This window comes from Condylura cristata, unplaced genomic scaffold (assembly GCF_000260355.1).
Source record: "Condylura cristata isolate star-nosed mole 26May11 unplaced genomic scaffold, ConCri1.0 scaffold00021, whole genome shotgun sequence".
NCBI lineage: Eukaryota > Metazoa > Chordata > Mammalia > Eulipotyphla > Talpidae > Condylura > Condylura cristata.
The window spans coordinates 10,113,745-10,185,833 of NW_004567122.1; positions in this window are offsets into that span (position 1 = coordinate 10,113,745).

Genomic DNA, 72,089 nt, shown 5'->3' on the forward strand with positions numbered 1-72,089 from the left:
TATCATTTTTTAGATATTAATATTTTTTTAGTATAAACCAGAAGCTTAATTAGGTATAAAGAGTTTTAAGGATTGTCAATGGGGAAATGCCCGATATATGAAGAACAGACACTGGTTTTAGAAGTAACATGTTCATAGAGTTAAAGACTGTGAGAGATTATGCTTAGTGAAGTCAGAAGGAAAAAGAAAAATATCAGATGGTTTCACTTATAGGAGGAATATAGGGGAACCAAATAAGGGATAAGAGGGAAAAAAAGACAAAACTAGCAAGCAGCTATAAATCAGACACATTCATCAGGGGATGGAGAGGAAGAGAAATTAAAACAGGGGCAGGAAGAACACAAGGGACGATGGTGATAGTGCAGGGGTGAGTTGGCGGCGAGAATTTTATGGGACTATACCTGAGAGGAGAGGAGAAGTCAAAATTGTATAAAAATGAACAGTGATGTAGTATCTGTATAAATAGTATATATAAGTATTTTAAAATACCAAAAAAAAAAATCTGTGCTGTTTATCCTTGATTTATCCTAAGTATTTATGTCTCATTCATCTAGTAAACGAGTGTTATCTGACAGAAGGGGAATATGTTTCCGATTTTGGTCACATCTGAAAGGAATTTTTTCTAGGAGTAAGATTATGTCTATACCCTGTAAAGCATTATGCTTCTCTCTCTGTATTCCAGATCTTGTGTTACTTTATTTATATGTGAAAAGTTAGGGTTTTGTCTTTTGACATGAGAAAAAACCCTTGAGATCATAAGGGCGGGGAAATTTCCCAAATTACCAAAAGTCAGCCAAGTAAGTGAGAAAAAAAAATCATATATCTGGAAAAAATAAAATGGACATAGAAATCATACTGAAATCTGATTGCAACAGAGGTTCCATCTCTAAGATTTATATTTAACCGACAGCTCAAAGTTCTAAGTGAGAGACTAAAAATTCAAGACTCAATTCAAGACCTAAGCTGTATGTCACTTAGTGAGAAGTCAAGCCAAGCCATGAACATGGTGTGATATTTCAGATGTTTAGTCTCTTCCAGAACATGGACAACTTTGCATTTGCTAAGATTTTGTGATTTGACTTTTCTCTCAACTTCTCTCAAATATATACAAAAAGCTGAGAAGTAAACTTAATCTAAAGAAGATAATACTAATGAGAAGAATCATGTGATTTGCACAAATAGGCTTTCTTAGGGTACAGTAACTTTTTCCATCATGCCCTGACAGATATTTATGAAGTTATACGCTTTTAGTTTATTCATAATTCTACTGATTTACGTGTTTCACTGTGTACTGTAGACATAATTATATTGGCATTTATCAGAACAGAGAAAATTAGCATAATTTCTCCACCTGTTTTTTTTTTTTTTTAAAGATTTATTTATTTGTTCATACAGAACTGGGGTATAGGCCAGAGGCTCAGGGGCGGTGAGAGGTTTCACCAGAGACTGAGCGGGGAGCAGAACAGGTCGAATGATGAAGCACACTGCTGAGGGGAGCAGCGGGCGGGTCAGGAGAGGTCTGCCACGCCATGTGGTCACCTCCGGGGCAGGCGGGAATCGAACTCATGCGGAAGTGGCTTTAGATTCTCAGTGCTGTACTTTAACCCGCTGCGCCACCAGGGAGGGCCTCTCCACCTGTGTTTTTAACCCAGGAGCTCCTATGCAATGAAGTCCAAAAATAATTCAGTTGGATTTTATAGTGCTTACAATTCTTTAGGTGTAAAAGCAGAAAACTTGAGTTTCCTTCCTTGCTGAGTTTGTGTCTAATCTGCCCTCAGCTATAGCATTGGTTCACCTGGTCAGTCTGTCTGAATGAGGAGACCTGTGTCTGTTTGTCAGTGCCATGTCTATCTAATTCAGGTGTGCAATAATAGTTTGGCCTTTTAGCTGATTCCAGTCTATCCATTTTGCTCCTGTGCCTATTTATATTCCAGCTGGTCCTGAGTTGAAGAGAGAGATATAAATGTAATTTTAATGCCTGTTTAAATCCTAATAAAACAAAACTGGCTAAAGTAATAAGTAGTTAATAAATTGGGCTAATAAAAATCATTCGAATACCCCATCATTTATGTGTGTGTGTGTGTGTGTGTGTGTGTATGCATTAGCAATAACTAGTAGGAAATAAAATGAAAAAATATCCTACTTAAAAGGTAGTAAAAGAGCAAAGTATGTAGAAATTACCTGAAAATGCAATATATTATGAAATAAAGTGTTAAATTTATCACACGTTAAAGACCTTTCAATTGTATTTATTAATATTTCCATTCATATTGTTTTGTCCTACCACATAGAATAATTTAAAATTAAAAATAACAGCATTGTTTCTAACAATGTCATGACTGAAAAATGCTGAGGATTATTTTTCAGATATTTGCATTATATCCCACTAGTCATATTTCTGTGTTTTAAGGATTTTAACCTAGTGAGATGCATCAGTCCCTTTCTTTAATGCCTTTAGATTTAGTGCCTTAGTTAGAAGTTTTTATTCTACTTAACTTGCAGTTTATAGAAAAATTCATCCATATGTTTCTTTATATTTTGTATATGTTCCTTTCATTCATGTGTATGTGTTAGAAACAGATCCAAATGTCTCCTTCCCCAGATGGCTTTTCATTTTTCCCAACACTGGTATGAGATACCCCCTTTTAATAGTTTACAATTTATCATGTTAACATGGCTAATTTTGTAATTTAAAAATTCATCTTCATTGGTTGGCATGTATTATATTGTACTGGCTTTTAATTGTAGCAGCTTTCCTGTATGTATAATGTATTGTAGAATTAGAAATCCTCCTTCCCAGCAACTGCTCTTCTTTCTTACATTTTTTTATTGTTCTAAATAATTTCACCACTTTCTCAACTAGCTCTTAAATATGATAGCATTTTTAGTGAGACAAATATAAATTAAATTTTTGAGTCTTTTCAACATGGTATATGGTTTTTGATTCAGGTCCTATATGTTATACCTTCCCATTCACTTAAATCTCTTTCTTTTTCTCTTTGGGATATCTTGTGCTATTTCTCATAGAAATTTGTACATTTCTTAAGATTAAAATTGGATTGATTTTTTTGCTGTTATAAATGAGGTCTTTTTCATCATATCTTCTATCTGGTTACTAGTTTTATTTATAGAAGTATAGTTATATTTGTTTGTAAAATTATAGAGATAGTAAAAGAAAATTTTCAGTGATTGTCAGGGATTCGGGCAGAGCGATTTATAGCCCAATCATATATGTGTTTGTGTGTTAGACATATCACATATAACATGTCATATATTCTACACATACGTTGTCTTATATACATATATACCCTGCCCTTGGTTTATTCCAAGATGCAAGTATTCAACAAAGTTTAATACTAGGAAATATTGATGTAACCAGTAAAACAGCTGAAGAGAAAAATTACAGCCATTTACGTCAATGTAGTAAAGCATGAAATATTTTAGGGTGTATGTATACTAAAAGACTAAAACTATATTAATGGAGTAAAGCATGAAATGTAGTAAAGCATGAAATATTTTAGGATGTATTTATACTAAAAGACAAACTATATTAATGGAGTCTAGAATTGAGAATATAAAGGAAGCTTGACAAGTCAACAATAAGGACAAGTTACCCAGTTAGGAAATGAGAAAAAGATTTAAGTGATACATCTATAAAGGAGATGTAGATGTAGAAATAGCCAATAAACACATGGAAAATGTACTAACATCTTTAACCATAGAAAATAGTGGAAATCTAAATCACAGTAAGAAACTGCACTAAAGAAAATGGGCAAAAGATGTTGACCTACGTAACTTTGGAACTAAGCAGAATCTACTAAGAAAAAAGGCCACACAAACTGTGCTTTCACACACAGTAAGATGCTCATTTAAAAAAAAAAAAAAAAGGCCTATTAAAAGCAAACATGAATGAAGACTCGGTAGATGTTGGTGAGGATGGAGAAAAAGGAACTCTCTTACACTATTCCTGGGAATGTTAGCTGGTTCAGCCACTATGGGCCAATGTTCTCCAAAATACTGAAAGTGAATTGATCTATGATTCCACTACTAGCATTCTACCTAAAGAACAGGAAAACACTAGTTCAAAAAGAAACCTGACTACTATGTTTACCTCAGCACTATTTACAATAGTCAAGATATGAAAACAAACTAAACGCCTCAAAACAGATGACTGGATCAAGAAGATGTGGTGTATATACACAATGGAATACTGCTCAGTGATCAAAAAAGGTAAACTCATCCATTTGTGGCAACATGGATTGAGAAGGAGGGGATTATGCTCAGTGAAATAAGTCAGAAAGAAAAAGATAAATATCATATGGTTTCATTTATAGGTGGATTATAGAGCAATCCAACAAAAGGTCAAGATAAAAAGACAAAACTTGCAAGCTGAACATAGATCTGAGGCAAACAGCAGGGGAGTTAGAGTAGGAAGGGTCAAAACAGGGGAAGGAAGACACAAGAGACTGTGGTGAGAGCCCATGGGTGCTATGGCAGTGGGAGAACTATGGGGACAGCACCGAGGGGAGAAACCAATTACTGTCCAAAAGTGAACAAAGATATAATAAATAAATTTGGAAAATAAATAAGTACATGTAAATTATCAGCAATAAGAAAAATAAAAGGACAATGTGTGCCTGTTATAATTTGCTTGTAGAAGGCAAAATAGTGCAGTGACTTTGAAAAACAGCTTAAAACTTAAATCTGTTAAAAATAGTTACCATATCACTCTAGGAATATACTCAAGAGAACTGTCAATACCTATCCACATTCACAGATAGCAGAAATGTGTAAAAAGTAGCCATGTCCACCCACTGGTGAACAAATGAATAAAATGTGGTAACTCCATCCAATGGATGTTATTCAGCCTTAAAAATTAAATTTGTGATAAGCACATACTACAGCATGAGAGAATGCAAAAAGGTACAGGAACAGTTCCTTCAGATGAAAGGTTGATTATAGAAACAAAGGTAAATAAAGAGTAACCCGCAGCTGGATTATGTGGGGTATGGGACAAGAACTGGTGGTTACTGGGTTTCTTTTTAAAGTGATGGAAATATCCTGGACATTTTTACAGAGAATCTTCCTCATTACCTTTTGTAGGTATAACTTTGTGTTCAGCCCTTTTTTCATGTCTGATTTCCCACCATGTCTAATTTTTCTTTTCAGCTTTTATTGTCATGTTTTCAGGTCTATTAGCACTTTAGTTCCTCCTAATTTTGTTTTCATTTCTGAAAGGATTTTTTGGTTTCATTCTGTATTCATTCCTGAAATCAATCAGCACCATTTCATATTTTCCTGGTGTTCAGTCTTTCCTATATTTTCCTATTCAGTCATTTTTTTTATAATTTTATACTGGCTTCTTGAAGCTTTTTAATTCCTCTAAGCTACATTTGAAATACTGGATTATTGCTGTTATCTGTATTGTAGGCATTATGTTTTCCTGGTAGGTCATTGTTGATTGTAGGAATATTTTCTTGCTCATTATTTTCAGGATTATAATCCTATTCACAATTTTTGGGAGCCTTGCCTCTCAGAACCTTCTAATATCACTTTTCCTTCTTTCCCATTCCCCATTTTTATTTTTATATCATACCTATGTGATTGGTCTTATCAGTTTTGCCCAGCGAAAAATTTTTCAGTACATGGAATACTTTTTAACTTGGTTTGATTGTGCATGTTTTAAAATTATTTTTGTTTGATCAAAGGAAAATATCACTAACACAAAAAGACACCCTTCTGGGTGGAAAGACACCCTACTGGGTGGAAAGACACCCTAATGGAGAAAATACCTGCACACCATACATCTAACAAGGGGCTAATCTCCAAGATATACAAAGAACTCATACAGCTCAAGAAAGAAAAAAAAAAAAAAGGGCAGCTCAATAGACACTTCTCCAGAGAAGACATACAGATATCCAGCAGATACATAGAATGCTCGTCATCCCTTAACATCAAGGAAATTAAAGACAAAAACCACAGTGAGAAACCACCTCACACCTGTGGGAACAGCCCTTCTAAATAAAACCAGAAACAAGAGGTGTTGGAAAGGATGTAGAGAAAAAGGAACCCTCTTATATTGCTGGTAAGAATGTAGACTGATCCAGCTCCTGTGGAAACAGTTTTAGAGTTTCTCAAAAGACTAAAAATATTTCTATTTTATGATCTGGCAATTCCATTTCCAGGTATCTACCCAAAGAGTGTAAAAACACAAATACGGAGGGATAACTGCACTTCTATGTCAATTGCAACATTATTTACAATAACCAAGTTATGGAAGCAATCTAAATACCCGAAAACAGATGTGTGGATTAGGAAGATGTGGTGTGTATATACAATGGAATAAAATTCTCCTATAAAAAGATAAACTGTTGCCATTGGAATACCTGGTATGGAAATGCAGGGAATTATAGTAAGCAAAATGAAGAAGGAAAAAGACAAATACCAAAAGATGTCCCTTATATATGAAATATAGAGGGGAAAAAAATCAGATAAAACCAAACCAGTACCATATGACGATAGAAATATGACTACAGAATTTCGGCTATCAGAGAGGGGGAGAGAGTAGAGCGAGCAAAATCGGGAGAGGCCCAATGGACTATGGTGGAAGATTACGGCTGCTTTGCTAATAGGTGTGGTTTAGTTATGTGCACCTGCAGGGTGTGATCCTGTATCTCTAAATCACGTGCATTGTCCCAAACCAATGTTCAATAAACATTTTCTTTAAAAACTGTCTTTTTTTTTTTTTCAACCTTTGGTTTTTCTATTTATTGGGCTATTCCAAGAGCTTGGAAAAAAACCTAAGCTGCTAATACTGCCTGTGTCTCCAAATTTTTATTCTTATTTTTAAGTGGTACCACACCATCAGCCTAGATCTTTGGATCTGAATCCAAAGGTATTTGAAAATACGTAGGTGAGTTGATAGTTGATTTTAGTAAAAGAACAAATAGGGCTGGCTCTTCAGCAAACATGGGGTTGACATATTTAAGTTTCCAACATGTAAAATGACATAAGGATGAGCTTTCTTTTATTTGCAGGATATTTTTAACATTTCAATGTTAATCTTGGAGAAGGGCACTAGAAGGGAGAATATATTTCAAAAATGTATGTACATATCTATTTATAGTCGTATAAGTGAGGAGCTTAAAGGACAAAGTGTCTCAACATTAATGCAGAAAGAAACTAAAACTAAGCACAGTCCCCTCCTGGTGATGCAAACAGTTAAAGCACCACACTATGAAGCTATTGCAGCCGCTGCAGTAAGAGTTCCATCCCCCAGCAAGGGAGGTGACCCACGTGGCACAGCACACCTCTCCTGACCCACCCGCTGCTCCCCTCAGCAGAGTATTTCAGTAGATCCACCTGTTCTGCTCCCCACTCTGTCTCTGGTGAATCCTCTCACTCCCACACCCTGGCCTGTACCCCAGTTCTATATGCATAAATAAATAAGTCTTAAAAGAAAAACAAAAAAGAAAAACTAAGTGCATAGCACAAGACTTTATCATATACTTATCAAGCCTTAAGGCTGTCTATGCGTGTGTGCCACCTTCCAAAGAGAAAGTACCAGAAAAGAGAAGGATCTAGCTCCAAAAATAGTACAGTTGGAATTGTGAAGCTTCAAAGGCTGTTAACATCGTAGAGTGCGTGGTTTCCCACCCCTAAGAGGTGGCAGTGCTATCGCCTGTCCCGCACCCCAACCTTGACCTGGATATATACAGCTGTCACCAGCATGGAAAGGAACTTGTCCCTCTGGAAGTCTCTGACTTCCCTAACAAGGTGACATGGTGACAAATGCTGTGTGACTCACCATGTGCTATAGCTTATTTCACTTTTTTTTTAAAGATTTATTTATTTGTACATACAGAACTGGGGTATACAGGCCAGAGGCTCAGGGGCTTCACCAGAGACAGAGTGGGGAGCAGAACAGGCAGATCGACATAGTACACTGCTGAGGGGAGCAGCGGGCAGGTCAGGAGAGGTCTGCCAGCCATGTGGATCTCCTCCGGGGCAGGCAGGCGGGAATCAAACTCATGCGGAAGTGGCTTTAGCTTCTCAGTGCTGTGCTTTAACCCGCTGCGCCACCAGGGAGGGCCGCTTATTTCATTTTTAAAAGGATTTGGTTGATGAAAATTTGGGGAAAAACATGCAAAAGAGATGTGTCATTATTACCCAACCCCTCCAGTGGAGCTGTTATCCAAACTGTCTGTCTCAGTTTTGAGTTAATTCAAGTCCTGCTCAGTACAGTGTTTCTCATGAACATTTTACAATATTCAAAAATGTTTCTATGTCATTGAATCATCAATTGAAGCATGTTACATAAAGTGTACAACCAAAGTATAAATGCTAATAAAATAGAAACTTAAGGAGATAGATTAAATCAATCCACTGATGATTATACAAGTGAAGTCACTAGATCTGACTGAGAACTACATTTTATTTGTGATTAGCCTGTTGGAATGTATTTAATAGATGAAATAATTGTAGAATTAGTTGTAAAATAGCCTCTCAGTTGAGCTATCAGAGGAGAATGAAGTATAGAGTAAATAAATGAGGCGCTTTGACTCCCATCTTGTAGATTTCAGTTCCTCAGAATAAATGTGGGGTGGTGATTAAGAAAATATATCCTCCCCCACTCCCCATAGGAGCCTGTTCTGATGGATTTTGACACATGGAAATCTGGTTTGGTGTGTTGAATGTGTGGGGTCCTGCAGACAAAACTAGGCTGCCACACAGTCACAAGTTCTTCTTGGAAGAATTGCCTTCATCTGAGCTTCTCTTGCTGTCACCATCATCTCAGTTAATGGCACAAGATTCATGGCATCATTCTTGACATCTGTTTTTCGGCACCATCTCACTCTTGTGTTCATAGGTGTCCTTGCTTTTGTCTTTGTCTCGCTGGAAATTATTTTCAGTATAGCAAGCAGAGCAAGCTCGTACAAATAGAAGTCATGCAATCCCTTTTTGAAAACTACTTTAAGTGATTCTTACCTCACTTAAAACCAATGCCTTGTTTCAAATTCTGCACCTTTCACATGTGTGCCCTCGTTTACTGCTGCTACTCTTCTATGTGTTCGGTGTAGCAGATGCTGTCAGCACCTTCCCACGACCTCTAGATTACCTTCCAGCACATACATGCTCAATTCCATATCCCAATGCCTGTACTTCTGCACTTTTTTTTTAAGATTATTCATTTATGCATACAGAAATGGGGTACAGCCGGAGGTTCAGGGGCAGTGAGAGGATTCACCAGAGACAGGGAGGAGCAGAACAGGCAGATTGACAAAGCACACTGCTGAGGGGAGCAGCGGGTGAGACAGGAGAGGTCTGCCACGCCATGTGGATCACCTGGTGGGGATCAAACTCGCACTGAAGTGATCACAATTTGCCTTAGCTTTGCCATGCAGTGCTCCAACCTGCTGCGCCACTAGGGAGGGCCTAACAACACCTGTATTTCCTGGGGGGTTGTGTGTGTGTGTGTGTGCCAAGGGAACCCAATTTTCTGCATAGATATTCAGTGCAATGCCAGAAATCAGTAACCTCAGGGAGTAGCCTTCAATCAGTGACTAACAGATATTAATGTATAACTACCACAGCTCCCTCACCTCAGCTTTGTTCAGTCTCCCAGAGACCTCTCTTTGGGACTAATCTCCTCCACCACAGTACTGCCAGCTTGAAAGCCCCTCATTACCTGCCTCCCCATCCTTCCTTCATGCCTGTTCTCTCAGCGTGTGCTGGGACTTTAGTCCTGAGTGTATGATACTCAAGTACTACTTAGCTCCAACCAACATATCCAGTCAGCTTTGCCCGTGACACTGCCATATCTGGACACACCCAGGCATGCACCAACTTCATTTTGTTGGATTTGTTGGTCTAGTTTACAGTGTGATTCCTCCGATGTTAACGCTAGCATCTTTTTTCTTTTTTTCGTACAGAACTGGGGTACAGGCTAGAGATGTGGAGGGTGAGAGGATTCACCAGAGACAGAGTGGGGAGCAGAACAGGCAGATCAATGAAGCACACTGCTGAGGGGAGCAGCGGGCGGGTCAGGAGAGGTCTGCCGCGCCATGTGGTCTCCTCCAGGGCAGGCGGGGATCGAACTCATGCGGAAGTGGCTTTAGCTTCCCAGTGCTGTGCTTTAACCTGCTGCGCCACCAGGGAGGGCCCAACATTAGCATCTTTTATAATGATATAAATAGCAAAAAGTCGTAAGTTAACCGGAAATTAAATAATTTATGGTATGAATTGGTCACGTTTTATGTGACGAATAGTGTCTAATGTCACCATGTGAGAGTTTAGAAATCATCAAAATTGACTTTGGAAAACACTGTAGCCTAGATTTATTGACTGTTCTCATCAGCTCCATTGCAGCCCCCTTTTCCCTATAATGTTGCGGTTTCCAGTTTTAGCTTTTTTGTTTTTGTGCCACTCACTCTGATGTTGTTAAATTTGTATTCCATTAACCTTTCATTTTCTTTATTGTAAATGAAATTAACATTTATCTTAGTATGCGAAGCACTCAGTCCTTTACTTTGATATTTAATTATTTTAATTATCTAATTAAATTGAATTTTACTTTCTTTCATTACTCATTTTTATTTAATCACTTAAAATTCCAAGCTCTTTATTACTTAATAATTTCCCCTTCCTACTTTTTTATATCCTTTGTTCTGTGGATTGTTTTTACAACTACCCAGGGGTGGTAGTAAAAGGATGCCCACACCGCTGGCCAGAAGTTCTGCTAATGTCAGTTGATGGGTCTCATGTGCTAATGGCATTTGAATAAAGCAGACCTCAAGACCAAGCATTTAACAGCCTGTTTTAAAAGAGCCCTGCTTCAGAGGATGCAACCAGCAACAGTGATCTGTATGGAACCCATCAGCTTGAAGGGCTACTATCAAATCGTGACAAGCACCAGGCTTAGAAGAGTAACTGTGTTGTTACTGGAAACTACCCAGTCTTCTTGTCTGCATTTTCTTCTTCACTACTCACACTACTGCCACCATCAATACTGGTGACAATGGTAATGTGAAGGTTTTCCCACATCAAGCAATTCTATGCAACACTAGTGAGGTGTTGGACAGTTTAACTGAATTCCAACACTATCCACCTGGAAATGGCATCAGGTCCCACCAATTAAGGGTTCAGCCCTATGGGCTCTCTCACACTTCAGATGCCAATCAAAAGTAGTGGGCTTTAGGTTACTAATAACTTCTGTCTGAGTTGGCTACAAATTGGAACTTCCCTGACCTGTTACTCTTTTAGATTAAATTAATATGCTAGAATAGCTCACAGGATGTGGGTATATACTTATGATGACAAATATATTAAAGAATATAAACATCCAGATGAACCGATATATAAGGTGAGGTTGGGGAGAGTTCTGAGCACAGGGTCTTCTGTCCCTGAAGTACATCAATGTGTTCATCAACATAGGAATTCTCCAAACCCCATGCTGTTGGGATTTTTTGAAGGCTTAATTATATAGGCATTCACGGCTGACCATTGACTCCATTGGCAGCCCATCTCAAAAAAATGAGAAGCAGGACAAAAACTTCCAAGTTTCTAGTCATGATTTCTTTCCTATGACCAGCCTTCTTCCAGAAGCTTATCCAGAATTACCTTATTAGAACAAAAACACCCCATCACCATGGAACTTACACAAGGGCTTCAGGAACCCTGTTTGAGGAATTGGGGCAGAAGCAAAATATTGGAATAAAAGAAATTGCTAGTGCTGTTATCACTTAGGAAATTTCAAAGGTTTTTGGAGCTCTGTGCCAGGAATATATATATAGATAGATAGATAGATATAGATATAGATAGATAGATATACCAGTACACCAGTCTGGAAACAATGTGAGATAGATAGATAGACTAGATAGATAGATACATAGATAGATTTCTCATATATCTATATCTAGATAGATAGATAGATAGATAGATAGATAGATAGATAGATAGATAGATAGATATCACATTGTTTCCAGACTAAATTCAGAATCGGGAGGGTATAGGAAGAGGGCAAGATGTGGTTAGGGATATCTGAATAGCATTGCAACACTGCAGTGTTTTGAGGCAGTGCCAAGAATGGTATCAGCAGTAGAAGGTAGGACACAGTGATAAAAAAGACCAAAATACTGGACACCAGGCATGACACCACATGGGGCTTTGGCAATGACAGCATAAAAGGAAATCACTCATATAATGGAGTGATGGGAGAGGAAGGTCTTTTGAACACAGTAGAAATCTTATAATCCACCACAAACTAAAAAGCAGGCTTGTTTCTTAATAGAGTGTTCCTCCAGTGTCCATAGATTCTTTACAATTCCAAACACAAATCAATGATTATTTTCAGAGTCTCAGGGCAAAAACAAGAGTCAGTGTAGGAGTGAAGTGGCTCCTCTTGAGGGCAGGAAGAATACAAAGTCTGGAAGCTGTGCAGGTTCAGCATTATTCAATCCTTTTGTTACAGGGCAACCCAAAGTGAACTGAGTTGCCTGTCTGTGGGTCCTCAGCCCAGTTCTTAAGATTCAACAGCAGACACACACAAACAGGTCAGTAATGGGTTTATTTACAAGGGAAAAGGAACAACCCAGGGAAAGAGAGAGAGATACAAGTTAACTAATATGTCCTACCAGTTCCAATGACCTGGAACCCCACTAGCACACTGAAAGCTGATGAAGATCCAAGGGACCAGCTGCCAACCATGAAGCTAAGAGAACTAGAGACACCTTCAGCCAACGTGTTCGGTTTTATATCCCAAAACCCAAAATGGCTGCTTGACTCCACCCTCAGGTCCTAACCATCCTCCCTTTGGTGTTGCTGGAATTTGTAGTTTCGATATCTGGACTGGGGATGGAGTCCACAAAACCTGTAACTGTAGAGTTTGTTAAGGACAGCCTTTCCCTCTTAACACTTTCCATTATCATTATTTAATTTATGCAATCATCCTTCAGCTTAACCACTTCCAAACATGACAGTGATTTGCACAGGTCACAAATGATGGCCAGGAGAACCTGGACTGGACTATAATCTGTGGTCTTCTGTTTTTTTTTTTTTTTTTTAAGATTTATTTATTTGTGCATACAGAACTGGGGTACAGGCCAGAGGCTCGGGGCGGCGAGAGGCTTCACCAGACACAGAGTGGGGAGCAGAACAGGCAGATCTACAAAGTACACTGCTGAGGGGAGCAGCGGGCGGGTCAGGAGAGGTCTGCCACGCCATGTGGTCACCTCCGGGGCAGGCGGGGATCGAACTCATGCAGAAGTGGCTTTAGCTTCTCAGTGCTGTGCTTTAACCCGCTGCGCCACCAGGGAGGGCCGGTCTTCTGGGTTTTATCAAACTTTCCAAACTTACGGTAGGCATTTCAAATCAGTTCACAAAGTATCAAGCATGACTGGTCAACACCATTCCTGGCCATGCAAAAGGGAGGAAGGGAAGTGGTCACGCCGCTTCAGAGGTGTTTCTGCTCCCATTCCTGCCTTTCACACCCACGTCTTCCTTTTGGACTTTGGTCTCAGTTGCCAAGAATATCAATTTCATAACCACTGCAAGCACAAAGCCCATTCTGTAACTCATTCATAAGTAATGGAAAGAAGCATGGAAAAGTTTTATTTTCTTGCCCAAAATTTATTAACTTAAAGGTGACAGAGACATTAGGGTGTGAGGAAAACATGAAAGTAGGCAGTGACGGAATGCAGAGTTAGTACAGAGTGCTTAAAAGTAAACAATATAAAATAAAACTGGAAAATCTTAAGTAACTTTATCATCTATATTTTAGGTATTTTTATCATCTATATGAAGTTCATTCATTTTATTTTCCTTCCAAATTACACTACAAGTTTTTTGTCTGCTAAAAATTCAAGCAGAGAAAAAATGTTTTTGAAAAAGATAGACATTTGGTCCTTCCTGGTGGTGCAAGGGGTTAAAGCGAAGCACAATGAAGCTTTCCATAGTCACTTTAGCATGAGTTAGATTCCCCAGCCAGGGAGGTGACCCACATGGCACAGCAGACCTCTCCTGACCCACCTGCTGCTCCCTTAGTGTTGTACTTTGCCTTCCTGCCTGTTCTGCTCCCCATTCTGTCTCTGGTGAATCCTCTCACCCCCCACACCTCTGGCCTTTACCCCAGTTCTGTATGCATAAATAAGTAATTTTTTTAAAAAAAGATAGAAATTAATGTATAGCAACCAAATCTTTTCTTTTCTTTGAAATAAAACTATCCTAGTTATTTTTATCATTACAAAACAGTACCTGTTCAGGATATATTTTTTCCCCCAGAACATTTGTGGCATCAGAAAGCATTCAAAGTAATTTAAATATCTACTAAGAGTACACAGTACTAACATGTAGCTATGGCTAGCAATTTCATATGTATTCCTCTAGATTATCATATAAAAACAGGATTATATTACAAATGATTTTTTGTAGTCTTGTTTTTCATGTAATAGTATATGATGGTTATCTTTTCATTCAATAACCAGAGATATCAATATTTTTTTTAAAGTCTGGAAAATGTTAATGTGGCTATTCCATATGTTATTTAAGCTATCACTTGCTGACAGGCTTTTAGGTTGCTCCTTATTTATTTATTTTTTTAAATAATACCTTATTTTTTTTAAGATTTATTTATTTATGCATATAAGAACTGGGGTACAGGCCAGAGGTGCAGGGGGTAGGGGGTGAGAGGATTCACTAGAGACAAGAGTGGGGAGCAGAACAGGCAGATTGTCTGAAATACTCTGCTGAGGGGAGCAGTGGGTGGGCAGGAGAGGTGTGCAGCACCCTGTGTGGGTCACCTCCCTCACCGGGGGTGGGGAGGGGTCAGACTCGTGCTTCAGTGGCTGTGGACAGCCTTATAGTGCTGTGCTTTAACCTGCTGTACCACTCAAGTTGCTTCTTAATTTTTGCTATGATAAACTGTAAATCACCTGGCTGAATAGTGATAAAAAGATTTACCTGTAAACTGAGAATAAATTGGTGAAAATTAGCACCACGGTGTCTACTACTAGTGTTAGCAGTCAGTGTCATTTAATACTACTTTGCCCTTCCATTTATTAAATGCTAACTAAATCAAGCTTAACCATGCTTAGTAATGAATGCTTAATAATGAGTATAAGAAGTACCAGGTAGATTTGAGGCGCTAATGATTCACAATGAAAAGATAGTGATAATCTTGGTCCAAGAAGCTTAACATTGTACTGAGTATAAACAATCATAAACATGCATAAGAGCAAGGGAGCTGGAGATGTGATAAATACTTCCAATAAAATGAACAGGGTGACATGAAACATCTGAATTATGTAAGTTCAGCTGACAGGGATCAAACTCTGAGGAGTTGGTATTAATGAGAAGTAACCCGTCTTTTAAAGAACCAGAAGGGAGAAAATAGAAAGCACAGAGGTCTAAAGGATGGAAAGCTCAGCCTGGATTATGAAACAGAGGACAACGCACAGCTCAAGCATAGAGGGGGTGTGGCACTGCAGGAGGCAGGCAAGGACCGTCTTTTTGACTGGCAGAGCCTCTGTGACAATGCTTCAAAGCTGAGTTTTATTACAAATGTTCACCAAAATCTTGAAAGGATTTTAAGCAGGGCACATGATTTACTGTGAAATAACTTTTCAAAGGATCATTCTGGCCACTCTGTGAGAAACAGATTATGGGGGAAGAAAAGAAGCTGAGAGACTATGCAAAAGCAGAGGTGAGAAAACTAAGATACTTTGGATAGGTGTGGGTAGACCAGGTAGGAGCAAGTAGACATTTGAACGTATGTTTTGGCAGTAGAACTAGCTGGAATTGCTGACAGATTAGAAAGGAGAGACAGGGAAAGCAAAGGAAGGATTATTCATGCACTTTTCACTTCAGCATTGGGTACATAGTGGAGTAATTTATTGCAAAGAGAGGGCCTGGGGAGAGAACTTATTTTGAGGATACATTTAATTGGGACCCAACAGTCTGGATTACATGGGCAAATTAAAATCAACTTGAAACCCAGGAGGTTTAAATTTAGATGATACTTAATGTAAAAATGGAAGAGACCTCACAGGGGATGAATGTACAGCTAGGAAAAAAAAAATCTCAGGAACCAACGCTGGGGCATTTAAAAAATTAGAAATCAGATTGAATAAGAAGGACTGGGGAAGGGGTAGGAAAATAGCACTCAGTGAGGGAGAGGAAGCACCAGAGTGTGGGGTCATAGGTGTTCCTGGTAGATAGAGAAGTTTTTTCCTGGCAGAAATAAAAAACAAACTTGATGTAGCATGTATGAAAATTATATATAATCTATTTGAATTATGTCTTGGATAAAAATGTATGATTGAGTGATGTAAAGTAAAGGGATTTCTTGAAGACCAAAAACAGTAAGAAGGAAGGTCCTGCAGTGGGCATTTGCCCATCCTGAGAACTGGAGTGCTCAGGCCTCCTTGTTACTGAGATATAATTGATCTATGGTATTGTTTTAGTCTAAAATGATTTTATGTTTGTTTATACTTAAAAATAATCAATACAATAAGTCAGGTGTGAGTCTTGCCTTTTATAAGTGAGGATGTTTTCATCCCATTCTCTCATTTTCCAGCTTCTGTTTTGCACAGATCTTTAATATGCCCAAACTACTTCTTAACTTTACATAAAAAGAATCACCTAAGGAATACTTCTTAATTTTCTGTTTTACATATTGTCATTGTGGGTGTTATTTCTGTGTCCTGAAAAATTCTAACATTGCTGAAACAGAGTTTTATTTGTTCATCTTTATATTCTTATAGAATATAAATCGTAGATATAAAAAATTAGCATAGGTATAAAAATAGTATTTTTAAATACATATTTCACTGCCCTCAACATCATTTTCTTGTTCCTGATGCTAGAGAATGTATTGATGTATGTTGAGGCAAATTCTTACCAAGCTAAAAATTAAGGTACAATTTTGAAAATTCAAGTCTCTTTAAATCCTTATGTTACAGTTAATTGCAGAGATTTAATAATCATTTGTCTCCCTAATGGAAGAGAAATAGCCTGAAGCCTTTGGAAGCCAGGGCTAGAATGTTAAGAACTGAGAGGTAACTTTTTGCTGAATTTTCTCAAACTCAACTCTTACATTCTTATAGTACATAGCAAGCAGATAATAAATCCTTTATTTCTTGGCATGCCTAAACTAACTTATCAGGTGGCAAATTATAAGATCTTATAACTGTTAAGCAACAGCTATTTTGACATGACATTTAATAATTTTTAAAGCTCTTTATGATTTCTTATTCTATTAAAAGATCTTAAAATAGATGCTTACTATGCTCCCCCAATTATAAGTCCATTTATTTTGCTTTTAAAAGATCTTTGTCATTTAAAGATATTTGTAGGGAAAAGTATACAGATTGACTTGTTGAAAGTTGGTTATGGTTACAGCAGAATCTTAATAGAGCAAAGATATTAGAAAAAACTACAGGGTTTTTTTTAATTTTTTTTTTTTTTCATTGAACTGACATTGGCTTACATTATTGTTGGTATTTTTGACACTCTGGTGTTTACTGCAACTCTGTTTACAAGCCCCAAACAATGAACTAGAGTTTTTTGATGGAAATTCACAGGTGGTAATCTGTTACTCCTCCAGAGGGACGATTAGAAAGGATGAGCTAGGTGGAGAACGTGCAGTCCAAACTAGGTTGCATAAAACTTTGAAGTACCGAGAAAAAGAAGAGTTGTGAAAATAAAAATATTCTTGTTGTAGATGATTCTATACAAGTCAATGAGTACTTATTAAAGTCCTTTGGTATTACCTGGACTTGGCTTAACGAGTGGATGAAGATCTCTGCTCTTATGGAACTACATACTTGTGGGATGGTGTGTTTACCTTTTGGAAAACCTCTCTTATATGAGAAGTGAAGATCATAGGTAACTGCATTTAGAAATTGAGTCTAGAATTGTTACAGCAGGACAGACAGTGGTAACTAAAATTACAAATTCTATTGAGGGACAAGAATTTAGATAAAATCCCCATGAAATGGCCTGTGCATATGTTATAAGATAGTTGATGCTATTTTCTCTTCCATCTTACACACCAGCAGCCTCCTGAAACCTTCTGTCCATACTTCAGAGGCAGGTGAGCCACCTAAAGTTTGGGGCTAAATCTCATATTGCTATATATGAGAGACAGTGGTGACTATTTGAACGTGGGACATGCTTTTTGTAGAGCATTTTTACAAGAACAACCTGTCAGTACATGGTGAGTTCCATTGTGCACCACAGTACTTAACTGCAATTTGCCTCCTTCACAGAAATGTGGGTGTATTTTCACAGTTAACATTTCTGGCTGGGTAAGGGCTGGAGCTTACTTCCTTGGCATGTGGCTCACTACCTGACAGTGCCACCACTAATTGGTTCAGGCATATCTTGCATTACTCAGTCTCTTCAGAGCCAGAGGCGGGTTCATTGGGTTATTTTACACCAACCGCTACTTGGTATTATGTGGTCATATTGTGTTTCAATCCATGGGCATCCACAGATGTATATGAGGAAATATATAGTCTAGGAATTATGTAAACGAAACTTGAGAAAGATTTTAACCTTGGTATAAAGTACTTTGGGAATTTTAATACATTTTAATTCATACTTAACTGCTCCATGCAATCTATTTATGAAAAGGCAAGATTTTTCTTAACATATTGCTAAAATATATTTCCATGCACTGGTGTTCAGTTCGTTTCATTTCTTGGATTATTGTTTGGTTACTCATCACCTTGTATGTATTTACTTGCTTGCTTAGGTTTTGTTCCTTTTTAATGTGTGCTGGCATGGAAACCTTCTGAGATTTCCCCATGCAGTTTAGTTTGGGGACTTCCTGCCCTAGAATTGCCAGGTACTGTTTTACACATCTCTGAACCTGAAGCAAGAGAGAAAATGAGCCCTGGAAGCGGTTTCCAAGTAAAGGAACTGATTCCAGTCAGCCTGGCCAGGAGTTGAAGTAGCACAGTTAAAACCACCTCACACAGGCCATGAGGGGCATACTCATAAAATCCCCGGGTCATAAGCTCAAAATGGAACATTTTAAGTAGATATTTTTAATTAAAAATGGTCCCTATATATTTTATAAATAAAGTTGAACAAAAGCAACAACAATATCTGGCATTTATATAGAGCACCTAGCATATTTCAACTATATTTCTGTGTATGTGTTTGCACTGGTAGAACAATTGTGCACTATGGATTCATGCTAAGTAGGATTTTCCTGGTCTTGGTTCATATAATCTATGTATACACAACACAGTGTCTGGCTTGGTTCCACTTGTTTTCATGTGGGAAGAATTAGAATTGGGACAGGATTTATATATAATCTTTCCCCCAAATATATATATATAATTTAAAGTGAAAATTATTAGAAACAGAAAGTGTAGGTTCTGGTAGTAATATTGTCACCATCTTCACTAATGATTTTAATTGAGGATTGTGTTTCTTCATCTCAAAGACTACACTTAAAGTATCCACAGATATAAGAGGACAGACACTGTGGGTTATATTAATACCAACTGATCTTGTACCTTTATTTTACATATTAGAGTTGCCATAGTGATATTAAGCAGAGAGCTTATACAACTTTATTTATATGCTGTTGAAAGCAAGAAGAGGTTATTGATGCTTTGGGAAAATGACATGATTGCAGTTTTTGAGTATGTGATGGTCCTGCAACCCAATACATAAGTGAAAGGGTTTTTAGTAGATAGGCTTTATGGAAGCCCACACAGTTCCTGTGTTCCTGGAAAGGAAAAAAATAGGAAAAGATATAAGAAATATGGTACTTGGAGGGATGAGGTCATTCTTTTTTTGCTAACATTTTTATTTAGTGGAAAAGAAAAGCAAGTTCATTATTTCTAAGGAAGTTGACTTAAGAAAAACAAAGGTGTGGATGTTCTTCCCGGAGAATAGCATAGGCATTTGACTGGAAATGTAGAAAGAGTACTCAGCCCTGGTGAATTACTTAAGTTTGCTGTCATAAATTTAATGCATGCACAGTCAGCACAATTATATATAAGTATAGTGCTCAGAAAGCAGATGGAATTTGCGCAACCAGGTCTGTAGAAAGACAAAGGGAACAAAGGAATTGAAGGTGTGTGCAGGGGGCGGCCGTAAGATATGCTATGGAACACAAACTCAGTAACAAAGAAAATAAGAAAGTATGCTTTATATAAAAAACATTGCTGAATCAGCAATCTAGCATTTATAACTTGAAAAATCACCCTACTATAATCACCTAGAAGTTCTGGAGGGGGAAAGACAACCATTTTTAAAATGCCAAACTATGCTCACAAAATGTATAAATGATCCATAGAGACTAAAATTGAAAACTGAGTTGAAACCAAAACAAGATAATAAGAAGCCAGGATATACTGTGGATACTTCAAATCTAAAATCTTAAGTTTCAATAACCATATTTGGGAAGGTGAGACATTTCACAGTGGGAAATGAAACTGAGACCACATGAAGTTGGAGTCTTTTAGTGACTATATTCTCAGGGAAAAGCAGAAGTGGGGAAAAAATTCAGGCCCTACTTGCAGTTTGAAAAAATTAATTCATAATTTAAAGCCAGCGAGATGATCATTCAAGAGAAAAGGTAACATAAACTAGATATTTGCTAGTCACTTCAAGAATATAGAAAATAAACTCATAGTAAAATAAAATGATAGAAAGATGATTTTCAATGACTAGAAATGGTGATTTAAAAATAAATGTATGGAAAATATAAACATATTGCTGTATAAAATAAAAATAGTACCATAAAAGGATGACAGTTAAAATACGCATTGTTACAACTACAGAAACTACTTTTTAATTTTTAGAAAAGGAATGAAAGCATTTGGCTATTTGTAGGCCTCAGTAAATTAAATGTATCTCATTGAAATTTCAAAAGACCAAGTGTAGTGTAAAGCATCTAAAAGAATACAGACAAAAAAGCATTGGGAGTTTAAATTGAAGAAACAACATTGGAGAAATGAAGTATATAGAAAAACAGAGCAAAGACAAAACTCAAAAAGGTTAGCAATAATTCCAAATATGTTAGTGACAACAATAAATGTAAATGGGCCATATTAGTAAAAATCAGCTGTCGTTGAAAAAAAAATACAGATATATGTAATTTCTAAGAAAGCCTCCTGAGATAAGTACACAGATCATGGAAAGTAGAAGGATTCAACACAGATACATATATCATGTAAAGATAAACTATAAAAAAGAAAAAAGGTAGGGGCTACATTAATATCAGAAAATTTAAACATTAAGGTAAAACGAATTATTAGGTTAAAGGAGATGGCTACTTGTGTGGCAGTACCTAAGAAGGACCAAAAGTGTATCCGTGAAAAGTGAAATAGGCTTGGCACACATGGCAAATAAGTCCATTAGAGGCTCAGCAGGAGAATTGTTTGAGAGTAAGCACATTAGAGCAACTGGAATTTTTTTTAAAGATTTATTTATTTATGCATACAAGAACTGGGGTACAGGCCAGAGGTTTGGGAGGGTGAGAGGATTCACCAGAGACAGAGCGGGGAGCAGAACAGGCAGATTGACTGAAATACACTGCTCAGGGGAACAGCAAGCGGGTCAGAAGTCTACCACACCATGTGGGTCACCTCCCTGGCCTGGGATTGAACTCGTGCTGCAGGTGGCTGTGGTTAGCCTCATAGTACTGTGCTTTAACCCGTTGCGCCACCAGTGAGGGCCTGCAACTGAAATTTTGAATGAAGATAGCAAGGGGCATATAGCTCTCTTTTAGATCCATGATATTCAGAGTGAGCAAGAAAAAAGGAAGCTACTGCTTGAGAAGATTATGCTATTGAATTGCTATTAGGAAAACAATAGCGGATATATTTTCCTTGAGCAGCTTTTGATGTACCAGACTCCAGATCTGACTATTAAACACTGATTTGTTCTAAATAATTTTGATACTCTCTTTTTATCCTTGAGTTAATAAGAAAAATACAAAGAGACTCTTTTGTAAAATACTGTATCTTACTAATTTACTAATATCAAATTCTATCCCATGTGGCATCATTAAAATGGAGTGATGAGTATATATTTAACCCTAGTATATGAGAAATTAATATCTGTTCTTTTAATTTTAAAAATGCCTAACATCTAGATGCTAAAAATCCTCTAAAAATAAAACAGATGGTGGCACAGCAGACCTGTCTCACCCACTACTCCCATCCACAGTGTATGTCAGTAGATCCGACTGTTCTGCACCCACTCTCTGGTGAATCCTCTGACCTCCCTTCATCTCTGGCCTACATCCCAGCTCTTGTGTTCATAAGAAAATAAATCCTAAAATCCTACAAATTATTATTTAGTTCCATTTCATCTCTGAAATTTTTTTCAAAGTTATCAGCAGATTCTGATTTTATTCTTAAAGACCACAATAATGAAAGGGTTTAAAGACCAACTAAAATGAGCTTATAGAAGTAAGACAGTTTTCCTGTTTCCATTTCTCTATGCATTAAAGTATCATGGCCTTTAATAATTATGAAATGGATCTGAATATTTTTTGCTGAATTATATAGATTTTTTTAATTGCAATGATTTTAATGGCTCATCATCCTAAAACAGAAAGAAAGAAAAAAACAAGAGACACAAGTTATCATATGGGAAATCTCATAGCTAAAAGTATATTTTTTTTAAAAAGAAGTCATTCAACATCAGTTAACACAGCTCAATAAGAAAAAAGTGTTTCACTTAAACTAAAATGAGTCACTATACCTACTCGAGCTATGATTATTTTCTGTTTATTGAGTGAAAAAACTTAAAGGCTAATGTTTAAGTAAATCCAATTTAGCCAATGTAATTATCTGTTGGTACCTGCTTTTATGTATTTTTATTAAGACTTTTAACAAAAAGTCTTACCTCCCTTAAACTCATTTAACTTGGTTTTTCAACTCTTTTATTATTGCGATATTTAAAAAATATATCAGAGGCCCTCCCTGGTGGCGCAGCGGGTTAAAGCACTGCACTGAGAATCTAAAGCCGCTTCCGCATGAGTTCGATCCCCGCCTGCCCTGGAGGTGACCACATGGCGTGGCAGACCTCTCCTGACCCACCCGCTGCTCTCCTCAGCAGTGTACTTCGTTGATCTGTCTGTTCTGCTCCCCACTCTGTCTCTGGTGAAGCCTCTTACCGCCCCTGAGCCTCTGGCCTGTACCCCAGTTCTGTATGTACAAATAAATAAATCTTAAAAAAAAAAATTAAAAAAAAAAATAAATCAGAACCTACTGTTACACTTCAAAAAAAATTCATAGATGAAATGGAACTAAATAATATTCTTATTAAATATGCTTCGATTATTTACTGAAAAATTCTGCTATATACAATGCTACAGTTTTAGTGCTTTGGTCAATATAACATTTTTAAAAATCTGCATTTTACTTGCTACCATTTACTTCTTTGTAATAAGTCCAAAATTTCTCTTCTGTATTAAAACAAAAAAATCTAATGTTGATATTCTCTAAGACTATTAATTAGAAGAAAGCATTTTCTGTATCCTTAATTCTTAGGCCAGAATAATACTTTTGAAACATTAACATATGTTGCTTTTTCTTCCTTTATCTTGCCCATGGGGAAATTGTAACAAGGTTGAATGTAGGTTAAGGAAAAAAAATAATTTCCTGACTTTATTTTTCTTTAAAAGTCTAAGTTCTTGGACTTCCTTTTTCACTTGGGATATAAAAATTCCCAGGAGCTTATTATTGCTCTCACCCTACCATACAAAAGTCAAATAACCCACAAAATGATAGACTCTACCTAATAGCTAGTTTAGAATGCAACAAAACTAATTGTGCTGATTTTCAGAAAATAATGACTCTTACTAGGACAGAGAAGCCGATAACTATAATCATCTTTAGAGAAATAGCAATAAGGTTAGCGAAGTTCCTATTAGGTAGCAGTAAGGAGAAACTAGCAGAGCTAATGGCTATTCATGAGCTAGAATGAGGGGCTTCAATCCTCCAAGTTCCAGTCATAGTGGAGGTTTGTGCCCACCACCCATGCTTTCTTATGGGCCAATAAATGAATGGAGTTTGTGTCTTGAAGACTGGGAACAAGCTAGGGGAAATGAGTTAATGCCTCTTGTGGCATGTGAGGTAGTTCCCTAGAATAATAGGGTGGCCTAATGAAAGATAAGTGAAAGCAAGAAGACCTGCAGGGAATTCTTCGAGATGAACTAGTTCTTCACAGACTAAAAGGCATATAGCTTTTGAAAATTGCTAGTTATAACAGAAGCTGAATTTCTGGATTTTGAGGTATATAAAATTAAAATACAGGACAAGAAGAAAACAAAGGATAAGAAGGGAATATGTAATTAACTCTCTGTTATGAAGTTCTCAGAACAATAGTGAAAAAGTCAAAAAATAGTGTACTATTTGAAATAGTATAGTATCTGAAACATATAGCATATTTAAAGCATATAACATATAACATAAAGCATATAACATATATAACATTATTTTATGCATTAGGTATGAAAAAGTACAAAGGATAGCATATATGTAGTATAAAATATAACATGTATTATATATAGAATACGTTACTTGAAGGCAATCTGTAATAAGGTAAAGATATATATTATAATTAGGGGAATGCATAACAAAACATCATAAAGAGATGTAGCTAAAAATCATCTTGAGACATAAAAGTGAATGCCAAAATTTATGTGAGTCACCTAAATCACTATAGGAAAGGAAAAACAAAAGAATGACTCAACAAAATTTTAAAAGATTTTACTCTGAAAAATAATGTAATTGTTTAAATTTCTAGTGAGATTAATTTTAAAATTACTAATATCAGGAATGAAAGATGTGATCTATATAGGTAATAAAAGTTTAGTAAGTGGATATTATAAACAACTTTATACTAATAGATTTTGTAGCACACCTGAATTGGAAAATAAAGATGCACATTACCAAAATCAATTAAAAAAATAAATGAATAGCTCTGTATATTGTAAATTACAGTTATTATTAAAGGTTGGGTTCAAGATAGGAATGCAAGGTTGGTGTGGCTTTTAAATATCAATCATTGAAATCTGTTACCCTACAGATTGAACAAGAACAACCTTGTGATATTTCAAGAAGTGAAACTAGTAAAGGATAGCTGCATCATCAGTCTTGACAATTAAAAGCATAGACAGGGCCCTCCCTGGTGGCGCAGTGGGTTAAAGCACTGCACTAAGAAGCTAAAGCCACTTCCGCTTAAGTTGGATTCCCGCCTGCCCCGGAGGTGACCACATGGCGTGGCAGACCTCTCCTGACCCGCCCCCTGCTCCCCTCAGCAGTGTGCTTCATCATTCGACCTGTTCTGCTCCCCGCTCAGTCTCTCGTGAAGCCTCTCACCGCCCCTGAGCCTCTGGCCTGTACCCCAGTTCTGTATAAATAAATAAATCTTTTTAAAAATAATAAAATAAATAAAAAGGTAGACACACTTTCATTATTTTGGGAGTTCTAAAGTAGATCAAGCCTACAGAATGATTCCTTATATTTACCTAGGCAGAAACAACAGCAACACAATTGCACACGGTAAGAAATGTCAACATAGTATCCTATATGGTTCAATGGTGGCAATAATTATAATACTAGATTATATAAAAAGAATGGATAGAGTAGATAACCTGTTTGAGTGCATGTGTGTGTGTAGTTTTTGTGCTTATTCTTCCATTCAAGTAAGCCAGTAGGTGATAATTTATTGGGAAATCTAGAAATGGTAGTGTGTTCATGTTGGGTTTCTTTTTTTATTTCTTTCTCTTTTTTCTTCTGCAAGCACTAGAATTTTCTATTATACTATTAAACTGTTTATTTGTAGTTATACTGCTTATATGTATAACTTTGATAAAAGGTTGCATCAAAATATTAGTTTGGGGTAATATGTATGAGGAAATTGACATATTGATGCCAATAATTTTGAAGTCAGTATTGGTTGACACATAAAACTATACTACTGTGTGCTATCTTTGAGTAATTTTCACTCTTAATATTTTTAGCTTCCATACTTTTGATAACAGATAGCACTTTTTTTTGATAACATGTATCACTTTTTTTTTAAGGGATAGGGAGACACCTGGTAAATGTTTTAGCAAAGAAAAAACAGCCAGGAAAGGAATGAAGATAATTAATAATGTCAGGATAGAAAACATTTTGTAAGGATTTGCATATTTCTCTATGCTTCTTAATCACACAGACACATATATTACTCTAGGAGTCTGCTTCTGTATAGGAAGCAAATGTGACCATGTAATCCTTAGCAGAAACCAAAGAAGTAATTGAGTCAGTGGGTGGAGTGGACACAGTCTCCGAGTCTCCATTACAGTACAGAACCACTGTTGGTGGTTACATCTGTGAAGATGTATCCCCAGCCTGGTCTAAAAGGAAGAACCCAGAAGAGCAAGGGACCTCATAAGGTGCATTTGACAATCAGTTTGTTCCTGCTATGCTGAAAGTTGTCAGTAATCTGTACAGCAGAGGTCTCTTGAACGAATCTTCATGATGTGGAAAACCATGAACAGAGACATAGACCTACAAGCACTGTAGAAGCCCAGCCATAACTTACATGTATGAGAAGAAAATAATGAAAGAACTGTAAAGGCTATCAATGCAAAAAAAAAAAAAAAGAAAGAAAGAATGCAAAGAAAGAAAGAAAGAAAAAGAAAAAAGTGCTTGTTTTTGTAGCTGTTTGTTACTATGCTTTCCCTCTGGTAAAATTCAAGGCCCTAAGACTATTGAACTGTTGATGTTTCCAAGAAAGGAATTAAAGGTAGGTGTAGTGAAACCTGAAAGGGTCCAGGGAGAGATTCACAAACTGTGGGACTTCAAAGCCTGAAGACACTGACACCACTGTCAGGAATGGTCTCTCGTGTCAAAATGAATTGGTCCTTGGAAATCTTGTTTTAAAAATAATTCTGTGATCAAAAACTTTTTAAAAATATCTTTATTTCTTTCAAACAAAAAAAAAAACACATTAATCTTTCTGTACTACAGTTAAGTAAGGTTTTCAGCATTGGAAACTAGAAACAGCCTCCTTTTCATTTACATCCTCTGAAGATATGATAGTGAAGGGCGGGCTAAAAACTGGTTTTTGTCTCATGTTCATAAACCATTTCCTACTGAGTAAAATTAACTCAAAAGGATGTGAAACAGCCATGCTGACTTAAATGAATATGTTGTACACTTGACATCTAACACCAAATTCCACGAATCCTCACACCATTCTCCATTGGAAAAGACAACATCTGACTATTTCTTGGAGTGATGGCAAATTCCATTTGGACACCTGCACACCAGATGTGTGTAGCTACACATGCACACTGCTATTCTGCCTGTAATACTTAGCCACCAGCTCCTGCCCTCTGTGGCTGAATTGAGAAGGAGAGCTATGTAAGCACAACAACGCTCAGAATTTTCTCCATGGCTCTTTTATCTTGTCATTCACATGTTTTTAGTTTTCCTTCTAACTCTATTTTTATGTAGCAGTTCTTATTCCAAATCCACAAGTCAATTCTATTTTTAAGAAAATATTGAAAACTGGGGATTAATTGTGGCATTTAAAATTCATTTTTATAGTTTAAGTACAGACTGTGACAAATAGAAGCAGTTTAGGCTTCACTTTTCTATTGAGTCAGCCATAGGCAAGAGAACAAGTTGGTTTTTGAAGTTCTAATGAAACTACTCCAAATCTATTGAAAGTATTATACCGGGCCTATTTTTAAACATTATTTAATAGAAATGATCCATTTTTTTCATGTTAAATGAGGGGTAATTCTTTCTCAAAGTTCTGCACTTTTGCTTGGAATGGAAAGTCGTACAGCAGATGGATACTAAAAATGGAAAGATCAAGGAATGACATCATTGGAACTCAAGAAACAGCAGTGGACAGACAGGTGGACACCAGAGGGTACTGCTAATATGACATTTTCTTGCTACACAGGAAGACCAGAGCAGACACAGCTACATGTGCAGAAGCCCTGTATCAGCTGTTCGTAATTTGCTTAGATTATTCCAAATGACTTGCTTATAGCCATCTCATATATTACCATGAAATTTATGGCAGTCCTATGCCAAATCAATGTGCTAAGTTTTAAAATGAGCTGTGACTTGCATGTCAGAAGTATTCAGGTAATACTGCTAGGTAAGCCCCTTATAGATGACAAAGGACTCGTTTTTGCAATATGCTGTTCTATAGGGTTCATGTTAAGTATTAACACATTAGCAATAAAAATCATATATTGAGCATAGAACCAGGTAATCGTTAGTGTAAGGACTTTACATGTAGTCTTCCATTTAACATTCACAGTATATGGACAACGATCGAGGCATTTTATGCTTTGCTCCCAAAAGTATAATTAACAATTATCTAAGAACAACATCACAGAGAGAATCCCCCTGCATGGTGGTGGAGCTGAAGTACCCCTGGTACCTCAAAGACAGCACAGACTATGGTAAAAGAGACACTGAGAAGATCCATGTCTGTATGGCAGACGGCGGCTGGAGAGAAATGCATGGGGATAAAGATAGGGTTACAGAGATGGAAGTCTCAACAAAGTTAGTATAGATGCAGTGTACCTCCACTTAAGAGAGTCTGTACATGACAAAAACAGAGCTGACATCAGACCTAAAAGTGAAAAACTGCAGGTTTTTCTTCTACAAGTAGGAATAGAGCAAGAAAGTCCACACCACTATCATTCAAGATAGTGTTGTAAGTCTCAGCAAGAGCAATTAAAAAAGAAGTGAAACCATTACTACTTACTGAAGGAATGATAAATTATATTAACATATCTCAAAGACTCCACTATAAACCACTGCAGTAATATGAGTGGCTAAAAGAAAATAATTTACAAACATCTGTTGTAATTCTGTATACAAATAATGAGCTATCAGAAAGGGAAATCAAGAAAGCAATCCTATTTTCAAAATCACTTAAAGAAGAATTAAATATCTTAGAATTAATTTAACCAAAGAAATGAAAGGCCCATAACTGAAAACTGTAAGACACAAGAGATGCAAAGTTATTCTGTGCTCAGGGACTGGAAGAATTCACAAGTTAAAATGCCTGTGTTACCTAAAGCAATAGACAGATTCAGTGCAAACCATATCAAAATCCCAATGGTACTCTTCACTGAAGTAGAATTTCAAAAATCTTGAATTTATTTGGAATTCTAAATACTCTGAATAGGTAAAATCACCCAGAGGAAAAAAGAAATAGTGTAGTATCATACTCCCTCATTTTCAAACGATTCTATCCAATAATAGTAATTAAAACAGCATGGTAAATGAATAAAAATAAGTTCAGTGGAATATAACTAAGAGCTCATACATGAACACACATTTGAACAATTAGTTTATGACAAAAGAGCTTACATCGGCATTAGAAAATTATACAATGAATGGTGACAGAAAACCAGACAATCACATGAAGAAAGTGAAATAGGACACTATCTCACACCATACATAAAGATTAATTCGACATGGATTAAAAACTGGAAGTAAAACCTTAAGACATTAAGTACATATGCACCACTAAATTACTACTCAGCTATTAAAAAAAAGAAAGATGCAATCCTGACATTGGCAAACATGGATGGTTCTAGAAGGGATTATTCTTAGTAAAATAACTCAGAAGGAGAAAGAATAACACCATATGATTTCACTCATGTGTTATGTGGAAAGAAATCAAACATATGAACTAAAGAAAATAAAAATAAACTTTTAGGTTACACAAAAATAAAGATAATGATGAAGTGTCTCCCTAATGGATGTTGTTACCTCAGTTAGTCATAAAAAGAAAATACTTTTGCTTATTTTTAAATCATTTCTATTATTATTCATGTATGTAAAGTACAAAGGCACCAGCTTTGTTGAATTAAAAGCCACTTGATTGAATATGCGAGTGCATATGCATATGTGAATCATATATATTCACATAGGTTTGTTCCTAGGTTACAAATAACTAAAAATCAATTTTTCTAAATTCTGTCTAGTTAAGCATTGAAGACCAATGTTTATAAAATACTTACGATTGCTCTATTTTATTACCGTTTATTACTTTTGTTAATTGTGTTTTTAATAGCCTAATTATTTTAATATTAAGTATAACTGTGAAATTATTTTTTTATTTGCCCACTTTATAATGTAATGAGTCTTGTACATTATTTATTGACTTTTATAAAACATTTGCGACTTTGAAGTAGAAAATGTTAGTAACCTCGGGCAGTACTCTGCTTTATCTTCACCCTCACATTCTTTCTTAGTCACCTCCTTTTGCACTAACTAGTTGTTGAGGGGGACTTTTCCGGGCATATAGTCGAGATCTCACAGGATGTCAAATCTGGTAAAACTAAAGAGTTAAAATAACAATCCCCTTAATGTAAATGTTAAGAAGCATTGCATTCTTACTAAACCCCAGGTAAATATTTTCTGATTCTTTGGAAACCTTTGCATCCTAAATAGAACCTGCAAAGTTGAATATACTTCACTTTTCAAGTGTTTACTAAATTCTACCAACTAGCTTAGTTCCTTTGCTTTTCAGTCCACATTTACAATGTTGCTGTTATTATTTCCCTTTTAGGTTATCTTTACACATGGACACATGTGCACCAACAAATGCGTTTATACTCACATACATGTAAGGGAGGATTATATAGAGAAAATACATCTAACTGCAAAAGGTTGAACATAAGAGGTGTCTTACTTAGGTAAATAAGGTATTGCTTTTATTCCTGATAAGAGAAATAGTCCAGAGAAGCAATCCAGGGACAAATAACAGAATTTGTGCTATGATTATTATCCCAGACTCGTTTATTCATTCCCACCTTCTATAGGACTTATTTTTCATTCTCAAATTGCTCGTGAGTTACAGAAAGACTCAGCAGCTCCAACAATCATAGCTGTGTAATCTTTAGAAAGGAGGAGGGGGAGAAGAATGTAGCATATTACAATTGAACTTCACGGCTTTTCGTAAAGATAAATAAACTAAGGGAAGCATAGATTTGAGTGGGCAACTACTTATCTCTGCGACTCCTTTTATATACTTCTTCACACATTTTAGAGTTTTAGAATATTTCAAGGCATACAACTTTCTTCATAAAACATTTGTCACATAAAAGCATAAGCTAAAGGCCACGAAGTCCTTGAATTCTACATGTATGATCACATCACATCTGTACCCATACAGACTCAAACATAGAGCCATAGGGGCATCTCCACAGTCAGTTGGCTCTTCCTGGTCTATCTACAGCTAAATCTTGGGACACTAGATTAAGGTACAGTCCTGGCAGGAGATGGAGATTGGCTCTAGGTGACCTTATGGTTTCTCATAAGCCTGAGTCACCTTGAAGTTTGTAACGTAAGTTCCAGTCCTTATGCAATTCAACCAGTTAGAATCTAGGCTGCATACTTTTGAACGGGGATAAAAGAAGAATCTTGCAGTGCTAAGAGAACACATGTATTCTAGTGTTAGGATGGTTACTGACAAAGGGCATATCCAGGTGCAAGGTTTGCTAAATTTAACTTTTTTTTTTCCTTTCCTTTCTACATCTGGTTAAGCCGAAACATGCTTATTTGTACTGTGTCTAGCAAAAGAATTAAAGCCATTTCTAAAATGATGTGCCATTAAGCTTTATATCTCTGATACTACCTGGCATTATAGGTCAGAGATTAAAGTGTCGTCTCAATTCTAGTTCTCTCAGGAAATATACTTCTTTTTTTATGTAAGGGCTTTAGTTTGGATCTTATTGTCCCTTATGGCTTAGTCACCAACACTTTTCCTTCTTTCTCTAGCCTTAAGTGGTGGTGGTGGGGAGAGGAATGCCTGCTTTTATAGTTACTGCTGGATCTGTTCTGATGGATCATAGTGCTGGTTAAAAATCAGTCATTTTTAGAAATATTACTTCAAGATTTCTGCTTAAGATGGATAAGATACTGCTTTGGTGGAATTCTTATGAAAATGAATAGTTGTTCAAAAAGCAATGGTCATCTTGGAAAATAGGGTATCCGATTAGATGAGTCCTGAAACACTAGTTACCATATATTTGACCACCTACTATAATTTGAATATTAATGATACCATATGCTTTTATGTACATTCCAAATAATTTTCACAATCACCCAGAGAAGTAAATATCATTGCTGTGTTTCTCAGCAAAAAGTGTGAGTTACCTAAATGCACCTGGCGAATAAATGCTAAAGATAGGATTAAATTCCTGCCCTATTTGTTGACAAAGTATTTTCTTACCCACACTCGCACACAGAAAAACAAACAAACAAACAAAAAAACAAAAACGGATGTTCTCTTTTTTAAATATTGGTAAAGGTAAACATTTGAAGTAATGTTGAGGATAAAACAGTAGAATTATTTTCTCATTGAAAAGGAGTAAATTAAATTATTATCCTAGGAAAAGTAAGCAAATACAGTACTTGCTTCCTCACACTGTGCTATCTCTGGAGAAACCTTCAAGCAATTCGATTTGACAATTAAACTAAACAGTAAGACTGGAAGATTTTCCCCACTGGGAGCTCATGTGCTCCTAAGAGAGAGAATTCAATACTTTTAAAATTCTGCTTTCACTTAAAAATGCAGAGTTATATCTGTGATAAGATTTCAGAAATATAGATAATCATGCCTTTGAAAATCTGAGAATCTGTTAGTTAGAGTTACTGGTGCAGATAAAGTGTTACTTTTTTGGAAAACTGCCCATGAGGTGTTGGTTGCTAGATTTAGCAAAAGAAACAAACAAACAAGCCCACAGAGAATGCCCAGTTAAATTTGAATTTCAGATAAACAATAATTAATTTTTTTAAGAAGTATGGCCACACAGTATCCGCAACATTAAAACTATTCATTGCTTATCTAAAATTCGTAACTGGCTATCCTGGATTTTATCGGGCAGCTCTCAGTGGAAGTAACATTGGAAAATGGAAACAAAAAACATTCCTACCAATACTAACAAAATGATGTCATTTTCAAATTCAGACAACTACAATTCAAATTATGGGCCAAACACCTGGGTGGGAGACAAATGACCCTCAGAGCAGGCTGGGTATGGAGGAAGGTAAAACAGCTTGCTGTATCCATGGGGAGAATTAGAGTTGTCTGAACACCATGTGGTTTACACAACTTGGGATGAGAAGTTTAGGGATCTCTGGGATGCTGTCAGAATACTCTCTAGGCTATATAGACCCACATGGACATTCTGTAACACATTTAAGAATATTTTCACATTTTAAAAATAGTTCAAAACCACTGCCCTATTACATTTCCTCTATGTGAACTAATTATTTTGTTTAATGTGCTCTACATATGGGTTTGCATTTTTGTGGGTGCGCCTTGTCTCCAGGACTCAGTACTGAACTCTCTCCAGGTGAGCTATCCGAAGGGACCGTGGGATCGAGGGGAAAAATACACTGTGTCCCAACTTTTTTCTTCTTTTTTAATACAGAATAAATTAATTTAAATAAATATTAAAAGTAAAAGTAAGGAAAGAATATGGTAAAAGGAATCCCATACGTTTTACATTCCATTGTAATAATAAGACTTAGAAAATATTCTGTAAATGTCACCTTCACCTAATACTGCAGACAGTCACCTTCCTTTACGAATTCTCAAAAATAAAAAATAATGTGGTCAACTGAATTTTTTATACAATTGCTAAGACTGAGTATGCGTGTTTCAACTGACGGCTGCACATGGAACAGAAACTCAGTGTAGTGTATCATTCTGATGGTATCACTTTATTTTGTAGGAAATTAGAGACATCCGTTTTTTCACTTTAATAATCGACTTGTGATTGGGAGGGAGACATGTGAGATGAGTGAAATTATCTCTCTTAACAAAGATGTTTCTGAGTATGTTTAGAAAACATCCTTAGAATTATATAACAGGAATAAGCAGTCACTTCCATTCTATTCTTCATAGGACAACCAAATATAGCACATTTCAGAGCATAGTGAAAAGAATTTGAAAAACAGGAGCATTAACATGATGATGACCATCAACAAAAATAAAGCAGTTCTTACCTGTAGTAACTACTTCAGCTTTCAAAAAATAATGAGCTTATCCAAGGGTCATAATAGGCCCTGTTACTGGATTAAAATGTCAGGTAATGTGTGAGACAAAATACTTTTCAATGCCTTTACCATTTAACTTAGTTGTGAACCTTCTTTTGTTCTACACCGCAGACTGCTCAGAGAAGTATACTCCATACATTCTGTTGTAGCTCTTGCGTTAAGACATTTTATCAGTCACATAGCAGCCAGGGAATATGATCTTTTTGTTCTGATTTATGATTTACATGAATTTCTGAGAATAACAACTCATAGAAGGAAATCTTTTCAAAATCAGTAAAGCAAACAAGCAAATGGGGGAGAGAAGGACATCAGGAACAAACAATGGTTCTTTTCCTTTCTTATGTCTTTAATAGAATTCACAAGTAATTGAGGCCAGAGGTAACGTGGAAACCAAGATGAGAGAATGTTCCATGTTGAATGAGATCCCTCAATTAGCATGTTTGCTTCTCCAACACCTCTGTTCTTTCTCATGGGCACATACTAGACCTTTCCAAGTTTGGACTGACAGTTTTATTTTTAGGTATTTATTTTTAGTGCCTGGAACTTTAAGCCTCCATTGTCTTCACATGCCACCCCAGAGGCTCTGGCCTTCCCGGTGGTCCTGGAGTCCAAGTGAATCTGCGTGAGTCACGACCCCCACACACCTGGCCCCTCTCTGGGACTGTGGAAGCTTGTGGTTCTGGAAGGTTGTTACAGAGTCTATGTGTAGGTGGGTAGGTGCAAGGGGAGGAGAGAAAGAGGGGGCAAAGGCTGGAAAAGCTAGACAATGTTTATTCCCAAGTAAATATAGACTGATTTAGAATCCCGTTATCCTTGCATTTTAGAAGATTTCCAACTGCTAAAAAATGCTAACTCTAACTCAATTCTCATTTTAACAGGAAGTTTAAATTAAATAGCTGTTTGGACATATGTTAACTTCTTAGTTGTCATCATCTAGGTTTCAAACGAAAAATTACGTTTTGATTACAAATCACCAGTTTCTCACTTTTACCCTTAGAGAGAACTCAATGTGTCATAGGCAAACAATTTTCATTTCTGTGTATAATAGATATTTCTGGGCTTCTCATGTGGCTGGGCATTATCCTAGCCATTGTCACCAGCAGCAAACGACAGACACTGCTCCTATCCTCATGAGGCTTTCTACATTGTATACTGAATTCAGATAATGAGACTGATTGTCAGAGGCTAAAATACACATAGACTTTCCCCGGTGCATCTAGAGTTTCAGCTGCGAAACCACAGTTAAGTTAGGAAGAGAAAAAATGAAAAAACAATCCACACATGTGTCTCATGTGAGGATTTATAAGCTCACTCAAAAACTTTTTTCATTCAACTGTGTGCATTAACTCATACCTCACAGCCAGGATAATAATAATAAATAATGTCTATATTACTAATAATATGTCTTTGCATATGAGGAATCTGAGACGCAGAGACATTTCTATGCCTTACTCAAGTCGCACTAGACCCATAAGTGAGAGAACTGAGATGCAAAGTCTTCTCATGCCATATCCTCTCTTTCTTATGTAAAATTAGTCTTGTGGGAAGTGGCAGGAAGCAAGAGGCCCAGCACAATTATTTAAAAGAAAACCTGCAAGTCCTAAGTTCACATGTTCTGGCCAACCAAAGAATTTCAGATATCATGTGGCTATCGGTATTTTAGTTTCTTGTTCTAGCAATGACATGGGGGATGAGGAGGTAGAGATGAACTACTTGCAGCAGTTTGATTCATTTCATGGGGTACAATCTTATTTAACAGAATCCCAAGATTAATGATGAGCTGTGTGTTAAAATAAAGGAAATACTACATTCCTGTTTTTCTAACTGTGAGGAATAGGATTAGAACAACATTTATGAAACTACAAATCACAGATGTGTACTGGAGTACTTGTTTTTCCTTCTAGAAACGTGAATGATTGACTATTGGACCAAGCAGCAAATCTCAGAAAGCCTCTAACATTTCCTAATTATTGAAGTATAGTTAGGACAACAGAGAAACCAGAAAATTCTCAGGAGTACCATTAGGCAAGCAGAGACTTTGTTCAAAAACCAGGTGCTGAGTTTTCTCTGTTTTTTTAAGTTTCTAGTTCATATCCCCTCTATTATTAGGTAGACAGGCATTCTTTTTCAAAAAGAGTTTTTTGAATTCTGATTTATCTTTTTTATTTTCAGCATCACTGCCAAAGAGTAACCAACAGACTACAATATTGGCATCACCTGGTAGTTGGTTAAAAATGCAGACTCTAGTCTCATCAAGACCTATTTAATCAGTCTGCATTTTAAGAAAATCCCCACAATTTCCTCCAGTTCCATCCATGTTGTCACAAGCCAAAAAGAAAAAGACAAATAGTGGATAATTTCACTCACATGTGGAATATAGAGAAACAAACCAGTCAGACAAAACCAAGGGGGAAAAAAATACCCTAGAAGTCTGACTGTAGAATTGAGGCTACCAGAGAGAGAAGTGGAGGTGGAAAGCAAAGGTGTGGAAGGGACAGACTGGATTATGGTGGAGGATCATGGGTGCTGGGTTGTGGGCGTGGCAGGGAACATACATCTGAAGAGGCGTGAACCTGAATCAAGTACAGTGTTGGAAACCAATGTGACCACAGTAAAAATAAATAAATAATAAACATTAAAAATTTTCTTCATGCCAAGAAAAATAATGGTAAGATTTGTGACTACAGAAAAAAACTTTTAGGATATTAGGACAATTATATGAAATTGATTGTGTTAGAAAGCTAAGGATGAGCCCTCCCTGGTGGCACAAGTTGTTGAAGTGCAGTACTAAGAAGCTGCTTTAGCATGAGTTGGATCTGGCCAGGGAGGTGACCCACATGGCACAGCAGACTTTTTCTGTCTCCTCTGCTGCTCCCCTTAGCAATGTACTTCCTGTATTTGCCGGTTCTGCCCCCCACTCTGTCTCTGGTGAATCCTCTCACCACCCCTGCAAACCCCAGTACTGTATGCATAAATAAATTAAAAAAAAAGAGAGAAAGATGATTTTCAAATATGGTTAATGCTATAAGTGACTTGGCCTCTTACACAGACTAGCAGGTGGTAGTTAAATGCTATTTTATTATAGAGCTCCCCCTGTGTCAGGCGCTGTGTGAGGAGGATAGTGTAGTGTTCTGTACTGACTGGCATGACACATTTTGTATATATTTTGTGACTTTTTTTCCCCATGTTCATTTCAAACATCTCAAGTCCGCTGGGGAGAGGACAGCGTACTTATAAATTGGGTTGGCTCACACGTCCCACACACACAAACACATGTGCAAACGGTGCATTCACTGAAACTAGATACAGGTAGGTAGCACCTGTCAACAAACTCAATCAATTGAAAACGAAGTGGAAGACCCCAGTGCATGGGGTGGCAGTGGAGGTTCTTCCCGAGCCAGGCAGGAGCGGGTGGAGAGGAGAGTGCCGTGTGCTCGCCCCATCACTCTGGCCGCTGTGGACTCTCACGGTTCTCAGCCAGCGCTCTAGATTCAGGCGATGCTGTGCTCTGGGAATCCTCTCCCCGTCTGTCCTCCACCATGGCTTCCTGGCCATGGTGGAAATTCACATCTCTGCTCTCAGTTGGGTTTTATTTTCATTGTTTTCTCAAGACCCCGCCATTTCTTGCTTGCATTCACAGTACAAACACCACGGAGCGTCTGGGTAAGAAACGGAAGTGGCGCCATCCCTTGACTTTTTGGCATCATCATCAAGCCAATGTGACTCCAGGCAACGCGCGGGAAACTCAGAAGGGTAAGTGAGGCTTGTTTTCATTGTTGAACATGCACTGGGGAGAATGTAGTGAGTTAGCTGCGGCAGCTGTCGACTTTGTATTGGTCCTGCCCTCACTATCTGAATGGACAGATGGGGCCGTGAAATTTAAGTGTAGGCAGAATCCAGCGCGCAAAGCACTTTTAGATGTCGTTGTGGAGAAGTGGTTCTCTGTTGTGGTGGCTGTACAGTAAATCTCCCAGGGAGCCTCCTCGCCCCTGCATACTCTGACTTTACTACTTGGGATGAGGAATTGGCATTAGTGACAGAGAGAGTGTGTGTGCTTGCATGATAATACACATCATCTGTTTACTTTCCATAGAACGTTGTCACTGTCATACTAGTATATTATTAATAATATAATCATTAATTATTAATATATATTTAGCGGCATATATCTAGATGCATACCAATAAAAGGACAGTTATTTTTTTGGATCAGATCTCCAGCCTCTCTGTGCTTGTTTTTTTATGCAAACTGCCATGTTTCAAGACTGCACATAACTTTGGTATATGATTGAGTTCCTAGATTCCTGAGCTTACAAGATATACTTTACAAAGATTTTCTCAGTCTGGATGTCTATGATGCTAAGTAGCAATTTAAAAACTATTAATAGTATAGCTGTTTTGTATATGAAATAATGAACATGCAGATTGCATTTGTTGACTCCATGTTTTAATTTCCATTTGGATTCTTGGCATCAAGTCAAACACAAAATTCTGTTAAGAAGTTAAAATTAGTACCATTGTCATGACTTACAGATTCACCGGCTGTCTATAGATGAAATGAGCAAACACTATTTACAAATATGTAACAGGAAGAGTTTAACACCTTATAAAGTGATGTTTAGCCTATGAATACATTTATGATCATTATCTCGATTATGTCTAATTAAATCCTCTGAGATCTGCCTTATTTTGATGGTACGACAGTGGCAATTCAGGTTGTGAGAAGCAGTCAGCAGCCTGGAGTAACAAGCTGAGCCAGTCGTAATGTGAGCCGTGGTCCTTACATTACCCACACCACACCAGTGTAAGTGTCTCCATGACCAGGGGTGCAGAGCCAAGGGCAGGGCCTCCATGTCTCGTTGATTCTGTCAGTTCATTGTGCCCTTGAAACTCTGTTATCCCTAGCCAAACACCAAACATGGAGTCCCTTGCTTTGTCGTCTTCAAGGGAATATGAAATCTGGTATTATTTAAACTGGCAGGCTTACTAGACCGGTTGGAAAATGACATCAGGGATTATTACAGAAACAAAACACATATTGACAGAAATCTAGTACTTGGTAAAGAAAAGGTTTAGTCCCTTCCATGTGTCACATGGATTTTCTTCACACTTCACCAAAATTGTAAAGCAAACTGAGCTCAGAGCAGGTAAAATATGGAAACAAGTGTGAAGAGAACAGGTCAAAGGGACAGGGGGCTCGGAGATTAGCCACTGGCGTCTCACTTCTGGAATCCAGAATGACTCAGAAAGTTCCCTGTAGCAACTCCTACGTTCGCCAGAGATTTAACACCGCTGTCAACATTTGTACCTGACCGTTAGGAGGCTGAGCCACGCATGCGCCCAGAGATGGGATATGCCATTGCTATTTGTGTTGCTCTGCTTTGCATCTTGGGAGACTGAAAAGCAGATTTGCGCTCAAATTCCTGTTGCACAGACTGTTTCCTTAAGATAATACAGTATTTTTTTCATGTCATAAATTCTAGTCCTTCTTATAAAACAATTAGAAAAGCATTCTATCTCCAGAGAAAAATCATAAAGGATTTGTGAAGGAATTGGGAATTTTGGACTTTAAATATTTCAGAATCTAGATCAAGGTTCATTTACTAAGTTATGCACTGGTAATGAATACTTAATTATTTTAGGAATGCTTCTCAGAGCAAATGTGTATCACTTTATGTTCATGTGCAGAATGTTTTATTAATTCAGAGAAACAACTTGGCCTAAATATTATGAGTTTTCAATTACTTGCTTATGTGCCTGTTGATTTTGGATCACTTTTTGGAAATGCATAAACTTACGGAAAAGTAGTTTTGGACAGTGTTCATTGTAGATAAATTGAATGAGAAGCTGTGTTAAAAGTACTTTGAAAAGGACAAAGTCATTTCAAAAATTATGGGCTTTGGAAACTCCTTAACATTGTTCAACTGTCACTCTATCTAGTGATCTCCTGTGTTGTCAGCCTTTTAGCAGGTGAGAACATTAAGGGTATCTATTTGTCTCCCAATGCTATTCTGTCCTTACAGTTGCATACCTCTTTGTAGGTCCCAAAATGTCTCATGATGAATGGTTAGTACTGACTAGAAGAGCTCTTTTATATTGAAGGAGAATAAGCCACCATGATCTACATTCAAGAAAACATATAGAACAATAAAAACCTGAGGCTGCTCCCCTTAGCAGTGTATTTTGGTCAGTCTTTCTGTTCTGCTCCCCTCTTTGTCTCTGGTGAATCCTCTCACCACACCTCTGGCCTCCACCCTGGTTCTTCTACACAAAAATAACTAAAAAAAAAAAAAAAAAATTAATTAAAAAAAATTTGCATTCACAAAAATAAAATCAGTCAAAAAATAGAATTTAACCTAATAGAGTTAAATTCTCAGTAACTACAATTACAGGGCAAGGAGAGTGGCACCCCTGAGCCCCCAAACCTGCTTGTTCTAGATAAGTTCTGCCATCTGCTACATCAAGACAAAACATAATAAGACCTTTAATAGAAATGGACTTTAATATAATTGGTGTGTGACAAAAAAAGACAAAGAACTTAGATTCTGAATCAAGCACCCAGAGTGACCCATCTCCTTGTAGATAAATGTCCAGCCAAACAGAGTTGGCCCAAAGTGGGGCCTCTGAAGCTGAAAGCCTGCCACAAGTCTAAAGCACTTTCTGATGGGCACCCATGAAAAGGGTCGAAAACAGCCAGACAAGTCTGGGAAGAAAAGAGCAAAATCAAAGTCAAGATGAAACCAAACACTGTAAACCTCCCCACCGGTCTCTCAGCCACATTTGTTTCAACCAATCCAGGGCCAAGAAACAAGCACAGCTTCTTCACATGTCTCTGCTTCGTGTGCCTCCTTCAGGTCTCTGGCTCTCCAGCCTCCTTCAGTCTCCTGTCCAGCTTCTTGTCTTTGCTGCTCAGCTCCACCCTACCTTGGGTGAGCTGGGAACCTAGAACCGCCCCTTTTCCTGGCGACCACCCTTTGATGCAAGACACTACACATACATGATTCCTAATTGATCACAAATAAGATGCCACTTTTATACTAATAACACTACCATGTAAATAAAGCCTGCACATGAAAGAAAGAATAACTGAAGTGGAAGTTTGGAAAGAGTAGTTGGTTAGTTTCACTTAGTGAAAGCCTACAAAGATGATGAGAAGGATTTGTGCCACGGAAGAATGAAAATTGTGATGTGTTCTCTGGGGTTTGTGTGCCCTTAAGAACTTCTAGATATGACACTGTTCTTCCTGTGACCTTGATCAAATTCATCTACATAATAATGTTTCCTCATGGACGCACCTGTTTTAAAAATTTCTGTAACTGAATAAACTGGGGCAAACTTGAAATGTTTTCTCCTGCCTCAGACATTGAAAATTAATAGCAGCCTGGTAAAGTTTTCTCTGTGCCTGATACTATGGCCCCTATGATGGCTTCGATCAGAGGTGACATGATAAGAGATCAACACAATGAAAAACCAGTTAGCTTTTCTAACTTGGAAAAGCTCTATATTGAAAGGATGGTGTGCTATATCAGAAAGATGTAGAAGTAGGGAGTCACTTCCCTCTCTTTCACCTATTTTGAATATGTAGATCATATATTACACCTCTTTGCTTAGTAGCTTAAATCTTCCTCATTTTAGAACTTTTGTAGATGAAAATATTGCTGTGTATACGTCTCAGGTTTACACCCCAAGTGTTTTGAGGGGGGCATTTGAAACATTTTAACTGTGTTAAAATACTCATACCATAAAATTTTCCAGCTTAAAATTTCTCAGTATAATTCAGCAATGTTGAGTATATTTATAGCATTGTACAACCAACCTCTAGAGCTTTTGAGACTTGCAAAACTAAAACTCTAAGCCCTTTAAACAACTCCCTGGGTCCCCTTCCCACTAGTTCCTGGCAACCACCATTGTCCTTTTGGTTCCTTTAAGTGGTCTACTGTAGGCCTGTGTGGAAGTGGATGCAGACAGTTCTTGACTTTTTGGAACTGGCTTACTTCACATAGTATAAGGCCCTCCTGCCTTTCGCACGTTGCACTATGTATCAGAAATACTTCCTTTTCAGTGGAGAATAGTGCCACGTGATGTTTAGTTCACATTGTGTTTATCTATTTATCCATCAGTTAATACTCAAGTTGCGTCCAAACCTTTGACTATTATGAATAATTCTGAAGAAAAAAATCTCTTCAAGACTCTTAACGTCTTTTTAATGCTTTAATATCTAAATTTTATAACAAGATAAAAGATTACCCTGACTTCAATGGACATTACCCATCATCAGTCTAAGAACTTAGATTTCTAGGATTAAATGTGTGAATTGTTTCACCATGGTATGTCTTCTGTCTCTGCCAATTCAGAGTCTTTAAAGAAGTTATTTGAAACAACGCAGTCCTATTTCCTACCCCTTTCCACCTCATTCCTTCCGGTCCTCATTCAGAGATGCTATTGTCCAAGAAGGTGGAGCAATGTTAGGGATGGAATGGTGAGCGGAGGAGGCAGTATGAGCTAACTAAACAAAAAGCTAATTAAGCAGCTTTTTAGGACCAGGTTTCTCATTGTACTAGAGGAGATTTACAAATTTGGGTGAAAAAAGCTAGAAATAACTGAAGATTTGGCTTTGAAATGGAAATAATCAACTTAAAGTTATGCAAGTGTGAATCTATACATGTATATATGCAAACATATAAATAGCTACAGGTATATATATATATACTTATATATTTGTGTAAATATGTATATGTATATAAACATACAACTATATTGTCTACTTTGACCTTTCTGGAAGCAATGACACAAAGGACTGATGAACACACTAAGCACCCAAATATTTGTTTTTAAATGCTATCTTCTACGAAAGGAGTCAGAGATTCTGGCACGGGGGGAGTCACAGCTAATATATGAATACATCTGGGGTCAAAGTATGCCAGAAACAATGAGGATATAGCAAGAGGACACAGGAATTGGGTTTCCCAATGGGCATTGTAGGAGAATTTGGTCTCAAAATAGAGTTTTGAACTATAACTTATTTAATAAATAGAAATTCCTTAGACCCCACAGATCAAAGAAATAGATAGGAAAGAATGAAAGTTCTTTCTTACAGTGAAATGCCAACAACTACAGAATGATTGAAATGGTAATTGATGGTTGTTGATAGTGTAGTTGATAGGAGTTATCAGTAGATGCTAAACTGCTAAGGAGCAGGCTATTGGTGTAATACAAGAATGTATTTCCACAAAGTACTAATCAAATCAAAGGGGAAGATAGTGACTTGTAGTCGACAATTACAATACATCCAAACGTGACTAGTGACTGGGGGAAGACTCACCAATTGTGGAACAAAATCACGGTAGTATGCTTCCTCACCTTGTCCTCACACAGGCACGGGTCCAACATGCTTTGTGTGAAATTCAACCCAACGGTGCAAGACATAGGCTCATCATGACCAGAGGAAGTTTGGAGGACCATGTTGGAGTTATCCGGTAGAATGATTCTGTATTCTCTTTTTCTTTTAAAGACTTATTTATTTATTTATGCATACAGAAATGGGGTACAGACCAGAGTTGCAGGGGCAGTAAGAGGATTCACCAGAAACAGAGTGGGGAGAAAAACAGGCAGATCTACAAAGAACATTACTGAGGGGAGCAGCGGGCAAGACAGGAGAGGTGTGCTGAGCCGTGTGGATCACCTCCAGGGTGGGGATCAAACTCGTACTGAAGCAGCCACAGCTTGGCTTAGCTTCGCAGTGCAGGGTTCCAACCCCCTGCTCCACCTGGGAGGGCCCTGATTCTGTATTCTGTAAGAGAATCTAACACCTGGGAGACAGGAAACAAAATAGGAACTCTTACAGAGTGAGAGTCTGGCAATCGGTATTTTTGTACAGCTCCTGAAACAAATGGAGGGAGAGTTGATATTTGAACTACGACTATGGATTGGATGGTCATGTTGTATCAAAGTTGCCTTCTTAGTGGTGCTATTAGAAGTTTTCCTTGTTTGAGGAAGGTAATCAAGATTTCCTGGATTTAAATTCTGGCTAGAATGTCTCATGTCAATATTTTGTCGGAGCCTCTGTTAAGTAACCTCTTAAAGCTCAACTTCCTAATTTGAGGAACTCAGAGAGCGGGGTTATTGCTAAGATTAAATGAGATACTGTACATAATACTCATCCCATGCTCTACAGTCCAATACATTTGGTAGTCATCAAGATTTTTCTTTTCTCCCCCAAATTCTCAGAACATATGTCTCATTCTCTATTGAGGCCTTGTGTTCTTCTTAGGCCAAGTGGCACTTTTGGTTGTTTCTTTCTATGCAGTGTGTCACTCAAAGTCTGGCACTGAGCCGGGAATCATCTGTCATGTCAGTGTGTTGACTGGATGGTTGCTTGATGTGTTCCTGTGGGGAGAGCCTACAAGCCCCGCTGCTTATGCAGAACATGAGTGCCAAATTATGCTGGACATTGTTTGAATTTTTGTCTTGAATCTTGGTCCATTTAGAATCATAGGAGAAATCATAAGATGAACAAGACTCCCTGTCTCCTGTTTATAGCCTGCCTTTCAGATCCCTGCCAAAACAAGTCACAAGGGTAGCCTTTCCTGGGAAAGTTTGGCGTTCTTGCCTCTGATGTAGCTGGAAACAGTCAGTGGAAGGAGTCTTTTTTTTTTTTTTTTAAGCAATATGCAGGTATATTTTGTTGGTTTTTTGGAAAGAGTCTTTTAAAAGATCGCCTTTAGTTTAGAGGGAAGAATAGAGAATAGTTAAAATATTCGTGTCATGGAAGCATTTCTAAATCACCTCTCTCCTGTTCTAATAACAGATCACTTTAGTGTTGAAAGGAGCAGTGGAAAACAAAGTCTTGGTTTAGCTGGATTGAGTTAAAATTTTAAAATGAAAATAGGTAAACTGATGGACTAGTAACTGCCTCTTTCCTGCTTCTGCACTCTGTCTCCAAGTAACAGACATAAAGAACAGACCCAAAACCAGCCAGACTGCCCTACATGATGGAGACCTCAGCACTTGCTCAAATGTCCTTTTTGGTTGACAATGTCTGTTGCTTCTTATTCAAATGATCTTAAATAAAGCCCTATCAAGCAATTTGAAGGCACCTGACATTTTTTAAAACAAAAGACTCAAGCAACCTTACGAACATGTCAATCCTTATATCAAGATTAGTTTATATAAAAATAAATAAAATTGTGGAGCTGTAATGGGTTGCTTGGTGTTTTATGCTTCATATCTTTATGAGAAAGCTGTTCTGAATAAAGTAAGCCCAAAAAGGTTTTCATGTAAATTCTCAACTTGAAATAAACCACTTCACCACCCACTGGCCAAAAACAGATTACAAAATGCCCACACACTGAGCATTCAATAGCATTTCTTTCTGCTATCATGCAAATATGCTAGTTCTGTTTTTAAATGAGGAAAAGTCTTCTCAAAACCAGTCAAGATATAGACTAAAATTGGAAGAAGTACATCTCTGAAAGCTTTTACAGGTTTTGAGGACTCTCTATGGACTAACAAGTCTGCATACATTTACCATACTGTATTTGTGGGGGCAGGGGGCGAGGGTGGTTCATTTGGGGGTAGAGAGGGCTACATTTTAATTTTTACATTCTGATATACTTCAAGTAGTAAAATGACTTTTTGTTGATTAATATATGTAGAGTGTGTGTAGAATATCACTTGATATCTGAGATGCTCTCTTGATACTCTCTCTTTGGGGCCTATGTGGTTATTTAGTAGAGGAATGAATGCTTGACAAGGGAATTAGAGGCCTTAGTATTAATCCCAGCTTGGTGTCTAATGTACCACATGGGGTGTACCTAGTCCCTAGGCCTTCTTAGGGAATCTAAATGTCCTTCTTTAAAGAAAAGGAGTGAGTCTTGGTAGTTCCGCAGGTCCCATTAGCATATAAAACTTTACTATTCCATTTTTAAAGACCCACGTATTTATTGCCTTTATTTTCAGAAATACAGGCTGTGCTTCACTGTCTTCCATTATTACATCTACTATATTCTCTTGTGGTAATTTAGTGTGGGTCTTCGTGAGCAAATCAGGAGTAACTTGAGAACACAGGCACTGCTCTCCCTTGAAGACTGGTGCAAGCAAGTGTCCTGATAGAGTAGAAGCAGCTCAGATGTTAAAGTGCAATAGACTCGGGGTTAAATGCTGACATTACTGCGCTACCGTTATCACAACAGACACACTCAAAAGGCTGAATAATCAGATGATTGGTAGAGTGTGAGGAGAATCAAGAAACCTGTAGATTCTGTTATCTAGGGACTAAAGCCAGTTAGAAAGTATTAATTTCCTTTGGCAAGGAAGGAAAGAGGAGAGAATGCTTTATGCTTAGAACCCTGAGAGCACTCTCTGGGCCCTGGGAAAACTCATCTCCCAGGACTTGAAACACACCAGTGGCAGAACCATTGTGAGGGAGGACAACAGGGAATAAATCTCTCACATTGTTTCTTTCTCTACCTTCTGATCTTCTGGTGTCTTCTATTGGCTGAAAACAGCCTGGAGTCAGAGAGAAACTTAGGTGATGGGATTTATAGAATTAAGATTCTCAAGGCACAGAACAAGGTAGAGAAAGATGGAGAATAGGGCCCTCCCTGGTGGCACAACAAGTTGAGCACAGCACTATGAAGCTATCACCAGGCATGGCAGTACAAATTCAATCCCTGGCCAGGGAGCTGACCCACATGGCACAGCAGACCTCCCCTGACCTTCCTGCTGCTCCCCTCAGCAGTGTGTTTCAGTAGATCCACCTGTTCTACTCCCCATTCTGTCTCTAGTGAATCCTCTCACCACCCTCACCTCTGGCCTGTACCTCAGCTCTTGTATGCATAAATAAATAAATCTTTTAAAAGAGAGAGAGAGAGAGAAAATAGATCTCCATGGGAAAATGGAACACGGTGGCCTCCTAGCTTTCAAGTCGTGGGGACAGGTATCAATCACTAAGCCTTGGTTTATAGAAACAAGTTGGTATTAGTATCTCTTCGGGGGATGTGAAAGTATGTAAGAAGGGGATTATTTTGTGGATAAGACCAGTACATTAATACGATTTCCATTTCTTGTTGAACAAATGAAAGACCAAGTTAGTCACAGGGCAGACTCACTTTTGTCTCTGTGGTCTGGGAACAGTGGAGCTATTAGTCTACACCTATGCACAAGGGTGCATGTTCTTTAAATGGAGAAGGCACAGAGTTTTAGAGCAACAACTTGAAATTCATGAATATGGAGCGGAGCTGTCGTCAGCAGGACTTGTGATAACACAGGGTGCTCTGTTACATGTTACACTCTGCAGCTGGTTAGACTATTTAGATACCGTGACTTGCCTGAGGACAGCTTCCTGTGTGAGGGGATTTGGTGGATTTTTTTGAATCCTGATTAATTGCTAAACACTTGAACACAGTACCTAATAAAAGCAAAACATGTCACAATCAGGCTGGGAATCATTGTCTAATTAAAAGGAATACCTGTATAGAGTACGGAGAGGGCATTGAACACCAAGGATATTTGTTCCCCCGGCTGATGTAGGAAAGGGCGTGAAAAATAGATTTACGGGAAAATCAACTTGAGAGAATATTTATGTGGTGGATATTTCTCAGCTCTCTAGTCCGTAATGCCTCATGAAATTTTTCATTTTGAAGTTCATATATTCATTGAAAAGTGGATTTATAACCAAAAGAAAAAAAAATTTAATTCTCCCTTCCCCAAAATTGGCTCCAGCCATGTCTCATGGAGGTTTCAGGTCAGAGATTCTTTTTCTATTTATTCATTGCAGGGAAAAAGACTTCTGTTGTATACATTTTTTTTTCATTTATTCTCCATATCTTGAAACAATCACCACTTAGAAAAAATACATATTTCCACTATAGAACCTGCAGTTTCTTGACCATGACATTGCTAACATGTTAGACAAGATAATTGCTGTGCTGCTCTGTGTAATATGGACTAATTTAGCAACATCCTGGTGCCTGCCCACATGATGCTAACAGCACCTTTTCTCCCTCCATGTTGTGACAATTGAAAGTGTCTCCAGACATTGCCAAGGGTCTCTTGGAAGCAGCGTTTTTCAGTATAGTCTGGCTAAATGGGTTTACGGTGCATTTATTCAAGGTTCTGTGCTTTCTTTATAGGAAGGAAGCAGTGCATTTTATAAAGTTTTTTTTTTTTTTTTAAGAACATTTTAGGGACTGCTGTTTTTGTGTTTTGAAAAAGCTATTTTTCTTTGGTTAAATGAAGTAATAGTTGCAGATTAAAGAAGTCAGTTCTCCCGGTCAATTCCGTGCTATTTTAAATGTAATATATAGAGGGTGTGTGTGTGTGTGCACGCATGCGTGTGTGTAGAAAGAGACATTTCCTATTTTCACCACTAAAAATATACAGAATTCTACTTTTTTAGATTCAGACGCATTTCACTGGGGTCAAAGTCATTTTCAAAATGCCACTGAACTCTGTATCTGATGACTTGCTTCTGCTCTAGTATGAATATGCTCATCATTTAGTGTGGCCCTAGGTCACCACTCGCAGCTGGCTACACACCCACTGAAGGTGGCCCCTTCCACATAAATATACACCTGGGGAGAGGGTCTCTACAGCTGAGCCTGTCTTCTAAATGAGTGCTAGTGCTCATACATGAATTCTCAATTGCTCCAAAGTTTTTTTTGTTTTAGTTTTTGTCTTTTGGTTACATGTTAGAGGACTTACTTTGCAAAAGGCTATCTTCATCAACTTTTTCTTGAAAGAACTCATCCTGGGACCATTTTGATCTTGTAAAATTAGTTATTAATCAGAGCACAAGAGTTAAACCCCTATTTGAAGAGAATGTCCAAATAAGAAAAAGGTCAAGACCCTTACATTTCCTTTTTCATCTATCACTTTGTGGTGTTTGCTACTTTGTATATTATGCTGTTTAATTCCTCAACAAGTGCACTGTAATTTGAAACAAACAAACAAACAAAAAATAAGAGGGAAATGTCTTATTCCTCATCAAGTGAACCAGCCAAGTAAAAACACGTAGCATGACCTACTTTACATTTTGCATGGATGAAAAAACTTAAAATTTATTTTTTCTTGTCTCAGGGGTTTGTATTCCCAAAATTGAAAACAGTTTAAAATAAGAAAAGTGTGAGCTTATTAGCACAGTAATACCCTCTAAATTCTCACTCCCTGGTGAAGGTAGAAAAGTGCTAATTAATCAATTGCTCAATTAGGAGATTCTCTTAAGAGCACATTTGTCCTGGGAAAATATAAGCATCTGAAGAGCTGTGTTAAGAAATAAGCATTTTAAAGGAATTATGATCAAAGTGATGTAATAGAGGTACAATTCTCCAAATTAAATTGTATTAGTGACTGAGATACTTGCTTGAAATCTTTAGTTTGAAGATGTACTTTCTCTAATTAGACAATAATATAGATGGAAGAAAGAAGATAGTATGCTTATTTATTCATTTCAGTAATTATGATAGAATGTATATGGAGGTTTGTGAAGATTCCATGTGATAATACATGGGAAGTGCTATATAAAGGAGAAATGTAAATATCCAGACAAGTAAGTGTCTAGAAATGGAGAACTTCCATACAACAAGCATGCTCATAGATATTTCCAGGTGTGTTTTGTGACCTTATTACTATACCAGGTGCTGTGTGAGGGGTGAAGGGGGCGATCCTTGATGGGAGAGTTCAGGTGGGGGTTGCAGAGAAAGTGAGACACCCCCATACTTTGTCCATATCATCCAGAGACCTTGTGGAGTATGTGTGGGAATTTAAGCTTTCTGAAAGGGAAAGTATAAATTTTATTCTAAATTATGGATTACTATGATCAGCCCTGTGCTTTTTAGGGGAAATCCAAGGTCACTGTGGGGGGAATAAAGAGATTCAAATGAAAGATAAAAGCAAATCACAGTGAAAGTACTGAGGAAAGAATCTGACTGAAGTCTTAAGTCAGAAGACTAGAGCTTATTATATTTGTGGCTGTGTGAGCCCAAGCTCAAGTGCACGTCTCCAAATGGCAATCCTGCAATCTGGAAAAGCAGAACTGAGAAGTAACTGGTCCTTGGCTGTTAAGTTGTAGCTCGCTGAGCTTCCTTCAAGACAGACAGTGCCCAGTCCTGGTTGGACAGGCAGCTCCTGACACAGCCCCCTAAGCTGGGAGCCTGCCCTGCCTGCTTTTCCTGTTTCTAACACTTCCGGGACTGACTGCCACACTCTCTCCTCACTCTGCTTTCCACCTGCATCCTGCCTCTCTAGCCACTTTGAAAAGCAGCTGGTCAGACTGCATGTTGGCAGCTTTATTTTCATCTGGGCATCTCTATTTTGAATGACCTTCCATAGTGATATGATAATAAATAACCACCCCACCAACCTGGACGCCACCCTACTGTCCTGAGAATTACTCTCCCAATACCCCGGAACACTTGTTTTGATCTGTTTTTCTGATCTGGGAGCCCAGAGCAATAAACTAATGTTTATTTAAGTTATAATGCCTAAAAGAAAGCAAGAAAGGAGGTTACAGATTCTCCTTTGAGTTGGTTAAAGTGATACTAAATATCATGCATCCATCATCAGTCACGCAAATGAATTACATAAACATGACCATTGACATAAAATAATGATTTTTTCAGCTATAGCTTTTTGTAATACTGCTTGCAGTTTTATTAGAACTAATTAAGTATCTTGCCTTGAACATCTTACTCTTTTTTTTTTCCTTTTGATGTCGTCAATTGATAATCAACCAGGCTGACTGTCCTATAACTCATAATCAAAATACAATTGAGTAATGTCATAATACCAGTTTTTCAAGCACATGTTTGATCCCTGCTCTTAGTTCTTCTTCCCCACCCAGCAGAAACTCAATCAGCATAACTCTCCTGGGCTTCCTCTCCCTCTTTACTCATTGCATCCCTCCAGCACCTTAAATCAAAATTGGTAATAATGCCCGAGGCATGGTTTTAAAACTAATATTCTAGCATTATGTGTATGTGAAATTTATAGGAAATATATCAAGTCAATCTCTAACCCAGGACAAAAAACAAAGGGAAATAAATAGATAATAGCCCAGCAGGAAAGGCTGCCCTGGCAAATATCAATTCACACTCTGGAATTACTGTGAATGTCTCCAGTGATGCTATGCCCGCCTGGCATGAAGCAGGGGCCCCTCTGCCTGGGACAGGTGACAAGCAAGGATCTCGGTCCACGGTCGCAACTCCATCCACTGAGATCCTGAGTATGAGATCTTGAATATCCTGCTATGCTAAAGGAGGCAAGAAGATTGTTTTTAAATATTATTGAGAAGAAAGAATTTAAATCCTGACATTTTTAAAATTTTCTCCTCCCTGTTTTGCAGATAGAGTAAATAATAACATCTCCACAATCAAAGCAAAAATCACTTTTAGTTTAGTGCAGACTGGCAAAGAGCAGAGATAGATAAACTTATGCAGCCGGGAGCAGTTCTTTGGATCTGAAAACAAGGGAAATGCATTTTCTTAATAATCCATCTCTACCTACCCCCTTTCCAACATTTCACTACCTATTGAAAATAGTTATCTTTACTTTCCAATCTAAAGTGAACTCAAATCTTTGATTTTCAAGATAATTCAACAAAATAATGCATACAGATTAGTTATATTAGTTATATTGTGAGCTACACAGTGTTTATTACATCCAGTCAATAAAAGAAGGTAGAGATGGTGTATGAAATAATTTGATGACTTAAAAGTCAATTGAAAAGGCAAATATTAGGCGATCATTTTGATCATTTGGTCAAGGCAAAATACAAGCAAGGCTAAATGATTACTAGGGTGGTCACAGGCCACTGGGGCAGAGAGAGAAAAGGAGATTTGTTAAAGCTCAGGAGAAGGCTGGTGGCACAGATCGCCACTGCTTGAAGCTTCTGCCTAAGAACAAGTTTGGTTCCCTAACCTGGATGGAGCTGAGCTTGCATGTGGATACTAAGCACTGCCAGCTGTGGGGATTAGTGGGCTGCAGGGACACAAGCGAGAGGAGATACTAAAATCCTTGGAACTATGTTGGCACAGCTTTCTGCAGTCCGACTGCTCCTGCAGCATGGCTTCCTTCAAGCTGTAAATGGTCCACCACCAAAGCCAGTCCTCTCTGTGAATGAGACAGAGTATAATGCAATGATCCTCACACTTCGAATCACCTGGAAGCCTTAAAAAAAAAAAAAAAAAAAAAAAAAGCCATACTAAAGAGATTTTGATTTCCGTGGTCACGGATGGCCCAGGCATCGGTAGTCTAAGCCCCTCTGGAGATTTACTTGAGCAGCATTGACAAGCTTTGGGTTTCTGGTTATCCACACGACGGCCAGTCTTTTTTCGTGAGGTTTAATGTGCTCATGTCGCCTCTTTCTAAAATGTAATCTTGGGAAAGTCAGGTCTGTGTTCATCCCTTCCTCTCTGCAGTGTGGGATGAAATAGCACTTACCCACACACTAGTGTGAAGTTTGTGGCCTGAATCTGAAACAATTCTGACAACTCATTTTAATAAAAAGAATGTAAAATTACTCGTCTATATTTAATCATAGAGTGAATTATTGTTTAGAATGATAAAAGACCTCCCTAACTATACTAACTGTACATTTATTATAGCTGACAAATTAAAAAAAAATAACAAAATTTTAATTAATGACCTAACAGTTCTACATTTTTTTTCTTGCCTTCATATTCTGTTCATCTCTTCACACTGCACAATTTTGCAATGTCGTTTTCTATAGAGATTATGAACGAATTATTTTTTCCTATATATAGTATGATCCATTGAAACTTATTTTTCATTAATGGTAGTTTAGACAAGTTGCTTTCACCACATTATAACTATCACCGATGACATGCAAATAGTTAGGGTTGTTATAATTAGGAAAAGTTCTGTCCCATCCGAGATGTAAGAATTCAGGATACTTGAAATCTTCATGTGTAGTAACTTTTTTTTTTTAATTCTTATGATCTGATGACTGTATTCTGAGTTTTATATTATTTTTGTCGATATATATTCCAGTGTAGATTGGGTTGTACAAGGTCATTTAAGGCTAAGGGAGACGAGAACAAAGATGCTGTCAGACACAGGCTTCCAGGCCGAAGTTCCAGTAAAGCTTGAACCAAGTGTGTTAGAGCCAGGTATTGAGTGAGAAATAGTGTCTACTGCTGCCAAGTGGCTGAGGATAGTGTGTGTGCCCCTGAGTTAGGAGTTGCCAAAGGAATGAAGGGTTATGTAATATAGACATAAAACTATTTACATCTTGAACCAGGCAAGCTCAAGTAGATCTACCACTTAGGTGCTGGAACCCGGTTAGAAATAGTCCCTTGTAGGCCCTCCCAGGTGGCGCAGCGGGTTAAAGCACAGCAGAAAGAAGCTTAAGCCACTTCCCCATGAGTTTGATCCCCGCTTGCCTGCCCCGGAGGAGATCCACATGGTGCGGCAGACCTCTCCTGACCCGCCCGCTGCTCCCCACAGCAGTGTACTTCATCTATCTGCCTGTTCTGCTCCCCGCTCTGTCTCTGGTGAATCCGCTCATCCTCCACATCTCTGGCCTGTACTCCAGTTCTGTACAAATAAATAAGTCTAAAAAAAAGAAATAGTCCCATGTAGAAGGAATTATGGACCACATAAGCCTGTCGAACTGTGGACCACATAAGCCTACCTAAGGGAGGTCAGATGTACCAACTCAACTTTGCCTTAGCCAGATCCCAAAAGTGTAGAATGGAGCAAAAAAGTTGTGAGGGGAGGGCTCGGAGGGAGCAGCAATTTTAGTAAACTGCTATGTTATTTTTTGTACTCTATATAATATATATAATTTAATAAGTCATTATTATTATTTACAACTATATGATTATTGTATAATTATAATAATTATAGAACTATTATATCTTATATGTTTATTATATGAACACAACACTAAGAGTTTCTATTGTATTAAAAACAAATATACTATCTCATAAGTTCTCCTTAAGTTTTAAGTGTTTAACTTGCAAACACAAAGTATTTTTTTGGTTATCTCTCTGGAAAAATAGAATCAGGTCTTTTCAGATTCAAAGTCCATTTGAATGTATAGAACACATCTACACCTATCACAAGGATTCCTTGTTGAGAAGAAGCTGTAATTTATGTCCAATGTGTATCATTGGGGCATTTGACCTCTATATAATTATATTGGGTACATACAGAAGCAGATAATACTTCTGCCCTTCTGACTCAAAGGTAAAAATACATCTTTCTCTCAGTGTTTTCAGAAATAGAATATTAGTTGAATATGTGCCAGCTCAGTAGATAGAAATCAATCTCTATTTTTTGTTTCATTATTATGTTTATATATATATATGTGTGTGTGTGTGTATACATATATATATTATGTTATATATATTATGTTTTATATGTGTATATGTTTATACATACATATATATATATATTTTTTCATATATATATATATATATATTTGTATTGAGGTTTTATTTTCAACATCACCAGAACAAATAAGATGATGTAAACTTCACTCATTTCCATAGAAACAAATTAACAACAAATAAATGCTAAATATTTTCCTTTACAGATTTACACACACACCAACAAAATGCCTCTCTAGCCATTAAAACTCCCCTGCTCCTTGAGGAAAAAAATTTCCTTTTTGTTTTTTTCTTCCCCTTTCCTCTGTTTTTGTAACTTATTCAGTGCCAAGTTTAGCAGATCATCCAAACTGTGAAGCCACACTTGAAGTTCAAAAATGTCATAAGCAATGGGATCAAATTAAGAGCACATTGAGAAACCGGAACCTCAGATGAAATCTGAAAGGTTAAGAGTCCATTTCATTGTTTAAACTTGAAATGTACAATGTTTAGTTCAAATTTGAGCCTTCCTAAATTGGTGGTGGGGAGATTATTTTCATTACCATTATGTTTCAAGGATAATTAATATAATTATTTCCTTCCATGAATTTTAAATGGGAAAATTTCTTTATTCCAGTTTTTCAACAAACTTCCAAAACACAGATGCAGTCCACTTGATCAATGAGGAATCAGAGAGAAAAGTAAAGAGCTGCTAAATAGCTAGATAGCAGTTGAAACTCTAAGAAAACTAAATAAATAATTGTTTTAAAAAAATAAGCCACCAAGCCCTTGGGATGTGAGGGGGTTGGAGAGAGGGACTTTCTTGACTGATGTTTTTTTTTTTTTTTCCCACTTTTGTCCAGAAAGCACTCTGTGAGCCACATACTGTGAAAAGAGAAAGAAATTTCCATCATGCATCTTAATGACAGTGTGGAAAATGCTAGAAAAGAAAAAATTAAGGGGACAACTTTCCATATCACTGACACTACTTTATGACCTCCATGACTTTTAAAAATCAAGGTAAAGCTATGTATATGCACCAAGCGCACACTAGTCACTCTTCTTTCTTTTCCCTGCCTTCTGGGAACCTAGATTGCAAAGAAAATTTCATTGTGTAATTGTGTGTTTTGGAACAAGAGATTTATCATTTCCCCCATCTCTGAGGTTCTCACTGACATTTGAAGCTTGCTAGCTTTAAACTTTAATCTCATTTTCTTCCTTGTTCTCCTTCTCTCTCATTTACCCCTTGTCTCTGTTTTTTCCCCTCTCTGTTTCTGTCGCTTTTTTTACACACACACACACCACATACACACACACACACCAGCACCACCATGGAATAAGACAATAAACAGCAATCAGGCAATCTAGAACTACGGTTCTAGATTCTAGAACCTGTGTCCATTCCAGGATTCTAGATTCCAAATCTACATCTTAAGTCACCAGGCCATCCGCATTCTTGTCAGACTTTGCTTTTTTTTCCTCTGGGCTTCTTCTCAAACTCTTACTCTCACTGCCAGCATGCCTTCTACCCCTAACCTTTCCTAAAGTCTTAAGATTTTCCCATTTATAGTCATAGTCTACTTTAAAACTCACGTTTTGTTGCCTTTACTTATACATAAGGCCCTCAAGGATAAGGTTGAGTTATCACCGTTATTTTGCTGCTAAAATCACACCTTGTATTTAGACATGCTTAGCAGTTGTTATTTAATAAAAGGATTTCCAAAGCCACAATAATTCAACTATGCTCATAAACATCTGTTCTATCACTATGTAAAAGAAATAATTTTGTCAGAACACTAACTAGTGTTAGGATACTTATGGCTCACAATCCCTTTTCAAACAAGAAGTTGTGTATTAAAGTAATCAAAATGGATAAAGGCAGGAATGATAAGGAGGAAGAAATTGAAGAAAAGAGAGAATAAGGATTGAAAATGTTAGATGTGTAAGCTAGTCATGCTGAAAAACCAAGTTATCAGAGCAAAGGAAGCACTTTCATTTCCCATGTACTCTTTTTTTATATTGCTTTAAACTTTCCCTATTTCCCTATAATTCAAGAAAGTATCTCCTGACACTTGGGACCTCAGAAATCATAGCCTTGAGAAGTTTCAGACATGTGGCTCTCAGCAGACCCAGTATCCTTAGTCAGTAGGCTAGTGACCAACCAGCTGTTATTAAGATTTATCAAGTACATATGAGATTTTACTAATTCAAAATCTTTTTTTAAAATCAGATTTTCTTTTACTCTACATGAAAAACTGGTGATAAGATAGAATTACAGCTATAGTTTCTGCCTCTAATGAACTTGCAGTTTGGGAAGAACAAATTGTTAAAAAACAAGGAACAATGATTGGTTAATGCAAACAAATTATAAAAGAATATGTTGTATATTTACATTACTAATCCATAATTTTTTGGGATCAGATGCATTGGAGATTATATATGTCAACTTTTTTTTGCAGAAGCAAATGTAAGGCATGCAGAATGATATGTCAGAGGCCAGGCAGCTAATGACAAAACAAAAGGAGACCCAGATATTCTCAGAGCGTGAGATCCGGACTATGAAAATCTGGGAAGACTTTGTGACAGAAGTGAAATTTCCAGCAAACCCTGGAAGTTTGGGCAGGAACTGGGCAGTTATAAAAGCAGGAATGCAAAATGAGAAGTAATTAGATGTGCTCAGGGACCAGTATGAATAAATTTGGGGTCAAAACAGCAGGCTTTGCTTAATAGCAGAATGTGATAAATTTGGAAATTTTAAAAATCTTGCCATAGTATGATTTTTTTCCAGGAATGATTTTTAAAATTTGGATCAAATCAGTAGCATAATTCAAATCCTCTATTTCTTTTTTGTTGTTGTTTTTAAATCCTCTATTTCTTGAGAATAAATCTTTCTAAAATGTTGGGGCATGATTAAAAGAGGAGAGAAGAGGAAAAGTTAAGGTAGTTTAAAATAATTACAGTAATACAGGCATGGAGGATGAAGGTATGTGCAGACACAGTGGAAGGGAGTAAGGGGTGAGATAATTACTCAGGAAAAGAAAACTTAGAATGTTTGTAGAGGAGTTTGCCAGTTCTACAATTTGTGGAAGGCAAATCAGCATGCGATTTTCTTTCTTTCTTTCTTTTTCTTAGTAAATGAAGGGGGAGAGCAGTTAGGTGTGAAGTAACAGTAGATTTGTTGAGTTTGCAGAGATATACTGACTCACAAATAGAAATGCTCTGTAGGCAATTAGAAATGTGATACTGAGTTCATGACAGCGGTCAAGATTAAAGAAAGAGATTGGAAATTATACAAATAGAGGTGATAATTGAAACCATGAGACTTAATAAGGTTCATAAAAAAAGAGAAGAGAGGGAATTTAGATCATATCGTTATAGTCACTTCTTAAAAATTCAAGAATTTACTTACAACCTCAAAGAGACTCAGAAAATGAAGAAAAAATTAATGTATTTTCTATAGCTCTGGATAAATGTTAATTTTATTAAATTTGACCCAATTTCACACATGCACATTCATAGTACACATACTTATAAAAGTGTGATTATGTATCCGTCCGACTACGACTGACTTACTAGTGTTTTGAGTTCTAGTGATTCCTAAATAAGTACTTACTGAAAGCCATAAATTTTATAATATTTACATCAGAAGGGTTTAAATTGTTGCAACTCATGAATGAGTTTTAGATGCTAGGATACAGTAGAACAGAAATTATTGTGACGTTGAATTCTAGTCAACACATACTCAACTTAATACACAAGACAAAATTGTCACAGCTCTTAAGTGGCCCTTAGTGGTGTGAGTATAGAACATGATCTAAGGTGTGTCTTCTATTTAATAGCACACAGTTATGAGAATGAGTAATTTCCGTAATACCATTATTTTATTGAAAATGAATGTATTTATTGCAGAAACCTATTGTAAACTTACTGTGTTTACTAATACTCCTGTATATTTAAAAAATACAGAATTACATTCTGGTCCAGAAAGACAGATAATAAATGACAAACTTCATATATGTACATAGCAAATTGACTGCGACAGACTGAAGGGGGCGTTAGAACAGGGAAGGATATGAGAAACTGCTGCAGTTATAAAAGGGGCTAGGGGGGCAGAAAACACCCTACTGAGAAGGCATCATTTAAAAGACCTGAGGAGGCAAGGAAAAATGCCCAAGAAAGGAAAAAGCTGACCTGCTTCCTGAGGGTGTCTCCAGCCCTCCCAGCCAGTATGTGGTGACTTCCTACCGAAGGCCACCAGGGGAGTATAGCCAAAGCCGGCTCTCTAACGCTGCAGGAAATGTTTCCAGTCCAAAAGCCACTTGTAGGATTATCGGATTCATTCTGGGCACCGCTGCCAAGTGATGCCCCCGCAGTGCCAACATCCCCCTCAGTTCTTTGTCCCCACGTTGCCTGGCCCTGCCCATGTGCCTGGCCCGGACGCTAGCCCCACCCTGGGGCCGAAGCAGTTCCCCTTCCCCTGGGCTGTCCTCCCAAGTCACACCCAGACGCCTCGGTCCACGGCTCCGCCTCCCCCACATGCTCTCACTTGACGGTGGGCAATGGGTCCTGGCAACAGGCTCCCCCCTGGCATGGTCACCGCAGCCTCTGCCCACGCCCCTCGCGGGAGTCAGCCTGCAAGGAGCAGCCGGCTAGGCAGGGGAATTCCGCGGCCCTCAACCCCGCCCGTGGCCTCCCGCACCGTCCTTCCCTGAGTAAATGACAAGAATCTCTAGGGCAAGAACATTATTTTAGGCCATTTCAGAAGCCATCGCGTTCCTGGAGCAAGAAGGAGGCACTAAGAGTTTTGGGTTAGAAAAGTGGCAGGATCTGATTTGCTCTCCAGAATGTCTGCCACTTGGGTACATCCCCTCTGTACCAAACGTAGTGCCAATTTTTCTGAAGAGCTATGGAAGGGAAAGAGGAAGAAGGAGGGAGAGAAAGAGAACTTGGAAGAAGACAGAAAGAATGTTTCCATGAACAAATTTAAATGCTGCCCAGGATATTTAAGGCATTGTTCCTTCTGGATGCAAAACGCTCATTAGGAATGTTCTCCATGCCCTGAGAGCCTGCGAGGGACAGAGACACAAAAGGCTTTCAGCACCGCAGTGCCTAATGCAGTCAGAACCAGATTGGACTTCGATGTTCTACTATGTGTAGGCAGAGTTGGAGGTTGAGTATAGACTCTGTTTACGAACACTAACTTGTCAAACCATAGTTTAACTTTGAAGAAACCCAGCAAAGTGGCATCATCGTCAAGCATTCTCCTATATGAATGTGTTTTGTGGAATAAGGCCCAAGCGACATGCATCTGAGTCGCATCAAAAGAAAACCATGGGCTTTATTTTAGGGGAAGTCAGAATTAACAAGAGCCATATAGCAGTTTAATTAAGTAAAGCCAGCATGGCGATTTAGTCAAAGTGGAAAAATAGCAGACCTGGTTTCCTTCTGATTGAACAGAGATGAACCAGACAAATTCTGTGTACTTTTACAATTAGTTTTCCTTCTCTGCTAGACTTAACCTTAACATCTCATAATGTTCCTGATGACTAAGTACAGGGTTTTCGTCTGTAATCATGGTCAGGGTCCTGGTTGTTAGACTAGGCAGCTTTATTTAAATGACATGATAGGTTTTATCTTATTTCATTTTAGTACCATTTGCATCATTATTATATGTAAAGAGCTATGTTTTTTTATTTTCTCTTGTCTCATAGGGAAAACATTTGTGTCCCCAAAAGAATAGAATATCTTGCTATAAGGTGTATATTATTCCTTCAGGTGTTTTTATAAAACATTCCTAAAAGTTTTAAATATCGTGGAAAAAAAACATAAAATATACTGGGCCCATATCAAGTAATTAGAATTACAAGTTCATAGACCCGTAAACAACTATAGAGGCAAAAGCCCAACCTCACATCATCTGGGTTATACATGTGTACACTCACCTAAAGGGAGTGGTTTATTCTGATAAACTGCTAAATCAGTGGTATTTGGAGACACATCACAAGACAGGGATCTTCTCTTCATTTGGTGATATAAACATATGTAAGACAAGTGTTCAGTTCCTTCTAGACAAGCTCTTCAACTTAAAGAACTGTGTACATTAAACTATAGAGATATCTAATATCTTCTTGGAGATGGAAGTAAATACTTGGTGTAGAAATAGTGTATTTCTTACTGCCAAATCTCTTTAACAAAGTCTTAAGAAGACAGTTACAAAGGGGACCTGGAAATGTCTCATTTCTAAGAAATTTACAGGAAAGGTAAGGAAGAGAATTCTGGGAAGTTACGTGCTATTCCCAGGCTCAAAATCCTGCAGTGTTTACTTCCTGCTGACAAATTCAACTCATCCAAAACCTAACTTCAAAAGGATTTATGACCTTCACTCCCTTCACAAATCTACTGATAGCTCCAGGCCAGCAGATTTTCCATGTACACACAGAACATACATTCCTGATTCTGTCTGATAGGATGAGAAATTGGAGGTACATTATGCTAATATGTGTACATGCATGGCAGAAGGAGATGCTTAAATGACCAGTATTTGCTTTTAATTTGTTGCCATGGAAATGAGAGGTGTTGCCCATTAATATATTTCTTTATACTCCTAGTCAGTGTTGCATGGAAATCATGATCTAATTAATAACAACAAAGTTTTATGAACAGGAACAAAATCATAACAATGAAGAAAATAACCTCTACAATTAAAATAGAAATTTGTCTTTAACACTGACAACTCACTGAACACAGGATTATAGAATATAAACAAAGGGTAACTTGATTCATGGCTGCAAGCTGGGAAGTCTAAAGCTATGATGTGGACATAGCATGGAGTTTATCTCTCCACTCTGTGAAGGTCAATTTTTTCCCTTACCAAAAATGTTCACCCCCAGCTTGTCATGCAGCCTATCTTTCCACTCCATGACCACTGCCCTCTGTGACCACTGCCTGAGAGAAACTTGTTTCTGGAGGAACCATCAGGGTGTCTGACAATCCAACCTCCCTAGCAAGAACAGCCCTTCCCACAGCTCTCTTCCCTGGGAATCCATTATTTATATGAGGTGACTTTACTGTTTTACCTGGCATAATCCTAGTTGATGCCTTTTGTTATAAGGACCTATCAGTTTAGCCCTTATGCAAGATTTAAAAAAAATTAATGAAGTGTTATTATTAAAATAGCCCAGGTGGGTTTGATTGACTTCTACTTTACCCACCTAGACTGTTAAGTCTGTAAGTTGATCACAAATAAATCTGTCATTTTCTAACACTTATCAAATGCAGCATAACCATAATTAACTCCTGTCCTTTAAAAGGGGCCATGTAGGGCACTTGTTGATGAGTAGCATTCAGCTACATGAATACTTGAGAGAAGTGTTTCATGATGCACCACTCACCTGTGCCACCAGAGAAGCAAAATCGCCAGCTGCATCAGCCCAAAAAGTGAGAAATATGGAAAAGAAACTGAGGCAGGAAGGCTGACTATACTTTCATGTGGCAGAGGATAACCTCTTCAATAAATAGTGTTGGGAAAACTGGATAACCAATTGCAGAAAAAATAAAGTTGGACCCTAAACACCACACACAAAAATTAACTTATTGTTGGCCCTCCCTGGTGGCGCAGCGGGTTAAAGCGCAGCACTGAGAATCTGAAGCCACTTCTGCATGAGTTCGATTCCCGCCTGCTGCCTGCCCCGGAGGAGACCACATGGCGAGCCAGACCTCTCCTGGCCCGCCCACTGCTTCCCTCAGCAGTGTACTTCGTCGATCTGCCTGTTCTGCTCCCCACTCTGTCTCTGGTGAAGCCTCTCACTGCCCCTGAGCCTCTGGCCTGTACCCCAGTTCTGTATGAATAAATAAATAAATCTTTAAAAAAAAATTAACTTATTGTGGATTAAAAATTAAATATTAGCCCAGAAACAGTAAAACTCCTTAAAGACAATAGAGAGGAAAATCTCCTTTACTTTTATCTTGGCAGAGATGTTTTGGCTATGAAACCAGTAGCACAAACAACCGAAGTAACTTATAATCATTGGGAGCACATCAAACTCGATAGCTCAGCTCATCAGAAGAAACTTACAAGAACAATGAAAAAACAGTGTATGTGATGGGAAAAAAATAAATGCAAGGGCTAATTCTGCTGAGGGGTTGAGATCCAAGATATTTTTAAAAACTTATGCAAGTCAATGACAGAAAACAGGAGATCAAAAAATGGACAATATGTTATTATTTTCTAAAGAAGACATATAAGTGTCCAACAAGTACATGAAATAGTGTTGAGCATCAATAATCGTGAAAGAAATTCAATCAAAACTATGAGATACCAGCTTCTACTTTTTAAAATAGTTGTCAGCAACAAGAGAGAAAATAAGTCCTAGTAAAGATGTGGAGAAAAGGGAACTCTTATGCACTGTTCTGATACATATTGTATGAGCCAGCGATTCTACCTCTGGGTGTATATCCAAAGGAAATTAAAATGTAATATTGAAGGGAATATCATGTGCATCATTTTGTATAATAGCTGAGACTTGAAACAACCTAAGTGTCTGTGAGTTGTTGAATGGCTGAAGAAGCTACACACACACACACACACACACACACACAGGAGTAATAGTCACATGGGAGGGTTGGAAGAAAAGTAATTCCACCATTTGCAACAATGAGTGGAATGCTAACGCATAAGTCCAATAGAGAAAGTGTAGATATCACTTCTATATGAGATCTAACATAGCCAAACTCATAGAAACAGAACAGAATGGGGGTAACCAAAAATGGGCAGTAGGAAAATTGGAGAAATATTGCTCAAAGAGGAATAAGTCAAGAGGAATAAGCCCTAGGGCTCTAATAAAAAGTGTTGTGGGGCCCTCCCTGGTGGCACAGCGGGTTAAAGCGCTGCACTGAGAATCTAAAGCCACTTCCACATGAGTTCGATTCCCGCCTGCCCCGGAGGTGACCACATGGTGTGGCAGACCTCTCCTGACCCGCCCGCTGCTCCCCTCAGCAGTGTACTTCATTGATCTGCCTGTTCTGCTCCCCACTCTGTCTCTGGTGAAGCCTCTCACCACCCCTGCTCCTCTGGCCTGTACCCCAGTTCTGTATGTATAAATAAATAAATCTAAAAAAAAAAAAAAAGTGTTGTGGATTGATTAACAAGAATGTATCATACACTTGAAAGTTGCCAAAAGTGTAGGTCTCAACATTGTCACCATGAAAAATAAATGGTAATTATGGGACATGGTAGCTGTGTTACTTATACTACAGCAGTAATTATATTGTCATGGTTCTGATCAAACCATCAAGTTGTACAGTCAATGAGTCTAGGGGGTGGGAACAGAAGTCACTGTTGACAAAACTGACAAAAAAATTGTACATAAAGAAATTGAATGACAAAGTTTTTAAGACCCAACTGAGGTTGAGGTAAAACTAATACTTTACAATCACAGTGTACACTTTGTTTTCCCTCATCGTTTGGATTTTAAAGCTGTGTGAGATTCTGAAGAACTACCTTATAAATCAACTTAAGTATTCTAAAATGGTACTCATCTTATTAAAAACAATCATTCTCTAGAATGTGTTTGCTTTTTAAAAAAATCAACCAGAAATTATTAACCAAAACCTTCAGCAAATGGAGTGCTAAGACTTCACCTTTGGAAGATGCTGTTAAATTGAAATTACTATAAAAATACTTAAAAAACAGGAACATATTAAATTTTTTCATTACTAAAGCAAGAGATCAACTAAGCAAATTATGAGCTCAGATGGTACATTAAATTTAATTTTGGAATTCTATATTTGTACTTTAGAATATTTTAACTTAGGAAAAATATTTTGATGACCCTTTGATTTTTTAATTAGATAAATTTCTATTCTGTGCAGAATGAAATAAACTTATGGACTAAAATATTGCAGTAATTATGGTTTCAAATGAATCATGAATTGAAACAACCAATTTAATGAGTTTCATCTTGTAAAATATCACTCAGAAGAAAAACACTGTTAATGAAGAACACATACACATAAGTTTTATTATTAACCTCCATTTTGTAGAAATTTCTCTGATTGTAACCAATACCTTTAGAGAAAATATTTTTTCAATAAGAAATATCATGGCTTATGGGGGAGTGGGGGAAGTCAGTGGTTTTTGTTACCAAGTTTGAATTTCTTGACCATAATGTGTGATTTTGAAAAATAATGAAGATGCTTTTATGAAAAGATTAAACTTATTAGAAAACTATATTCCTCAACAAAATACTGATGACATGTTTTAGCACTACATCTAAGAAACATTAAATGTGAGAAACTGTAGCAGTATAAATGTTTTATAATATGTAACATACATGATAAAATACTTGTTATTTTTAAATTTATAGGAATTATCTTTGAAAATTGTTTCTGAATGTAACTATTTTATCAAAGCACTATATATTACAATGATTTTAGGTTAAAAAAAAAAAAACAACCAAAAACTGAAAACCTGTAAATGCAGCACAGCTTTTCACATGCAAATGATACCCTGTTACAGAAGATAAGTTACATAATTATCCTAAGAATGTGATACAAGGTGAATAATTTCATCTCAGAGGGGTCTAGGTAGACTTCTGTCAAGTCACATGAGCTCCCAAAACAATTTGAACTCAGGCATTTTGGAGTAAGGCCCCAGGAGCTCTAGCTTAATGGACATAGTCTAGCAGATTATTTAATCTCATTGCCTCACTTTCCTCACTTATATAGAAGGTTAATAATAGTGCCTGCCTTGTAAGGTAATGTTTGCATTAATTAAAATATGTAAATACATTTCTAGTACATGGTAGGCACCCAGCACAATTTAGTGATGTTTAAATTAACTGCATGGACACATGCTAGGATGGCATTTCAACACCCACTTATTTGTGATGTTTTAATTGTCACTTTAAATACTCAAAATAGCTATGAATCCTTGCCAGTGGGGGTTGGGGGAGAAAGTAAGAGAATAAAGGAACATGTATTTTTTTAAATCAAAGTGATATAAATAACAAAAAAGCTGTTCCAAATACATTAATAATGTCCCTCTGTGCAATGCCCGACCTAAACGCCTAGTCTCCACCCACCCATTCTTTGCCCCTAGAGCCCCACATCTGCCTATAATTCAAGCAAATCTCACAACATGTTACCCAGAAGATTAAACTAATAGAGAACATTAGGAGAACTTACTTGAGGTCTGAATATACAAACTTCAGAGTATCATGATAACCATAAGTGATTCGTAGTAATGAAACATTCATTAGTGCTGTCTTCCAGATAAACCACTGAGTATTATTGTTTTTTTGGCATTTTTTTTCTAAACATGCTTTTGGGAACAATGTACAAGCTAAATATATGTTAAAGAACTTTGTCTGATAATATATTGGCACATCTCAGTGTTCAGAAAGTTGCCAATCTAATGATGGAGTGTATGCTGCCTCGTGGAATTGACATTAATTAGGGCATTGAGCAAAATAACTGGGGTTTTAGGACATTTTAAATCAACAGGATTAAGAATAATGAAATAATTTGAAGGGTTGATGTCTGTGTACTAGAAATGTAGAATGTTCCTTCATAGGTCCTGCCATTTTCAAGTAGTTTAACTTTTTGAATATAGTTAGTTGGTGTTTATGTCTAAAACTATGGAATTAAAAAGGTACACTCTGAAAAAAGGAGAGAATTAGGGTTCTTCCTTAAAAACTCCTGTGAATTCTTTACTAGCATGAGAAATCTCTGTTAACATTCCTCATATTTTAGGATGTAATCATTTTATTAATGTAGGGGAAAAGTTCTTGCTTCCTCATGAGGATTAAACATAACAGGTTTACAGCTAGAGAACAAGAGAGCTTCAAGATTTAGAAAAGCCCCAAGGCAAAAAGGAACAAACCAGAAGTTGATCCATTCTGAAGACTGCCAAGTTCTAGATTAAGAATCTTCTCTTTGCTAATGATGTTTATCCGCAGGGCTCCCCAATGCACACACACCCCCACGATAGCTTTTGCTTATGTTTTTCATTTATGATCACAAAATAAAACATAACTACATGCTAAAGCATTAGACAAAGACAATTTTAATAAATTTTAGAAGTGTACTGTTTAATTCGGGTGCTGCATAAGTTATGTATAATGAAAGACAGCACACAAATAATGTTAAGAGAATTTAAAAATAAAAGCAGATTTGGTATATAGTCATTAAAACACATTTATATTCAGAAATTTGTGTTCATTAAGAAAAAGGGAAAATTATTGAATTCCTGTGGGGTAATAGAAGCCATTTAAGTTTAGATTTTTCCAGATATCTTCCAAAAACCACAGAAATCACTGAGTATATAAATCCATTTACAGGCTATGACCCATGCATTGAAAACCAGAAGGTAGGACATATCTAAAACCTTACATTACATTAAAACAGGCACATAAAATATAAAAGGGGGCAAGCCATCTCTAGAACCCACTCATCCACAAAAAATAAATCAGTAAGGATTCTATGGGAAAAAGAAAAGTGAAGGACCTGTGAAATACAGATTTAGTCACACTAACCCTGAGTAGGTTCTGAGCACTGAAATCTGTGGAAATCTGATGTAACAAAACACTCCGTGCTATTGTTCAGAAAGAAGGGAAGTGAAGAGTATTAATTGGACAAGAGACTATTGTCTGAAGAAGAATGGAATACTTGTTTTTCAAAATAACCATGATAAAGGACAAGAAGGAACTAGTAGAAATTGTAGTTCATCCAGAAACAAACCCCCAAAAAGCCCCCCAAATAGACACATACTATCCTGTCTCTTCTAATTCTAACTAAAAAAAATATATGTCAGATACTAATAATTCATAGTTCACTGACCTGACAGAAGTGTAACCACTTCTTGAGGGAAGAACCACAGCATGTCAAACAAAATCTCCCTGGTTTAAATACAGTCTTGTTGCTAATCAAGGAAAGCAAAACATTATGAAGACAATAAATAGATAACGGCAGATGTCATTCATATAAAATTAACATTAAAAATACAGAAGAAGCAGCATTTTAACTGGTAAATACTATAGTCTAGTTACCAACCCAAAAGCAAAAGGAAAATAAAATATAACAGCTGAGTCTGATTTAGGGTACTTAAAAATGAAATACCAAGCATGAATAAAAGAAGCAAGTCAGATATTCAAAAGTCATCCAAAAAAATATGGAAAAGGAACTGGTAAAAAACAAGTAAATATTAACTGAATGCAGGGGGGAAGAACTCTAGAGGAAAAAAAAATGTGTATATATACATACATATATATGTATGTATACACACACACACACACACACACACACTTCCTAGATACTCAGGGGAGAATAGATTTCACAAGTATATAAGCAGAGTTTTTAAGAAAAACAGTAACAATATAAAGGGAGGAATTTTTAAAATGGCAGAATATGATTGATATAAAAGATCCAATGTGCATATAGTTGGAATTCCTCAAAAATAAAGCTATAAAGATGGAAAGTAACTAACATTTGGAAGTATAATTTAAAGAAAACTTCTAGAAATAGCTGAAAATATGAATCTAAAAATTTAAGGGTTCAGTGACTGAGGAAAAAATGACCAAAATTTGTCAGTTAGGGACTTTAGAGGTAAAGGAAGCCTTGGAATTCATGGTAAAAAAGAAGCCACTTAGAAATATTTGAATATATGTGTGTGTGCCCATGTATATGTGTGTGTGTGTAGATGTGTATCTGTACATCTGTTTGTATAAATGTGTGTATATATTGAAAGATGGAATGAGAGAATACAAAAATAAGCTGTCTACACAATCACAATAAATAAAACCATATGACACATTATATGAAGTCACATTAGTCATATCAATAAATATCAGGGTTTTTTTTAAGATTTTATTTATTTATGCATACAAAACTGGGGTACAGGTCAGAGGTGCAGAGGCAGTGGAAAGATTCACCAGAGGCAGATAGAGGAAGTACACTGCTGAGGGGAGCAGCGGGCAGGTCAGGAGAGGTCTGTGGTGCCATGTGGGTCACCTCTAGGAGCAGGGTTTCGAACTCACACTGAAGCAGCCACGGCCATTTTCACAGTGTTGTGCTGTGCTCCAGCCCTCTGTGCCACCAGAGTGGGCCCAAATATCAGTATTCTTATCTCATCTGATTCTGATAACTTTTATTTCCTTTTCTTGCCTGACTCTTGTGGCTTGAATTTCCAGTATTATGTTGAATGGGAGTAGTAAGAAAATTTGTAAGTAAACTTGTCTTATTTTTGATCTTTGAGAAAAATCTGATGTTAGCTATGGGATTATTACTATGAATGGTCTTTATTATGCTGAGATATGTTCCTTTATATCTCATTAGGTGGGCCCAGTATGCTTACCTCACTTAAAAAATAAAAATACAGTTCAACTCAATCTCTTCAACTTAGTACTTCATCCACATTATCTTCTCCAATACTCTGTACATACAATTAATTCATGAAAGACTTTGTGGAGGACAGAAGAAAAATATTACAGAAGCATTACATACATAAAACTCTGGAGTTTTAAGAATAACTATATGTTAGCCTTTACTCTGAATTTTTTTCTCATTAAAAATGCTGTAGAGGCCGTCCCTGGTGGCGCAGCGGGTTAAAGCACAACACTGAGAATCTAAAGCCGCTTCCGCATGAGTTCGATTCCTGCCTGCCCGGGAGGTGACCACATGGCGTGGCAGACCTCTCCTGACCCGCCCGCTGCTCCCCTCAGCAGTGTACTTCATCGACCTGCCTGTTCTGTTCCCCACACTGTCTCTGGTAAAGCCTCTCACCGCCCCTGAGCCTCTGGCCTGTACCCCAGTTCTGTATGCACAAAAAAATAAATCTTTAAAAAAAAAATGCTGAAGAATGTTCACTGAGATAAAAAGCAGCAGAGTGGCTCTGATCACTTTATTTTATTAAACCACATAAAGTGACTGGTTATTTCGTTCACATTATGTTTTCCAGATTAAAAAAATACATAATTAAGATATTAAAATGCAAAACCTTTTTACCATTGTGCTCCAACTTCAAATCCAATGTATATTTTCATTCATATAAAAATTATAAAATGATTCACTATGGGATGACATCATACATTTAAATCCTTTTTTCCTAATTTAAAAAGCGCGACTCCTTATTCAGTATAAGGAGGATCTCTTGCATTTGCTAGCAAATGCATCTTCATAAGTGTCAGTATTTTTCAAAAAATTTTTAGGTGAACATAACAGGAATTCAAGTAAATTACATTAAATGTGCTAGAAATGATTATGTGAGAGCAAGATATCTTTGACCAAAATAAATTGGTTCTAGTGATAATTCCAAAGGGAGTAGAAAAGAAAATGTATGTGCTGAAATATATAGGCTTTCATTTTAATCATTCAGCAGCACCTGACTGAAATGATTAAGGACAGGAAAAAATAATTTACTGTCACTTCAAAGAAATATGACTTTAGTGCAAGAAATGATATATGGCTTACACATTAAGAGAAGTTATTATGAAAAAACAATATTGGTCAAATTGCAGTTTGCACATAATTCAGCCAACTTCTTTCTTTCATCATAAGATTTGCATTTTTTAAAACTGTAGCTTTACAGAATGATGAAGTCTTTTCATTATTCATCTTTGCCACTGTCTCAGAATTAAAAGGCTTCTTGGTGACAAAAAGCTAATTCATCATTTTTATGTGACAACCATGACTGTTATAAAACAGACATTCTTAGAAAGTATGTTATTTTTTTCTTTAGATCAAAACCTGTTGAATGTGCTTTTCTATTCCTTGACACACTGAAGATATATTATTGTTATTTCTGGAGAGGAATAAAGAGTTACTACAAAGTCAATAGTAGCCATAGTTGATGGTAGAGATAGACCACAGTCAAAATTTTATATTGTTTGTTTTGTCAGTTATTCTTGGTGTTGTCCATTACATCATTTAAAAAACATGTATATGATTCATTCTCTAGTAATTCACTAATTTAATCATACTCTACATTCTGCAATGCTCCCTGCATGCCTAGAAGACAAAATGAATTCAAATGAAGACAAAATTGGACAAAGGGTGAATTTATTCATGAAGTAATGTTTGAAACTAGTCATTGTCAAGAAGTAGGAACTTAATTTTAATGTCCAGAAAACAAATTACACTAAAATAGTTGTTAACATATTTTTTAACTTGTGACATTAAATTACAAGATCTAGTGACAGAAACATGTCTTTAAAAATTATATTTTAATATACCTGCAATAAAAACATCATCATATACAGGTCTGTGAGATATTTCATAGCAAAGTTATAGGTACTGCTACTACTAATGTATTTGTTGTTTACATCTGTGATTAAAGGAAATGTTAAATTTCAGATATGTATTAGTAAAAATGAAAATAAGGTGTTTTCCTTAGAGTCCATAGACTATAATATTTATCCATAGACCTCTTGAGGTTCCCTTGAGCTCTGGAAGAGTTGTTGATGGCATAACGTCCCCATTATTCTGATGAACCTTTCAGGACTTTACTGCCACTCATGTAGCCAGGGTGTTACAGAAGGACCAGAACCCTGATTTCCAGATTATTTTCCCCATACTCCTAGGTCACAAGCTTCACCTCAACCTCCACATGAAGTGTTACAGGGTTTTATTCCAATCTATTTTAACTATATGCTAATTTGCGGGGGACCTTGACCAGCAAGGCCGAGGATTGGGTCCCAGGGTCGACGAAAGGAGAAGGCAGAGAGTCGATTGATCGTGCAGCAAAGAGAGAGAGAGAGAGAGAGAGAGAGAGAGAGAGAGAAGCTTTTTTCTTACAACAGTCAACAGTCATATATATATATATACCAGAGGGCGGCACAGAAGGTACAGGCGGGGTTGGTCTGATGGTCTAATGTCTTAAAGGCCAATGGGTTTGAGGGGAGGGATCCGTAATCATCTTCAGGGAGTGGACACTTATCTCGGGAGCCAGAGATAAAACCTTTCTCAGGCCAGGAACTTGCTGAGCTCCGAGGGAGAAAGGAGTGGGGGAAGGGATTCAGGTGTGCTGTTTTCTCAACCGGGATATTTACTCTAAGTTCCAATCAAGTGTTGTTTTGTGCATAGGAGGCAAAGTCCTGATCTCGGTCCCCGACACTAATTGTTCATAAAAGTTGATCATCTTACGTGTGACTATTGATCATATAAGGGACTGTGAGGAGGAAAGTACAGCATGGTTATTTTCTTCCTCAGCACTCCCAATGGAGTCTCCAAGGAACAGCTGAGATTTAGCGCAGCACAAACCCTTTCCAGAAGTTATCATTCCTATTCTTTTTTCACAGTAGATGATTCTTTCTACATAGGTCGCTGAGTCCATCTCTGCAGTAATTATAAAATGGCCAGGGCATTCATCACTCCTATTCTAGGAGGAGGTTGTTATCAAGAAATGTTAATCATAGAACCTTTGTGGAATGAGACTCTCAATCATAAGATGAACATGCATTCTTTCTCTTTGCTGAAATCAAGGAATTAAACCTAAACTCCAGAGAGTAGATTTGTCTTTATTCTCTGTCACCTTTGCCAATGCATTTAGAATCCAGGCTGATTAGAGAAAAAAAGTAGACTGCCAGGTTTTAAAGGTTTCTAGATTAGATTTGCAGTGCAGTCATTGCTGAAAGAAACAAGTGTCGGGAGAGCAGCAAGCTGTCCAGAGTGAAGACTCTGGACTTAACCTTCTCCAC